General features: G+C 42.6%; 3 protein-coding genes across 4 annotated transcripts in view; 1 reads left to right on the top strand and 2 right to left on the bottom strand.

Moving 5' to 3' along the window:
* The window catches only part of LOC117877258 (isopentenyl phosphate kinase-like), a gene marked incomplete at its 5' end in the record, with an annotated part of 5993 nt that extends 2970 nt beyond the window's left edge, over positions 1-3023 (top strand). Inside the window, 1 exon segment of the mRNA XM_034770201.1 lies at positions 749-3023. Within this exon segment, the coding sequence (XP_034626092.1) occupies positions 749-1005 (257 nt within the window).
* An 8759-nt stretch (positions 3024-11782) lies between these two features.
* Positions 11783-15573, bottom strand: MYOD1 (myogenic differentiation 1). The gene is made up of 3 exons (XM_034768990.1): positions 14734-15573; positions 13209-13287; positions 11783-12574 (listed from the first exon to the last, which is right to left on the bottom strand). The coding sequence occupies exons 1-3, from the start codon at positions 15280-15282 to the stop codon at positions 12324-12326; spliced, it is 879 nt and encodes a 292-aa protein (XP_034624881.1). The 5' UTR covers positions 15283-15573; the 3' UTR covers positions 11783-12323.
* A 9720-nt stretch (positions 15574-25293) lies between these two features.
* On the bottom strand, positions 25294-33032 carry LOC117877256 (ferritin light chain-like). Of its 2 annotated transcripts, none has more exons than XM_034770199.1 (3): positions 32898-33032; positions 27434-27580; positions 25294-26432 (listed from the first exon to the last, which is right to left on the bottom strand). In XM_034770199.1, exons 1-3 carry the CDS (start codon positions 33015-33017, stop codon positions 25935-25937), a joined length of 765 nt encoding a protein of 254 aa, XP_034626090.1. In that variant the 5' UTR covers positions 33018-33032; the 3' UTR covers positions 25294-25934. The 2 variants fall into 2 exon arrangements, with proteins under 2 accessions (XP_034626090.1, XP_034626089.1); XM_034770198.1 differs by lacking the exon at positions 32898-33032 and adding an exon at positions 32431-32808.
* Between the last annotated feature and the right edge of the window lie 38858 nt (positions 33033-71890).

Raw genomic sequence — 71890 nt, 5'->3', positions numbered from 1 at the left:
ATTTGTCACCTTTGATGGTTTAAATTAACATAATCCCAGTGATTTCAATGGAGCCACTCCAGTTAACGCCAAGGGAAGATCTGGCCTTGTCTGCAGTTCATATCCAAGACACTTGGGGAAGTGTTGAATGGAAAATTTTGTTTTCCTGTATGGAATTTAGCCTTATGAGATGGTGAGGCAGTCCCAACCTTCTTCCATATTGTGAGGATTCTCATATACTACAGTGATAGGCAAGGTATAAACCCACAGATAGATTTCAGTTGACCAGTGCAGTGTTGAAGACCTAGAAGCCTAGTCTTACATATCTGGTGAATTTGAATTGAGATGGATTGGATTGGCTGGATCTTGGTGAAGGGCAGAACTCCCCAGTGGGGTTAGGTCAGTTCTGCACAGGGCACAAGTCAAACCATAACCCTGCCTGTAATCTATTGATTTGTCTGAATATGCTCCAGCTGAACCTATTCTGTAACCAGTCGTGTGCCCAGAGCACAGTGCAGGCTGGTGTTTGTAGTGCTATTGGGCACCAAGCCCAGGTCCTTTTGCAAATGGGCCCAGGGTGATAAGGTTCAGAAACAAACTGTTGTTGAAGAGTATCTTGTTCTTGTTTCCCCTTCTTGATCAGTAGAGCTGGAATGTGCCATGTGCTATCTGGGATGGGCTTCCACAATGCGGGTGCTACAGAATTGTCTCATCTTTCAGCATTTTATGCCAGTTTTGACCTACGTGCCCTACCTCTTTTCCCAAACAGGTGCCAGGCTGGTGGAGTCCATTTCCATCATCCCTGATGGAAGCATGGACCCCCCTGTGCTCACATCTGCCCTGCCACAAGATACCACTGGGGGAGTCTCCCTGAAGTTACTGGCTGCGGTCAACATAGTCATCCAGAGTCACGGAGCCATCCCAGTGCTGATCTGCAAACTGGACAGCGAAGCCGCCGAAAGAGCATGTTTAACTGGGGAGCTGGGAGTGGGCGAGGGCACAAGACTCTCCCTTGCAACAGCCTGAAGAAGCTGTCTCTGTAGTAGCTTGTTGGACAGGGGGATTTGTCATCAACTTGTTCCAGTTGGGCCCCAGTATCCACTCCATGATTTATCCATGTCACCGGCGACTCCAGATAAACCATCCGGTGGCAGAGGACTCCTTCATCATTCACTGGCAATACACAGATCCTAGTCTGCATTTTAATGCATCTGTTCTCCAGCCCAGGTCTGACCTGAATGGTGGATAATCCTCTGCTAATGTTTCTTACGTATGTCTTCACTTAAAGAGGCACATAAAGCCATGTAGCAGGCAGCCAGCTGGGAAATGGGCTCAGCTTTTCAGCTGAGGATTAATAAATTAATATTAGTGCAGCAATTTGGGGCTGTAAAGTGCTGTGCAAGTGCTAAATATTTTAGTATGATATAGAGGGGACTTTGATGTGAATTCTCAGGTTATCTGATTAATTCTAGGCCATGGTGTCTGAAATTCCATTCTGCTGCTGGAAGCTGCCCTAGAAACACTTCTATATGAAGTGTCAATGCCAAAATTTCAGACTTGGCTGCTTAAAGTTAAGCACCTATGTTCATATTTGGGCCCCTAATTAAGTAGTCTAGCTACTCACAGTTCTGTTTGTCAGTCTAGATGCTTGTATGGCCCCCAATACGCGAGTGTGTGAGTGCTGCACAGATACTAACGTAACCCTTGCAATTTCCATGTGAAGCAGTTCAGTATTAACACAGCTTTACAGATGGGAAACTGAGATGCAGAGAGATTAAGGTCAGACTTTTCAAAACAACTCAGCGCCCAATATTGGGGTCGGTTTTTCAAAAGAGCTGAACATGTTGGCTGCTGACCACTTTTGAAAACCTGGCCCTTACTAAAGAGAAGAAGTATCATCCGTAAGTTATTTTCCAATTTTGCAACTTTTAAGGTCATGTTCACTGGTGCGCGCTGACTGCATTATGCCACTCTGGAGCAGCACAGAGCAGCCAGAATTTACTGGCTCGCTAAATAGGTGCTTTGCATTACCACAGCAGAGCAAAGAAGGTGGAGTATATACCTCAGATTTCCTCTGCCTCCTGCCCTCAAAATTCCCCCAGCCTCTTGTACCCCATATTTCTCTGCACACACACACATATACTTTCCCTCTTCCTCCTACCCCTTCTGTTGAATAGATCTTTGCAAAGACTGACTTTTGAGGAGAAATATTTAGGATTAATGGTCATTTTTGGCCACACTTTTTCATAACGGAACGTTTTCGGTCAACAGAGGCTGGTGTATAAAAATCAGAAACTCACAAAGAACTGCCCTCTTTCAAAATATGACTACTATCTTCTACTTTTCACTGTATTCTTCACATGTAACAGTGATCAAATCCATGCTTTACATGCCAAACTCAGCTCACCGCAGCTATGGAACTGCGAGTGTCATTTCCATAATAACTAGAGCTGAGCTTAATTTTAGACAAATTCAGACTCCCATGAAATTTAGCAGTTAAATATTCTCCAAAAAGTTAGATCTTCTTCTTACATGGGTTATGGAGGTTTGCAACCATGGTAGTCTATTCTATTTAGTCTTCTGCTAATTTCTTTGTGGGTAAATAGTCCTTTTGATCCACCCATAATACCATATCGTCCATCCAAGATCACCTTTTTCTATAAACATATATCACCCTCTGAACCCCTTAAAATGTGCCCTACAAATTAAATCTTTCTTTTCATGAGATCTCTGATTAGCGTTTGCTGAGTTCAGTCATCTCCAATACTTTTTTGTTGGTTATGTGGTCTGTCCATGATGTTTTCAGAATTCTTCCATAACAACATAATTCTAAGGATTGTAGTTTCTTTATTATTGATTGTTTGACTGTCTGTGAGAGTATAATCTGGCCCGTACCAATAGGATATATTTGAAATTAGGATGTGCCAAAAATTTGGACAGGTAAGATTTTGCAAGGGCGAAATACAGGCAGAAGAAAAATATGTCTCAAAAATATTGTTACAAATAAAATTCCATGCCAGAGATCACTTGGAGGAATAATAATACATGTGGCTGGTTCTTGCATCAAGTAAGTATAATGTTTATACAGTGCATTCTTCATTGGCGCCCTTTCCGCAAGAGACACTAGGGTACAGGAGGGGATTGCTTTCACGAGAGCTGCTGCAGCCCTGGGTCTGGTGCAGCAAGAACTGCAACTGCAGGATGCAATAGCTGAAGACACAGAGGGGTGGGGAGAACTGCAGTAATGGATGTAATTTTGTGGGGGAATGGGGCAGGAGTACGGTTATTCCCCAACTTTCAACCTGGGATGGACAACAACGTTTTTCCCTCCAAATTTCACCCTCCTCCAAAAACTTAGGTCTTCTTCTTACATGGGTTATGGAGGTTTGCAACCATGGTAGTCAGTTCTATTCAGTCCCTCCTCTATTTCGCCCCCCTTGGAGGGAAGGATGGCAGCAGAGGGGAATCTGGGGCTGCTGCTTTATTGCAGAAACACTTAGTGATTTCTCCTGGCCTCCAGCTCCTCAGTTAGACAGGCAGGTGGCTGCTGTCTAGAACCTGGAGGTGGCTCCGTTCCAACATGCCTGCTTCCCTCTGTGATAGGGTGTTCACCCCACACTTGCCCTGAGAGGGTTAAGGCAGACTGAGAAGGGGGCTAATTAACCCAACAGGCCACAGTGGAGAGGAATCGGGTGGCTAAGCAATCCTGGTTGAATGAGGAGGCCCAGCTGAGGACTATAAAGGCAGGAAATTGGCAGCAGAAAGGAGCTGCTGGGGAAATCTGTTGTCCATCCCTGGCAGAAGGGAGGAGTGTTTGGAGCCTACAGAGACAGTAGCCCAAAGTTACTTCCTGGGAGGGGGGAGTTATGCGGTTGGCAAACCCAGCTGGGGGGAGTGCTAGATGGTAGGAGAGGGCTCAGAGACAGGCCGTAAGGTCTAGAATGGAACAGGCCTTGGCTACCAGCTAGAGGGTCCCCAGAATAGAGGGCAGGCCCTGGTTCCCCTGCCAGCTGCTGAGGGAGTGGAACTAGGAGGCAGTGAATGGGAAGCCTGCCTAGACTGCTGGCAAGGAAAGACTTCCCAACCCCAGAAGGGGAAGATACGGCTAGTGAACTGGCTGGAGGGCTAAGTCACCAAGAGGCAGCAGCAACTCATGGAGCGAGAGGGGCTGCAGAGGCAGAGCGACGGTGTGCAACTGCAGAAAGGGGCCTTGATCTGAAGAGCTATTCCTCAGAATGACCAGGAGGAGGTGCCAACCGAGCAGTGAGCGGGGCACCCCCTTCACATCCTCCCCTCCCAGCTCACTTTGTAAAGGAGGGCATCCTAGTTGGCCACAGAGGAGGCTGAGCTGGTTATAGTGGAGACTGGGCCCCTGCCATGTTGAGGTACAAGGGAGAGGAGCTGGGAAGACCAGGCCCTGGAGAGGGGAATGAGGGGACCTGGCCACTGAGGGAAGCCTGGGAGAGCTTTTGGAACGGCAGCTGGGGACAAAATCTCGGCAGGGAGCCTTGAGGCGAGTTGTGGGTCTAGGCAGGGAGGTTGGTGTGAGATGGAGCATTTTGTGGGGAGAGGTTGGAGGGAGTGAGGGGGGTGTTTGGTGTGAGCGGTGGGTGGAGTCTTGTGGGTGGTGGAAACAGCTGGTTGCAATTTCTGAACCAGAAAATTTTCCTCTGGAAAAANAGCTGAGTAAATGCTCACCAAGGTGAAGAAGGGGTTTGCAATCTGGCCAGACTATTTATGTCCCAAATAGCATCTCATTAGCAGAATAACTTGTCACTCAGTACCCTAATCCCACCCACTAATCAAGAAAAACAAACCACGTCCCAGAAGTCACACATGCCAGTCAAACACAGAAGTCTGACTGCACCCACTTTTCTGACAGAGACATGACTGCATGTCAGTAAGGTGAGTTTGTCCCCAAGGTTTATTTATCCCAATCCACTAACAAAATCAACTAAACCCACAGTTGTGCTGCAGTCAACAAATTTCTGACAACTGAATCCTTTTAGCTAATGATTAAGAAAACAAACCAGGTATTTAAAAAGAAAGGAATATTGTATTACAAAATATACATTCATGGGTGGTGTGGTAAGTGATACATCACTTATTAGGGATGACCTACCATAAACCTTCAGCATCTCTGCTTAACTCTGACACCCATGTCTTTAGGAAAGGTCATTCCTACCATTTGAAAATACTTCTTATATCACGCTGCTCGCTATTGTGATCCACATATAATATAGCACATATCATATACCACATATGTGGAGGCAATCTCCCTGTGACACAGTACTAAACTTTGTATCGGATTGCAGAACCTTGAATTACAGTTGCCATGTGTGTTTGACTGCTTCACCTGCACGCTTGCTCAGGAATCCATCTCCCCCAGGACCACAGCTCATGTCCCACATCCCTCCACATCTTCATGCACATGCCCTTTTCTCTTTATAAATCAACCAGCCAGAGAAATGTAGAATGTGCCCCCTTCACAATTTACACACTAATAAAATAATACTAAATCCTTTTTATTGCTCTATGGCTACTTAGATGTAAAAAAACTTCAGAGTAGTGCCTGGGTCTTCATAGGTGGGGTTTTTTACTGTGCTTAGCACAATAGGGTCCTGATCCCAATTGTGGCCCCTGAACTCTACTCTAGTATAATAATGATAATACTCTTTCCCCAACCTAGCTATTTTTTCACCAACAAAAACTGAGAGAGAAAAAAGAACGTTTGATTAAAAACACAGTGTGTTTGGGGAAACAAATGCAGTTTACATTTTCTCCTGCAGATGCTGCTCTTGGACAGTTGTTGTCATCAGTCACAAAAAATATTTCAAGGTCAGTTGAAATGGTCAGTGCTGATATCGGTAACTTCATGCTCTAAGTCTTAGTTCAGTGTGCTAAACAACAGCATCTGTTCCTTCGGCGTGGGAGGGAGAAGGTGAGGGAGTATTGATTTTATAACTTAAAGTCTTATTACTAAAATAATGCTTATACCAAGGATACAAAAATACAGTAGGGGAAATCCTGACCCTTCTGACATCAGTAGGAGTTTTACATTTGATTTCAGTAGGGCCAGGATTTCTCCCAGTATCTGCAGGGTCAGACACCTAACTTTTGGTTACACTACGCAGGCCGAGCGTACCAGTGATTCTGGCTCTGAGATTTTGAGAAAAGATCTAGTCTATTTACAAAGCGGCTGGCTGACATTGATACATTTTGCTATTAATCTTGCAGAGCCTTAATACATGTCTAGCATTTGGTAGCCTATTAATGCTACATTTCAGCAACACTGGTCTAATTTGTTGAGGCTTACATAAAATAACCCATTCGTTTGGGCTGCTAACATTGCTATACAGAAAATTACAGCATTATTGACCTTTTGTGAAAATGTGAGCTAAATCCTATACTAATTCTGTTACCAGGAGAGCTCTGAGTGATATTGTGGTTTTTTTGAGGTAAATTAATCTCTACTATTATGTCTTAAACACATAGGTTATTATTCAGAAATGACTCCATATACAGTGGGCCAGATCCTAGCTTCCAGCTCCATCCCCTTTGTAGCACAAAGGAGCCACCCTAATAAGTAAATCTCCAGGTAGCATAAAACTGGCATAGAGAGGTCTACACTTCTCACTCAGCATAGGAGGCATTGCTGGGTAGACTGGGGGTGGGAAGGGACTGCCTTAGGTGGCATAATGTAGAGCTGCTTTGTTACACTGGGGTCCCATTCAGTTTCTGGTTAGCCCTAATATCAGGGGAGGTGAAAGGTTGCTTAGAAACACACTCCTGTCCCCTTCCACCCCATGCCAGGTCCTGCACCAAATATTTTGAAGAGGGAATACAATTCACACTTAGGGGGGAAGAAAGTAATGTTTTTACGACAGTTCCCCTCTCTGTTGTAAATAAAATGGTGATTGTTGAAAAGCAACTAGTAGATTTGAAAGATTAGAAATAAATTAGCTCTGGCTGTGAAGCATTAGTGAGAAGAGTCCAGGTGATGTAGGCAAATAGATGACATAAATGTGATTTATCACAAGACTGTCACTGTGATGTGAGGAGTAGTGTGTGTGTGTGTGTGTATAAAACACACACATTTATGGAATACAGGATGGTGCTGTATAAATGATCGTGTCATAAGTTTGGGAAGGCTGCTTTACTTACAACTAGCAAAGCCTTGAGTGGTTTATAGAGGTTATGCCAAAAGACCTTTCTATCACTCCCACACCAGCATGTATTCTGTAGATGCCACATATGTTTCAGAAAAAGTAGTTCAGAAATGTTTGAGAGCGTGATAAACATTTTGATTGGAGCTAGTTCTGTTTCCTGCAAGGCCATTTTTTTTTCAGGCATGTTGATCTTTAAAAAACAGCAGCTTGTTTGAAGTCGCAGAGGAATTTGGATTTAGAGGCAGTCATGGTAAAGATGGATTAGTGAAGAAAGTGCAGGTGAAATAGGGAAAGGGGCATGATAAAGGCAGTTTATTACATGTCTCTGCAATTTATCTCTGGACATCACCATCACAAATGTGATCTATAGAAAATTAGTAATTGTGCTTCCACTGAAGTTAAGAGGTTTTCATTGCTGTCCAAGTGAGCAGGATCAAGTTAATAATGATGTATCGAGAAAAGCAGACACACATTATATTATTTCTCCTATTATTAATGTCCAAATTGTACCCAGTAACAAATATTTGATTAGTTTACATCTGAATATTTCTCCATGTGCTCATATGTGTAGTCATATTGATGACTGTAGTACAACTTCACTGAGTAAAGTGAGCAGTATTTGACCCTTAGTTTTCTCTGCAAAATGTTCAGCGCTTTACATATCTCCCCAGGAGCAAGATATATTATTTCCAAAGGTATCATTTAAAACTAAAATGCTTTACAAGTTCTAATAGCCAGGGTCCAACTTAATATACTTCTTATTTTCTATTTTTTGGAGTAACCACACACTATTCATATATTTTTATATCTATAGTGGTCTTAATCATTTATTTCAAATGACAAACCATTTTCCAAAAGGCGCATCTGTTATAAAACAGATTCTAAGTTGATAGTTTTGCATTCTTTAATGTTTCTGATTAGAGCTGATTGAATTTTTTTTCAAAAAGAATCTATACAAAATGTGGACATTAACATTTCACAGTATGAAATTGACCCATTTTCTTTTTAATTTTTTGCATTTTGATTGAAATTTTAATTTAAATGGTTTACCTACAATAATATTTTAGTAAATGAAAATTTTCTATAACCATTTTGATTTAAAAAAAAAAGTCATGACATTTTGTGTATGAAATCAAAAATTTTGAAAAAATCAACAGCTTTTTGTGATATGTTTTCATTTTCTAAACTGAATGAATTCAACCAATTCTATTTCAGGTATTTGTTTACATTGTAAATATCATCATATCATACATACGTCAATGTCCACAGCACTGGATCTTAATAAATATAAAAAAATAAAATATAAATTTGTTGTACTTTACCCCTAACAACAATCTGAATAAAATAAACTGTCATATCACATTTCGCTTCAATATAACACTCATGGGTTACACAGTCAACCCTGATTCAAGAAAATGAAATGTTCCTGGTTCACATATTTACCTTTACATATCCTTAGACCACTGAACAGCCAAAGACCACAGGCTTCCTTTAATTTTTCATATATATGTGAGTTTCCTTAGAGGAGTTAAATTCCATGAGAAATGTTGGTGCTTTCTAAAATCCATGCCTGAAGTTAGCCTCTTAAATCTATATGCAAGCATTTCAGATAATATTTTGGCCTGTTTCCCACAAATCCCATGGAAATCAATGGGAGCTACAAGTGCTCAACACCTTTGAAAATCAGGTCATTTTTATGTAGGGGGCTCAATCCTGCAAGATGCAGAACACGCTAAACTGATTGAGTGAAACAGTTGAGTTCATTTTTAACTTTAGGCATGTGAATAATCCCATTGACTTCAGTGGAACTAATCATGTGTTTAAGCATGTGCTTAAGTGGTTCACTGGTTCAAGTGTTCCGTATCTTACAAGAGGCAGCCCTGAGATGTAGATTTAGGAGCCTAAACGTAGGCATTCAAGTTTGAAAATGTTGGACTACATGTTTAATCTGCTTTTCACTTTTGCTTATGTCCCCTCTCTCCTGAGCTAACTAAACCCTGAGACTTAAACAGCCATAACTTTGAGGTGTTTGAAATCCAGATCTGAAACCTCTGATAAAGTCTATTTCATTCAATTACACTGGTGACCTGATGTAACACAGAGCACTATTGGACCCATAAGCATTTTATTTAAGTGTATTACTGTTCAAAATGGAGAGGGAGAAATTACACTGTTTTCAATAGGTCTTATTTAAATTAAAAACTGAACATAAAATTAACCTTAACATATATATTTACATGCGTCGGTGCCCTATTGATCTCATCCCAGTTCCCATTAAGTCAACTGGCCTTTCCCTATTGACGTCAGTGGAGAAAAAGATGGGGCCTTGCATAGTAAAGGTGTGAATAATTTTTCTTTTTTATCTGTCTGTCTATTTTGGGACGTGTTAAGTGCTTGTTCTCTGTTGTAACATTAACGTCAGTATGTGGAAACTTGGGTTACTAAAATAAATAAGTGAAATGTAATATACAAGACTAAACACAGAACTGTGTGCACACTGGCCAACACAAATGGCCTGATTCACCACTGTACTGCTCCAGCTTTACATCAGGGTAACTCTGTTGTGTTGAAGGGACCCTGGTGTAAAGCTGGACCAATGCAGAGGTGAATCAGGCCCAAACTTTATAACAATAATTTATGCAGTCTTGTATTTCCTGAGCAGGCAAAACTTTAACTGGCTTCAATGTACATGAGCATAAAATTGCATCCATGATACTTTTACCAGCCTGGGAGTGTGGGAAGAGATGAGACTAAAACATCATGCAAGGCATCTTTTTCACTATGGGCCTGATCCATTGTCCACTGAAGGCAATGTCTGATCATTGACTTCAGTGGGCATTGGATCAATCCTTAAATCAGTGTATTTGCTCTTTATAAATTAGGGCTTGATTCTGATCAAACTTACACTGGTGCCATTCTGCTGCTTAAATGGTTTATATCAGTGTAAATGAGAGCAGTCTGAGGTCCATTTATTTTTAATTTTTCAAGGAAGAACTTATTAGATAGAGGGGCAGTATTGACTCCTGCGAGCTGGATCACCCTTTCCCACCATAAAGCCAATGGGAGGCACCCATGTAGAAGAAAACTTCCTGAGGATCTTCTCCCAAAGTTGCTTTCTGATTGTTGGAACCAGCCCATAAGGCCTGAGAATCACCAAAGATCAGTGGGAGGCTAGGGCAATCCATACAGAGGCTGTGTGCCTCCTCGCTGGCTTAATGTCACCACTGTTCACACCATGCTTCCAGGAATTTCCCCCAGCTGCTGCTGTCTCTAGGAGACCTTAAAGAAGGATCCCCACTTTAGGTGGGAGGGGGTTCCGGACACACCTCTTCTGGGTAGGCTCCACAGGGCTGGAGGGGGGGGGTGATGCAGCGCTTCATCCAACATGGGGCTACTCACTCCCCCATGTGAGATGTGATCCCTACAGGCAGCCCCTCAGTGGAGGTTGGGGGGGAGGAAGTGAGAGGCAGTTCAGTGTCAATGGCTGTTCCCCACATTCCTGCAGAAGAGATGAGGTCTGCACACTTCACCTTTATGTGATTCTCAGAGAATGTAACGTCTGCACCATTACCCCAAGTATTTGGAACATCAGTCATTTGCTTATGGGATTTTCTTAAGGTTTATTTTGTAATGTTTAAATAAATGCATAAATCACAGTGATGTGAAAAGAATGGGTTGTTTCATTCTGTGTCAGAGCAGTCGGTTATTCTTGCACAAACATGCACGCGTGGACTAAGGGTAATTTATTGATGTAAATCTGTATTCAGGGCATATAAATTTCATGGCAAGATCCCAAGATTACAGATGTTGAAGGAGATTGGTTATTTTTAGAGAGGGCTCCAGACCAGACCAGATCCCTGGATTGTAGCACCTCCAAAGACAGGGAACGCTCAAATCCAAATTTCACTTCTTAGGCTTTTCTCTAATTGCGTGAAAGCTGGACCCTCAAATATGAACATCCCTCACCTTAGGGAAAGCTGAGGTGCAGGTCTGAACCTAGGCATGGACCTGAACTCCACAGCTCCAACAGAGCTCCATTTATTTTCTGGTCTCCAGGAATATGCAAATACTGAATGTCCGTTTAGAGTTAGAACATAATTTCTTATCTAAACAGTCATTTGCTAATTTGGTTCCTGATCCTGCGTGATGCTGAGCACCTCCAGCAGGGTGACTCCCCATTAAGTGCAAGGGGAATTGAGGCTTTTCATAAGAATACTTAGCTCTTATACAGTGCCTTATGAGATTGAACCATTATATTGTAAACTCCTTGGGGCAGAGAACGAGTCTTTATGCTTGTAAAGTGCCAAGGACGTCTGGCTCTATATAGATTTCATCATAATCTCAGATTATTAAAACAGAAATAGGTAAGAAAGCACCTCAGAAGGATACCAAAAAAAATGGACCCCACTTCAGGAAAGCACTTTAGCACGATAACTGGACTCTGTGGGACATGGCTGGATTGCTTTGCTGTATCAGAGCCTGAATCTTCCTCCTGCCAAGGCAGCACTCGGAGCACCACTCCTAAATGCGGTAGTAATTCTAGAAGCCCTAAGGAAAGTCAGGATAACACCACCGATTTTATAAATAAGGATCTTTATTTAGAATATTGTTGAAAACATTCTTGGCAACCACATTGTATAAATATATAAAGTTAAAGTTTGGCACAACAAACCAAGCAACATTAAATATTTAATTCCTTTTTTTTTGTATTTTTGTTTGGGTTTTTTTTTTTTTTTTGCAAAGCAACTCTTATTTACAATTATACAAAAAAGTATTATAAAAAATGGTCCACAACCTTATTTTGGGCAGGATTGGGGGTAACAATAAGGAAGTCTCATGTCATTACTCCTGAGATTCATCTAGTTTTCTTCTTTTCAAAAGTGTTACCAGAACTCAAGAGCCAGGTTCCCATTCCCCAAAGCACAGATTATAAACATCGGCCATGTTGTGCTATGCAATTTTACCTCTAGACATATTAAATAGCTTTAGTTCAACAACCAATAAATAATTAAGTGTACTTTGAAGTAATATAGGCTTGAAAAATTATATATTTGAAGGAATTTTCAGAGATATTTTAGAACTGGAAAAAGAAATATTTAGTCTTTTCAAGGCAGGTCTTTGAGCTTGCAGCATATAGCAGTTTGTGTTTGCACAACAGTGCAGCTGGACCTGTCTTTATAACACTTGGTAGATGGGATTGCTGCTGCTGGAGTCATGGGGAATCTGGGTGCAGTTGGTAGGTGAGGGAATCTGGGCTCCACTCTCACTCAGGGTAGCGCCTTCTTGGGGTGAGCAGGGGTTGCCTTCAGCTCCACCTTCCACTGTAGGCAGCACTGGGCAGGTGGAGTTATCTGTGGAAATCCTCTCCACAATGCTTGATAGACAGTCCAGGCTGGAGACAACTGAACTCTTCCCATGTTTTGGATCTAAGGATAGAGGGAAAAGGAGATCAATAAACCCAATGAGTAATTGGGGAAATAGTTCTTCTAGAGGACCCAAAAAACAACCAGCCTTGCATGGCTCTGAGCACATAAAGGTTCAGTGGAAATGTATACGAAATAAATATTATTGAAAGATGCCAATCAGTCAAAATCAGAGACAATATTAGAACTTGCAAAGTGGTGAAGGACCCGAGCATCAAACTTTGGATGTGAACTACCACTAGTCTGAGGGAATTTGGAGCCAGGGTTTTGGTTCGATACAGAAAGGGGATTAGTTGCTCTGGATTCAGCTGAGAACTTCTCCAAGGTTTGGATCCAAGGTTTTGGGTGGGTCAGTCTCTGTTGCAAAGCAGTTTAAAATCTGAAGCCTGTTTTCAGAGACGAATATGCATGCCAAAGCACAGTGTAAGGAATATAATTGTTACATGAAATGCGCATACAAGATGTCCCCACATTTGCAAACAGAATCATGGAAACAATTGGGGGAGGGGGTGTCCTGAATCAGTGCCCACAGCTTGCTGGCTGAGCACAAGTGGTGACAGAAGGGGCAGGAGAAGTTTGCTCTGCTGACAGTCTCCACCTCCATACACTTGTCTTTGGCATTAAGGCAAATACTCACCATTTGGTGATTCTGTGTAGTAGTTGCTGTCATAGCTATTCCTCCTGCGAGAGCTGCAAGAGGGCCCACTGTACTCCATCTGGAAACCAAAAGAATGGATGCATATCACCAGCTCAGAAGCAGAATTTTCACGAAGTCTCCAATAACCATCTAATTTCATATTCCAGTCTCTGATCTGCACCATAGCCCCAGTCCTTGCTGAAATATGGTAAATTTTTAGCTTCCCAGAATGAGGGAAAAAAACCTTTCCGGGAAGATATTAAATCCAGAATATTTTATATTACTGAATGATTCCAAGGATTTTTTGCCACACACAAAGAAAAATTCATAACATTGTAATCAGTGATTACGCCGACTCTTCGAATTACAATACAGAACATTTGGTCCTTGATTTGTTAATGGAGTTGGTGGGGAAAGCACTTAATTGTCATAATATTTTAAAAGTGTTTTCCCCATCAATAGTCTTTTTTCTTCACGCTCTTTTTATTATCATTTCATACAGAAAAACAGCCTGCGGATATGGTTTATATTTTGATACTTTCACACACAATAGCAGGGATTCTACCACCAAAAGAAAAGAGAATGCTGCATTTTGAGGAGGGGTAAGTTACATAAAGCTTCCCACAGCTGTAGCTAACTCTATTATCCTCCCAAACATTCAGCTCCAGTAATGACCACACACTTCAGGGAATAGCCCTCTGTCCCGGTGGCTCTTAAACCTTTATTGTGATTCCCATCTCAGAGGTACTCTGTGCTTGAGGAGTGGGGGCCAGCGACAGCTAGGCTGCAGCCCTAGCTGTACAATGAGGTGAAGAGATTCCCCTTGCTTCCCTACTCCAGGATCAGGTGCTCCCCTCCCCTCGGGTTTCCCTTATAAGGATCAGAGACTTGTGGAACCCAAGCAAGACTTCTCCAGAGCTGCACTACAGGTGAGCAGGAACGTCAGTTCCCCAATCTGCAGCTGCACTATGGTCGCAGAGGAAACCCCTTCCTAAGGGGTGCCCTCATAAGGGCCCCAGCTCTCCTCACTGAAATCAAAGCGTGATAGCACCAACTGTGACTGAGTCCTATCTCTCACCAGCCCTCCTGTGACTCCCACGTTTATTTCAAGGGGATATAGCTAGGATCCCCTAGCTACTCTGCCCCAGGTCTGTCCTTGCAGGGTTCAGAGAGAAGGACAGCAGGCACATCGGAATGGGGATCCCTACCTTTCCTAGGGATCAACCACTCCCCTCCTTACACTCACAGGGGTTTCAAAGCCGGGCTCCCCGACCAGAGTATGTAAGGGACCCCATCTCCCTTCACAGGCAGGGGCCAGGATACATAGGAGCCCTCTCCCCGATCAGGGTAGAACTGGGGACCACATCTCCCACCCCTGGGTCCGGGAACACATTGGAACTTCCTGTTTCTTTCTCAGGGATCATGATGGGGGTGGCGGGGCTCCTCTCCTTCCTCCCGAGGATCAGGGTACAGGAGGGGGGCCTCATTTCCCATCTCATGGGCCTGGAAGCCGCCCCGCACTCACCATGCCATCGGAGCAGTTGGAGCGGGGGCTGGAGGCGTCTGACTCGCCGCTGTAGTGCTCCAGCCCCGGATAGTAGCTGTCCTCCTGCTCCCGCAGCAGCGCCTGCAGGCTCTCGATGTAGCGGATGGCGTTGCGCAGGATCTCCACCTTGGGCAGGCGCTGGTTGGGGTTGGTGGAGGTGCAGCGCTTGAGCGTCTCGAACGCCTCGTTCACTTTGCTGAGCCGCCGCCGCTCCCGCATGGTGGCCGCCTTCCGCCGGTCGGCGTTGGTGGTCTTCCGCTTGCAGGCTTTGCAAGCCCACAGCAGGCAGCGGCCGGCCTGGTGGTGGCCGCTGGGCGCCCTGATGTGCTCGTCCTCGTGGTGGTGCGCGTGGTGGTGGGGGTGCTCCTCCGGCTTCAGCAAGCCACCCACGTGCACCAGCCGCGGGTCCAGGTCCTCGAAGAAGTGCATGTCCGAGGTGTTGAAGCAGGGGTCATCGTAAAAGTCATCGGCAGCCGAGAAGGAGCAGAGGGAGCCATCCGTTATCTCCATGGGGCCTAACAAGTCCATGGGGGCAGCAAAGGGTGGGGTGGACAGGAATAAAAGCAGGGGCAGAAGCCACAGGAACCCAGCCGACCAGTGCAAAGCAAACTGCTTTAATCAGGGAGTTTATTTTCCAGCCGCCAGGTTAATCTAGTTTAACTCCCCCCTAGACTTTTAATGGAGTCGCTCTTACACCACAGTCTCCAATTAGTTGAGAGAGAGACACTTTCCTAGGCTTAGACAAAATAGTTCTTTAGCTTTGGCTGGTGATTGTCTCTCTTCCCCAGTTCAGAGCTGCCTTGGCATAACACTCAAATACCCTCCCCTGATGCCCATCCAGATAGCACAATTTGTGACTCTATTTATCCCAAAACCTTGCTTGAGGGCGGGTGGGGATTCCTGCAGGACGAGCTCCCTTTCACCTGCCGGCCAATCCCTTAGCCCCAAGGAGGCAGCGGCTGGGGTCTTGGAGGGGGTGGGCAGGGAAGGGGTCGCGTCTGATTGGAGGGCAGCTGGAGCCCTTGTCAGGCAAAAGTTGTAGGAAACTTTTTGCAAATGTCAAACTGCAGCCAGAAAATAAGCGTCACAGTGGGATCATCTTTATTTTAACTCTTTTCTGCATGAGCGCTCCTGTTCTCACCCTTGTTCAAATGGTATTTTAGACTTTTGTATTTATGTAAATGTTTTGGGATATTATTTTTATGTAAAGGCTTCTTGATTAATAATATTGCAAAGAAAATAAAAACAACTATATTCAGGTTGTGATCTGTGCTACTCCTACCGAGTCTTTTGCTACGTGCAAAAGATTTCTGCTGTTAAACTGAACTATTGGCTATTGCAGATGAGATAGAGCTAGCTAGCTAAAATAGATATTTCTCTTTTCTTTTACTGCACTTTGCAAAAGTTCTCTTCTGTTCAGCGATTAAGAAACAATAAAATAAAACGAGAGAACCAAACGATTGACAAAGTAACGAATATACATTCCTTTAATGGTAGCTTTAAAATGTATCTTCACGGTGCTTGATATATTGACGGGTATCGCTTGTAAGAGAACATTGGCCCTTCTTGTAAATATAGGAATCGCAACTTTTTCGTTCAGACGAAAATATAGCTTCGCATTGCAGGTTGATTTTTCTTCCTATTGTAATTTGTCTTTTCAGGAAATGCGAGTGAGCTGGGCGCTGTTTTTAGAATCACACAGATGCATTTTATGTTTTTTCCCCCCCCTCTCTTTCTCTCCAGCCTTTAGTGTCTCTCCTAAGAACCTAATATTTTCTCATCCAATGATTTGCAAAAGTGAAAAAAATAATGCTGTGTAACTTTTGTAACTAGGAATAGGGTTCAGTTGATTTTCAAGGAATCCGGGAAGCAGTCTGAAGGCGAAAAGGACTATTGTATTTTCGGTGTTTTCCCCTCTAAATCATTTTCTTTGATTGACTAAATCAGTTTGTGGTCTGATAGGAGAAAACATTGAATGGTTCGAAAACTTTCCACGTAGACTTCACATCACTTTGAATAGACGTGACTCCGTTGTAATAGTAATGCCATGTCTGGCCAGATAATAGTACTCATGAGTTTGATTTGTAAAAGAACCCCCTAAAATAATTCGAAATCGAGCTGGAGAGCGTCCCAGCCTTTTCCTGAACACCACACGAGCCGCCTGGTGTATGCCCACTTGCCAGCTCCCTATTTAGAAAGGAGGGGACACTGACATTGATCGCCGGCTTCCCACTGAAGATGCAATTGGTTTGTTACTATATCTGGTTTGCTTTTTACTGTATGCAAAGCTGTGAGAATAGGGACCCAGAAGAAAAGGAGGGGAAAGCTGTTTAAGAGAAAACTGGAGATGTGGCACCTTTAAATAAAGGAAATGAGTTTTAAAGTGGGTGTGGGGAGTTTGTGTCAAGAATGTATAGAGGATGGCTCCTGAAAGGCAAACATTGCCTTAGATTATCTAGAACATGGGTAGGCAACCTATGGCATGTGTGCCGAAGACGGCATGCAGGCTGATTTTCAGTGGCACTCACACTGCCCGGGTCCTGGCCACCGGTCTGGGGGACGCTGCATTTTAATTTAATTGTAAATTGTAAATGAAGCTTCTTAAACATTTTAAAAACCTTATTTACTTTACATACAACAATTGTTTAGAGGCAACAGAGGGTCCTGTGGCACCTTTAAGACTAACAGAAGTATTGGGAGCATAAGCTTTCCTGGGTGAGAACCTCACTGCTTCACTTGCATCTGAAGAAGTGAGGTTCTTACCCACGAAAGCTTATGCTCCCAATACTTCTGTTAGTCTTAAAGGTGCCACAGGACCCTCTGTTGCTTCTTACAGATTCAGACTAACAGGGCTATCCCTCTGATACTTAACAATTGTTTAGTTACATATTATAAACGTATAGAAAAAGACCTTCTAAAAACGTTAAAATGTATTACTGGCACTCGAAAACTTAAATTAGAGTGAATAAATGAAGACTCGGCACAACACTTCTGAAAGGTTGCCGACCCCTGATCTAGAAATATATTCAACCTTCACGTCAGGCGTCAGCCTTTCGGATGACTGAGAAAGGTATTACGTGGGGTTTGTGGTAATGCTGAGTCTAAAATGAAAGAAGCGGATTGTAATCACGTACCGCTGCAAGTCTCTGGTGTGGACTTGCTTTGCAGAAAGAGGAGGAGGCCACCCAGCCATTTTTCCCCTTCCCGTCCTCCCAGTGGGTTTATTCCAGCCCTCGTTGAGTTTTGGGCTGTCTCAGGCACAGAAATAGAAGTTGATCAGCCTGCCCGGATTTGTGCTCCGCTCTCCCAAATCTTTTCCAGGCTGATAACGTGTGGTGGCTGGGCGGAGGGGGTGGGGTAGAGATCTTTCTAACACGACGGAGAAATCAGATGTAAATCTAGACGAGGGAGGAAATGTTGCGCTGGGGGGAAAGGAGAGAGTGGCCTAGCGGTGTGTTCAAAGGGCATCACGCACGGGAGGGAGTTCCTGGCAGCCCCGTTAGAGCCCTTGGGGCTGGGGCATGGTGGGACGCAGCGCAGCGGGCCCGTGCAACAAGCCCCTCAAGCTCATGAGTAAAAAACATGCCACCAAAGGCCCACGGAAGCCGTCTGGACGCCGGCTAGATGGGGGTTGGGGGAAGAGGGGAAGGCAGGAGAAATGCGGGGGAGGGGAAGGAATACAGGGGAGTCAGTCGCTAGCGAAGGTTACACAAGCACGGAGCCAGTAGGGGGCGATAAAGCCTTGCCCAGCAGCTCTTCGCTGCTCCATAGGTGGCTGCGTGGCCGTGCAGGCTTAGCCAGTCCAGCCCGCCCCCGGCGCGGCGCGGAGGAGCGGGGCGCCTGTGGAATCCCGCGGGTGATTTTGGTTAGACACTTACACCGAGTCCCACCCGTCTAATGGGGGCGGGGGGGGGGTTAATCTTCTAAACGCGCAGAATTACGAAAGCTAGACGCCCCCACCCACCCCGCACACATTGCACAACTCGCCCGCTAGGGGACGCCCCCTCACTCTCTAAAACTGCATAGTTCACGCAGCTGACAAAGCTTCACAGAAACCCCGTTGGTCTCAGCCCGTCTCAGGCTCAAGCTGTCTCTTTAAATGCGGCTCCTGAAATATTACTCAGAAGGTTCTTACTGTCATGGTGCCACCTGCAGAGGAAACCCCTGTGCTGCAAGGAACACCTGGGGCAACTTTTTAGGTGAGCAAGTGCAGGGGTGGCTCTATGTTTTTTGCCACCCCAAGCACGGCAGTCAGGCGGGCTTCGGTGGCATGCCTGTGTGCGGTCCGCGGTCACGCGGATTCGGTGGCATTTCTGCGTGTGGTCTGCCGGTCCCGCAGCTTCAGCGTACTTGCCGCCGAATTGCTGCCGAAACCGCGGGACCGGCGGACCTCCCGCAGGCATGCCACCGAAGGCCGCCTGACTGTCGCCCTCACAGCAACCGACACGCCGCCCCCCGCGGCTTGGCGCCCCAGGTGCAGGCTTACTGCGCTGGTGCCTGGAGCTGCCCCTGAGCAAGTGTAATGCCGACTGGATTGAACCTGGGACCTCTGGAGCTTAGTGCCTGAGCCTCTAGGGTCTGAGCGAAAAGCCAACTGCCTGCTAGCTAAGGCTGTAGAGCAGACTCATTTTATCTCTCTCTTTAAGTGGTCTCCGTGCCACTAGATGGGACAGAGCATCACACCCAGGAGGTGTGTGGGTTACATAAGCAGCCTTACCATAATATCCTGGCTATTGCACCAGTTTAACTGGGTTGGCGGGACTTGTGGTGCCCCAACCCCGCTGGAGCCAGGCAGCGGGAAAAGGCATGTGTTGAGGCTGGAAGAGGCGTGCCAAGCCCAAGCAGAGCTATTACAAGCCTGGACAGTTTGGGGCTATGTTTTGACCTTACAGAAAACAACTGTGTGTGGAGGGTGGGTAACTGCTGGAGCAGCACTTGAGGCCCCATGTTGGTTTAGGAGACATGACCTAACACTGGTTAATTGCAGTCATGTATTTCAGGGACAAGTTGATTCCTCTAAAAAACCAATGGATTAATGCATTAATAACGAAGCCCCTTAGGAGAACTGAGTTCAGAACTATTTGTAGCTATCACCTCAGTGCAGCAGAGCAATAGCGGGTTTGATGTGGCCTACTATGGCATTTTGATTTGCACTGCGAATTACCCCTTTACATAAGAAGATCTGTTTGTAAAACACTGTAATGTGCCTTGTGTGGTCGCAGCACAGCGCTCTAAAAAACCCACCTCAACAAGAGGCGTAGCTACCAGCGCTGGTGCACTGTCTACACTGGCGCTTTGCAGCGCTGAAACTTGCTGCGCTCAGGTGTTTTTCCAGAAACCAGAGCCAGAAAATTGCAGCGCTGTAAATTGCCAGTGTAGCCAAACCCTTAGAGACGGAATCTGACACCCGTCCTCACTCATCCTGAGTACTCTCTTGCTGTGCATGCACTCCCATACATTTCAGTGGGAGTTTGGCCCTTAGAAAAAAAATGTCAGCACCAAACAAATGCTGGGACCCTCCCTTTACAGAGTTCACATATAACATTTAGAATGCTTTGCTCGCAGTTTAGAATATCACTTATTTCTAGCGTTTTAGCTGATGTTAATTCTCTGCTGATTTAGAAGTGTTTGAACAATTTCATCTCAGCTTCTGTTTTAAAGAGGCCGATCCTGCAAAGACTTATGTATGCGATTAACTTCCCATGGATAAGATTACCCACAGGAGTAGGGATACTTGCATGTGTGTTTGCAGTTAGCATTAACTGGACTTTCATAACCTTTAATCCCACATCTATGATTGGTGATTAGTTGTTTTAATAAATAAAACAAAACAATAATAATTAAATTATAAATGGGATTTTAAAACTGCTTAGCAGCTTCTGCTTGGAAGGGTGCAACAGTATATGTGTGTGTTTTCCAGCACGCTAACATTGTTCATGAAATAAAGCAATAACAAATATTTGAAATTAACACCCCCCCCCACTTCAATTCAGAACTTACTTTGCTGGTTTCATGGAATGGTTAGTTCTTTTCCTTCTGGGTACATAAATCAAGTAAGAAATTGTTGAGTTTATGTTTGTACTAACAAACTCAGCAATGTTATGAGAGAATGTTATATTTAATGTATTTGTGTACATTTCAGAAGAATTGTAAGAATGTAAAAAAAAATCACAAAACTGACAATAAAGTTGTATCTAAGTAAATTGTTAATTTAATTCATCTGGTGTAGTGCTCACACCATAGTGGACCTGGTCATCCATGTGGTGTACATCTGCAACTCCCATTGACTTCAGTGGAGGTTCTGGGTGGGCAAGGTGTTCAGGATTAGACCCGCAGTGAGCACTAGAACAAGAAGGATAACTACAGGCAAGAGGTGAATCTTAAGCCACAATAGAGTAATAAATAATAATATATATATATTTTTAAAATCTAATTTGGCCTAAAATTAGTTTCCTTTCTGCAGTTATAAACGTAGTGTGAAATCCTGGCTCCATTGTAGTCAAGGCCAAAGCTCCCATTGACTTCAATGGGGACCTCTATTTTATTCATAGTCCATAAAATCAAAATATTTACTGTAGTCCAATCCTGAATTCCTTTTCATACAACAGTTCAATTAGATTATTTATTAATGATTAATTCTTTTTAATGTAATTTCATTTTTCAAGAGTTCCCAATTTTCCATTTAAAAAGTCCTTATGCCTTCTCCGATAGAGCCAAAGCAGAGCCCTATTAGTCACATTGTACCATTGCCCCCCCCAAAATCAGTTTTGTTTTAAACAGAAAACTGACTAGGTTTAATATTGTTCTGACTCTCCACTACCTCCTTCTTTCACTTTGTCCCCAGCGCTGAAAAGCGATATGTCCCAATGAGATCAGCTATTGACCACCCTAACACATTCATAATTATATATCCCAGCTGTTCCTGAGAGGTAAAGTAGCAAACTTGTGGAACTTTTCTTGTTTCAACCTTTTGCTATTCTAACAGTGATTCTTGGGCACAAAAAAGAAATAGACTTTCCTTTTTCTTTGTGAAGTATTTCCCTATCAACTAAACAAAGTAAAAATATGTATTTTAATAATATTAGATGTGTAATAAACCATATTTATTTCAAATGAGAAATTGGGAAGAAGGGTGGCATATTAGAATTGTTAAGAGCGTGAGACAGGGAGATAGGGCTGCTTGGTTCTACTTCTGGCTATGTCAAAGGCTTACTGTATGACCTTGTCAAGCCATTTAACTTTTCTTTAACTTAGTTGTCCCATTTGCGAAATGGGAATAATTTATAACTATATATAGCAGTGTTATCTGGCCCTTTAAGAGGAGTTCAAAGATCAGCTCTAAACCTGTTCCTGGTTCAGCCTTCAAATAAGGCATTCTGGAACTTGTACAGCTAGACTATTGGAGTTGTAGGCTAGGCAGCAATGACTGCTGGGAAAGGGAGTAGAGCTATAAAGAGTTCCCTTTCCCCAGTAAGGCAGAAACTAGGGAGGTAGCAACCCTTTGTGGGGTATTCCTCCTGAACAGATTTTACGCTTGGTCTCTCCAATCAAAGGTCTTGGGAAGTATTTTGGAAGACTCTTGAGAAAAAGTCTAAATGGAGTGCCAAGGAGCTGGTTAAAGTAGTGAGCATTTGGTAGCATTTTGGGTTATTGAGCCTGGGGGAAACCTGGAGAGAGCAGAAGCTACTTGTTGGTTGCCGCCAAAGACCTGTGGCAGAAGTCCAGTGATAAAGGATGACATGAGAGTCCCTGCACTGTAAATATTGGATTCATTTTGGACTATTTGTTTTGTTGGACTTCCCTTTAGCCTGCAATGGGAGAAGTTTTGGGAGTTGGCTAGGGGACTAAATTAGCCTTCCAAGATGAAAACTGAGTGAGCCTGCACCAGATTCTGGAAAGGTAAATGACTCAAATAGCATTGTGGAGAGGTATTGTGAGAATTGTTCACAAACTACTTGAATGTGTTTGTTTGTTTTTTGTGTTTTTTTTTTTTAAACTGTAATGTGTTATTGGAGGAGTAGTTTGGTTGCATTCACAACTAACTATTGTACCAGCATTTTGGTATTTACAAAGGGCTGAAGTCTGTTACCCATGCTTACATTAAATGGAAATCAGAGGAACTAATTATGGAATAAGGTACTGTTCAACATGAGTATGGGTATTGGAATCTGATCCAGAGATGGAAGCATCCCTTTAACTATTGCAGCAGCCTAGGAAAATGATCCCAAACATTGCCATTTACAAGTACAGTGTTTAGACCATTCTGGTGGAATACTGTAGCATTTTTATGGTAGAAGGTAGAGGAAGTTATTTTTTCCATAAGAAGCTGAACAGTCCACTGGAGTAATAGAAGGGAGATTGGGAAAGTGACTTAGATGGAGTAAGGTGTTACCAAAATAAGTAAGTGGCTAGAATGTCTGATTTACAGAAATTGGCACTTGCTACAGCTGTGTGCAGCACAGCAAACTAAGAAATCAAACAGTTTTCACTTGACTGCAGTTTTCTGGAGTTTTGTTTTCCTCCTTAGCAGATAAATAAAGGGACAATTCTGATATTAAAGATGCAGTATGTATGCTTAAAGAAATCTTGCCTGTAGATAAGTATTAGCATATATATAAATATATATAAAGGAGAGAGTAAATCGAGAATAATAGCATTATATCTACAAAGTGCCTTTTTTAAATCTAGAAATTGTATCTTTTCCAAAGATATTAGGAATATTAGAGTATTAATAACAATTTGAAGAAAATTTCAAATACACTAGCTACTCTTTTGATGTAGGCAACTCCAAAGTGTTTAAATTTTGTCATACAGTGATTTAGTTCTATATTGGGAATACAGTAGTAACATACTGAAAAGCAAAATTGAGTAGCAACTAAAAGGGCCACTCAAAGAGTGCCCAATGAGCCATAGCTATACTGGATACATTGAGAATACAACATTGGACATTACTATTTCCTGCCTACACCTAATTTGGGAAATTCTGATGGTTGGTCCACTAAGTAATAGCAGAATGTGTATGGGAATTAATGCAGTTGCCTAGGTCTCAATCTAGCCAGGAGACTATAGTTAATACCTCAGTTTGCCCTGGTATCTGTGATGGCAAATGGTAGAGAACTGTTTTAAATCTTATCTGAAAGATGGTTTGACAGCTTGTACATGTATTTTCACCCTCTTTGGAAAACTGTAAGTGTTATTAAACATATGCCTTGTAAGGTATTATTTGAAAACTTAATTTATTGATTACTATTGTCCTGGTAAGATGTATGGCAACACTGTATGTAAAGTTATAGGAGTCTACTGTATATTACTAAAGACATGTTCTCAGTCTGAGGAAGAGTCACAAACAAGTTCCCTAAAGACAAAGGTTAATCTATGCTTCATCCAGGTGTCAACAAAAATCAAATGGACTCTCACCTGGTTAAGTGGCCATTCTTTGACAGGAAAGAGGATGTGGGTGAAAAAAATTACATCTTGACAAAAACAGCTGGGGGTTCTTGAACACACAGACTTTGTCTCCCAAACCTCAGCTAGAGATGATTCTCAAAGAAGAGAACGACACCCTAAATTATTCCTCCCTACTCATGGCATCAACAAAACTCGAACAAAGGAAGCAGCATGGGAGTGAGGAAGGGATCCTGACAAAGGAATTCAGCCACTAAGACTGCTGTAACACATGGTGAAAGACCTTTGCTTCGAATTCACTTAGCTTGTTACAGTAGCTATTTGTTGTGTGTTGTTTTCTTGTAACCAATTTATGCCTCATTACTTGTAATCGTTTTATCTAAACAGTGTGTTTGTCATTTTATTAATAGAAATGATGTGCACAAATTCTGTTTTGCCAAACTTTATATGAGCTTGTATTGTCCAGGAGAGCTGGTGGAAAGTCAGGGACTGGAAACTTGCTGATGTTGATCTGCAGTGTAATTCAAGGGTAGCTGGCTGTAGCACTCTTGCAGTATAACTGGGAGTAATCTGAATGCTGGAAGCTTGTGTGTGAGCAGACCAGGTGTTGTAACTCTCACAGCAAAGCAGTGTAAAAGGCATCCCATGTTGGAGAACTGAGGGGACACAGCTGTTCATTTGTCCAGAATGTACCCTGGGTAATGTCCCAGTGCCACAGCAATTCTTAAACAATATGCTGTCCAGCCAGTAGAAGGAATTTCTGGCACACTAGTTCATTACTGATTCAGAGGGAGTTGAGCCATCCATCAAATAGCCTTTGAGTGCAAGCAAAGCAGATAACTAGCCCAAGTCAGAAACAGTGGAATGCCATGTTCCTACAAATAAGCACTCATAACTGTGTACAAAAAACATTAATATCCTTCAACTTTGAGAAGTGTAGAACTAGAAATAACTTGGATAGAAAGCAGTTTATTGAATTACTCTATTATAATTGCTACAAAAGTTAAGAATATCATGGAAATCCCCCTCATTTTAAGAACAAGTCTCTTAAAAAAAATATCCATGTAATATTTACCAAGACAGTAAAAATGTTTAAGAATATATCAATACAGATTGTACTATGTAATCAATCTGGAACTAGGGGTACTGCTGCAGCTCTTGACTTGTAGTAACAACAACCCAAATACATGGTTTCCATATTCAGCACCCCCACTATAAAAATAGTTCCAGCACCACTGTATAATATAGTGATTATCTTATTTGTTTAATAATATAAACAGCTATAGTTTCTCCAGTATAGAAATTACTCTGTATTAAAAAGGTTTTTTCTTTAAAAGACCTTATATACTTAAACTCTTCTGCACTAAATAATCCAATCAACCATTTAAGACAGGAAAGAAACCTAGAGGTCTGGTAGTTTCCAAAAAAAAGAAATGTTATTTATGGGTAAGAGACTCTGAAAGGTTAAATTAATGTTGACATTCCCTACATCTAGCAGCCTTAATATCTATGATACAAGGAGGCGGTATATTACAGATTAGATGGTGCTGCACTTTGGAGGAGGCACAGCCCAGAAAGCACAGCCCAGGAGGAAAAGTGTAAAGGGGCGGGGGGGGGGGGGGGGCGGAATCATGGGGCTTTAAACCATTATTTCATCTCCTGGATTTTAGCCTCCATTTGGAGCCAAAGCATCCCTGGGGCTGACAACTTACATCAGCCTCCCCTGTGGCTGCCTATAGGTTTGTCCATGGCCCAGAATGGAGATAGTGCCTCAACTATTCCTTCTCTTGCCTCTGTTTTGCCCCTGGCATATCCTTGCACAGAGACCGTGAGGAAGGACAGCACTGGTTTGCATGCATTGGCCCTATGCTGCTGCTCTTCTGGGAGAATTCTTTTGGAGACCGTTGCAACCCCTTTGCAGTCCCTCTACATTGCTGAAGAGATGTACAAGGGGTGCAGTGGTGCCTAGAATCTGTCTCTATGCCTGTTTTTAGCTCTTCCTGTAACCGTTCCATAAGGTAGTCTCCAAGGTTGCCTCTGCCATCTTGGGAACACACAAGCCTGTGAGCATTGGTTAGGAGGTCTCCCATCAACTTGATCTTCCGGATCTTGGGTTCAATAAATTGTTTCTTAATAGTACTTGCACTATGAGGGTCTGCATTTTCAATGCTCAGGGCATAAAGCTCTTCAAAATATCCTGTCACTGTTTTCCATTGAACCAATGCTACTTCAAGGGCCTTCACCACATTGGATACATGTTCACAGTTTGGTCTCTGGAAACATAAAAAGCAAGACAGAATTGTCAGTCATTGCTATTTCCCTGAAACACCTGGTTTTCCAAACAAGAAATGCATTGCAGAAGGATACTAGGATTTTGCAACAGCTCCTTCCATTTCTGTGCATTTACTAAATCTTTTCTGAGTCAGTGGTCAGATTCTGCCACTTCCAGTATACTTACTAACAATAACATGTTTCAATTCAGACAGTAAGGATTCAGATAGCTGCAGCTATAACTGAGGTTCATTCTCAAAAAAACAAAAAACCCCAAACAAAATATCCCCCACCCCAAAAAAAACCCCTCTCTACAATATGGAAACTGAATGTGTTACATTTATTTAAGGGCAACTTTTTTTACTCATGGTGTATAAATGAATGCTGTGAAGGGCATACAGTAGAAACACACATTTAACTATTTATAGGACACTAGTTTGATACAGAAGTCTGAGGAGCCTGAGTCTCCTATAAGAGTTTACACACGATTTCACTGATTTCAAGTTACTCATGATTTATACTTGTGTAGGGAGATTAACATTTGGCTTAAAATCTTCTGGGCCAAATTCTATTATACCAGTGTAAAACTGAAGTCACTCTGAGGTCAATGGACTTGCACCACAGAGAACTGAGGCCAGAATCTGGCCCTCAGTTTCAGAGTCAGTAGGCAAAAATTCTGCATAGCTACCTCTACCATAGCAACAAACACCAGACTGACTAGGATAGCAAAACGTTAGGAAAAATATGAATGAGCGCCCTCATTTTATCTTTGACTAGACAAATGCAAACCCTAGAGTCAGGGTTGCATGTCTAATAAAAAAAAAAAACAAACAAACAAGAAACAGTCCCTAAAGAACAAGAGTATAAGTGAATATGATTGGGGAATTAAAATATTTGGAAAGCTAATGGTGTATAGACCCAAAGGTTGGGAGTGATAGATATGCACAACAAATGTTTAGAAGAGTTTGCTGATTATGGAAAAGCAGATTTGTCTGCTGCACACCTGGATGATTCTGGTACAGTAATGGCCTCCTCTCTCTTGTAGGTATTTCAGCATGGCCTCTGCAACTTCCTTCTCTTCTTTAGCCTGGTGCCGGAAAAACTTTGAAAAGTTTGGTAGAGCCACGTCAGACTGATCAAAAACTTCACCCTACATATTTAAACAAAAATTGCGGTTAAAGTATGAAAGCCTGGAGTTGGGAAGAAAGAAGGGGGAAATTAATATCCAACAGAATACAGGTCAATCAGATCTAATATTTAAAGGAGAAATTTTTCAATAGTGCTTGTGCTTCTAACTGCCTTCGGCACCTCTAAAAACTTCTACCCCAATTATTACAAATGAAGTAAGTCAAATGTTCCTCCAGATCAGGTAGTCGATCTCTTTTTAAGAATACATACACACACCCCAGTCCTGAACATTAGACATGAGACTATTGTATTAGTGACACTGTTTGCTTTGAGTGATATGCTCCTATGACTTCTAGCTTCAAATGGGTTTTTGATTTGGGGAAAAAAATTAAACAGTTATCAGAAATTGATGACTGTTTTTATCTGTAGAGAAAAGTATCCAGATCCTTTCACCATCACCACTAGCAGATGCAGAGGGACCCACTTAGGGCACCAAAATAATCAGCTTCCTCTCCCTCTCCACCAGAGGCAGTGTGTAGGGGGCCAAGTGCCCCCCTTAGACTGGCCTGCCAGGGGTGGGGAGGGAGAGGAGCTCTGAGGGGTTGCCCCTGCCTCCCAACCAGGCTCTCTCAGGTAGAAGCGGCTCTGTCCTAGTCCCCACCTAGCTGCCAGGGAGAGCAGCGAAACATGGGGGAAAGAGGCGCAGGTAGAGAAGGACAGACCTCGCCCTTCCCCTCCCTGCAGGTAACGTGGGGCTGGGCGCAGAGGGTGGTGGGGGTATCACTGGGCAGGGGAGATGTGGGAAGTCATGTGTCCTCCCCTTTAGATTGTGCCCAAAGTATGGGGAGGCACCAGTCGTCTATGCTCTCCACAGATACCAGCAGCCAGGAGGAACCATCTTAGCCTCCTGACATCATTGTTCACTCCATTCTGAAACCATAGCTCTGGATTTTTTTTTTCCCCTCTCCTTTACTGCATTGCCGTTAGTTGCGGATACACCTTCATCCCACCCCTTTCCTATCTACTCTTTAGCTGCCCAGTCTCACTCTTCTTAGCCTTATGTTTCACCCTTCTTCTGTCCTCTCTTCTCTCCTTTCCCTTCTTCTGCCTAATCCTTCATATTGAATACCCTCACACCCCCTCCCCCCTCCAAATTGACTTCTTCAGAATGGAAATTTGGGCAACAACAACTCCACAAGACAAAGGGTTATTTAAAAAAAAAAATAAAAATAAAAGAATATTGAAACTGCTAAGGGCCCAATCCTGCATTCCTAGCCTACCCAAAATTCCCATTGACTTAACTGGAAATGCTAGGTGCATTAGGAATATAGGATTGGCCCCTTTAAGAGACAGGACTCAGCTAAAACTAACTTTAAGATATGTAAATTTGGAAATATGAAAGAGAAAAGAAAAAAGTTACAACAGATTTGGGTCACAAGAAAAAACAGACTGCATCAGTTTAATCAGCTTCCTTATAGACAATGCTGGCTAGTTATTTTCCAAGGGAAATATTACTGGCAACACAACTATATTATGTATACATCTAATTTATACATACACTACCCCCTCCTTAAGGGTACCACTTAGATCTATTATAAATATATTAGAGGCAAAATTCTGCTCCTCTAAATTAATGGCTTTCTAGAGAAGCCTAGTACCTTCCGACACTCCAAGATTTAAACTATGCTTAACTATCAGTTTTAGTCATATTGGGTGGAATGCACCCAGAATGTGGAAAGCCAGTACCAAGATCTCTTCACCATTTAAGTTCCATAACAAGAAGATGCAAGGTAGACCACAGCACATGAGGGCCTCTGCACTATGGAAGAGGATTCTGCATTGGCCCTGCACAGGCTGATTGATGCTTTACACCAAAGCTGATCAAAGGATCTCACAGATACACTCAGGGACAGATCCTGAAGTCAATCAATGGACATTTTGTCTAATGAGTGCAGCATGGGGCATGAGATGTAGGGTGCTGATCATCCTTGTTCCCCAACAACTGATTAATAGCTTTTTTGTAAAGTGCACATTTCTTTAATATTTCAGCCTAATGTGTTGTTATTGTTTGATCTGTCTGTTGTGGGCTTTTGTTACTCAGAGTAAAACTAAAGACTTGTCTGCTGAAATCCAGGCATTAGTGTAAACAGTTTATTTATTATTAAAGTCCATGTAAGATTAACCTCTTTCGGGTCTTCACTTCAAATATCAGTGATGTTCATAGGAAAACAAACTGTTCTTTCACTGATTCACCAACACAACCAGTTTTCACACACAACCTCCACTGCTTTCAAGCAATTTACCCCAAAGCTGCTAGGATTCCTTATTCTTGTCCCCTCTTGTAAACTGATTTTATACACCCAGTTTTCCATACGAGCTTTGCAGAATATACATGGCATTGATTTGTTACTGTGTTATTATAGTTTTGTCAGTGTATCTCTAGTGATTTTAGTGGAGTTGCACTAGTGTAAAATTGAAGTAACACAGTGGTGGAGCAGTCTCATGTATTTTTAAATTTAAAAGCATTCTCTCTTAAATCCCTTAGTACAGAACAGATCTATTCAAACTACTACTCTGAAGCCTACAATCAGCCCTCTAACAGTTGTCAATATTAGGACAAATAACTAGTAAGATTAAATTAACAGAAGCTTAGAATTTATCCTTCTTTTGCTTCTACTGATGGACTCGTTCTTCTGGGAATAATGCTAATTTCAGCTGAAGCCACAGGGAGAGAGCAGATTATGGCCTACTGTGAACATTCAAAGTATATATAACACTCACTCTAGTAACGGAAAAATACCAAGCCAGATCCTCAGCTGCTGCAAATTAGGCCTGGTCCACACTAACCCCCCCCCCCCCACTTCGAACTAAGATACGCAACTTCTGCTACGTGAATAACATAGCTGAAGTCGAAGTACCTTAGTTCAAACTTACCGCGGGTCCAGACGCGGCAGGCAGGCTCCACCGTCGACTCCACGTACTCCTCTCGCGGAGCAGGAGTACTGGCGTCGACGGCGAGCACTTCCGGGATCGATTTATCACGTCTAGACAAGACGCGATAAATCGAACCCAGAAGATCGATTGCTTACCACCGGACCCGGAGGCAAGTATAGACGTACCCTTAATATACGCTGAACTGCAAAGTTAAACTGCTGTGAGAACCTACAAATTGCACGTCTCTGGCCCATAGTGGTCTTTCCTTTCCCCACCCTCAACCAATCTTCATTCAAACTGGAAAAACAACCTAAACACTGACGTGCTGAAAAACAACTGGGGATTTTGATACTACTACACACGCCAAAACTTGAACCCCATACTTCCATTATACCTCAGCAGTGAGATTGGTGCCGGAGTAAAAGTGGGAGTGAGGAATTTAGGATCTGGTCCCATCAATGGAGGTTCATTATAACTGATCTCACTGCAAGTGGGTCTCCCATTTATGTCTTTAAGACATGGGAGAGCAAACTATGGTCTGCGGGTTGAATCCGTCCCGTCAGGGCTTTCAATCCGGCCCACAGGATTGCCAGCCTTGTGGCGCAGCAGGGCTAAGGCAAGCTCCCTGCCTGCCCTGGCCCCACACCGCTCCCAGAAGCGGCCAGCACCATGTCTCTATGGCCCCTGGGGGAGGGAGAGCACCCTGTGCTGCCCTTGCCTGCAGGCACCGCCCCCACAGCTCCCATTGTCCAGGAACAGGGAACCACGGCCAATGGGAGCTTCGGGAAGGTACCCACAGGCAAGGGCAGCGCATGGTGGAGCCGCTTGCCCCACCCCACCCCCAGGAGCCACTGCTGGACATGCTGGCCACTTCCAGGAGTGGCACTGGGCCACGGCAAGAAGGGAGCCTGCCTTAGCCCCACTGCCACCCTCGAGCCGCTTGAGGTAAGCGGTGCTGGGCTGGAGCCCACACCCCAAACCCCTCCTGCACCCCACACTCCAATCCCCTGCCCTGAGCCCCCTGCCTCACCCCTACTGCACCCCAACCCTTTGCCATGAGCCCCTTCCTGCACACCACACACCCTCCCCCTCCATTCATGGCCCTGCATACAATTTCCCCACTCAGATGTGGCCCTTGGGCCAAAAAGTTTGCCCACCTCTATTTTAAGAGGAGGCTACACGCACAGGCTCTCATAAATTTAGCACAACACGGGGACTGCCAACGATAGCTCCAATGCATCACCTTGGTGCCTGGGCACGCTGCACAGCTGTTGAAACACATACAATATCAGGATTGGAAGGGACCTCAGGAGGTCATCTAGTCCAACCCCCTGCTAAAAGCAGGACCAATCCCCAACTAAATCATCCCAGCAGGATGTCAAGCAAGGCCTTAAAAACCTTTAAGGAAGGAGATTCCACCACCTCCCTAAGTAACCCATTCCAGTGGAAAAGTTTTTTCTTAATACCCATCCTAACTCCCCTCCCCCCCACTGCAACTTGAAACCATTGCTCCGTCTTCTGTCATCTGCCACCACTGAGAACAGTCTAGCTCCATCCTCTTTGGAACCCCCCTTCACGTACTTGAAAGCAGCTATCAAATCCCCCCTCACTCTTCTCCCCCCCGTACCTGCTCCCCCCTCCCCCCATGGACTGGAGGGAGGTGAATGAAAGCAGCAACAATACCTAAATTCAACAGGACGCTTCTGGGGGAGGGGGGATTTCTGACCTGGGCCTGGCCCACTTTTGGCTGGGGAGGGGGGGAGCCTGAGGGAGGCTGGCGCAGCGGGGAGGGAAGCAGAGACGGGGGAGGGGTGCTGTCAGGGCGGATGGGCCCGTCGGGGGAAGGGCCGAGCGGGAGGGGGGCAGAAGGCAGCACGAAAGCGGAGCCCGGCGGGAGGCGGGCAGGCAGCAGCAGGGCAGGCGGTACCGCCGCCTTACCAGCGCCTGGAGGCGGTAGGAGAGCTCCAGCAGGGCGCTGGTGACCCCGCACAGGCCTTCCTCCACCGCCGCCGGGAAGTTCTGCCTCGCCCGGCTGCTAACCGCGAGCTGGTGGCCGGGGCACACGGGCAGGCTGCCCCGGCGCTTCTTCAGCCGGGGCTCGGCCATGGCGGCGGGACGAGCCCCCCCGCCACGCGGCGCGGAGAGGAGAGGCCGGGCGCTCCGCGCAGGATTTCTGGCGCGGCGAAGTTCCCCCTGTTACGACACAAAGAGCTGCGCGCCGCGCGCTCTCCGGGCTGCGCTCGCTCTATATAGCCGGCGCGCAGGGCCCTGCAGCAGCCGCTGGCCTCTGGGTGGGGCGCACCTTGCTGCACACCCACAGCGGTACCTGACACGCCTCATCGGCGGTTATCTGCCCCCAGTGCAACCCCTCCCTCCTTCGCCTGCAGCGCGGGACCCGTCCAGACCTGCCTTAGCCCAGGGAGACGGTCACCGCTGCAACACGATACAGGCACGAAGAATAAGGCTTTGCTGCAAGGCACCCAGAAGAGAGCCTGCTGGGCCTTACAGAGCAAAGAGACTGGCATGAGCCCCAGCTGCTCTGCTTGCTTTGGGGGGTAACTGACCCCAGCACAAAGCTGGTGTGACGTTAGGGTGACCAGATGTCCGATTTTATAGGGACAGTCCTGATTTTTCGGTCTTTTTCTTGTATAGATTCCTATTACCCTCCACCCCCGTCCCAATTTTTCACATTTGCTGTCTGGTCACTCTATGTGAAGTGCTACCCTTCCTGTTTGAGAGTGCTGTATTGCACTCCTGAGGATGGCTACACAAGGTGCAGGGCAATGGATCATCAGGCCATGCCAGCCCTGACCCAAGAGTTTGCAGTCTGAAAAGAATTCACCCTTTGCTGAATGCATGGTGCAAGTATTAATAACTTTTACAACATTTGAACTCAAGATGGGGCCCTGAACCAAATTCCCCAGATACTGGCTCAGTTTTGATTTTTTTTTTTTTTTTTTTGCAGCTCAATCCTGTTTCTGTAATGTACCAGATGAAAACAGAGCTTACATTAGGAAAGTTTTGATTCTGATTCATCCTTTGAATCCCCAAGTTTGACTACTTTTACACTAACAAGAATGTGAAGATTTTGACTGCAATATATTGACTCATTTGAATTTGTTATCAAATGCACATTTTCTAACAGGCTGAATATATATGTTTAAAATAAACTCCACAAATTTACAGTGATAAAATAAACCAGAAAACTGAACATCAAACAAACCAAGAAACAAAACAAACAAATAAAGGTTTTAATCAAGTATGTGATAGATTTGGGCTGGATTTTCAAGTTGTGTAAACTGGCATGGTCTCACTGATACCAACAGAGCTATGCTGATTTACCCCAGTTGAATAGCTGCCTCATTACATCTGAGGTTCTGGTTCAAGCCCATCTCCAACTCTCATACAATTAAAATAGCGTGCATGCTTATACCTACAGCTGTGAGTTTACAATAGCAAATGATGCGAGAGTCAGCAGAATCAACAGTCAAAGTTCTCAGCTTCAAGTCTTGCCAAGATCATGCACACACACATTTGTATTGGATATATGTCTATTAAACCAGCTACAGGATCCAATCTATTTATGTTTTATTTACTTTACATTTAAAACTTGAGCAAAGTGGTGGATAACAGAATTGCTAAAGACAGCAGTGCCAACTGAAGAGACACTTTAGGACATTATCATTTGAGGTACATTTGTTCACTGAAGCATGCATGTACATGCTTCCTTTTAATATCAATGGATATTAAACACAGCGTGTATTGCTAGAACTGAAAACAGCTGATCATAACTTGTGCAATCAGATATATTACCAGGGACAGAGGTGATTTCCAAAAATTCTGGGAACCAATTGATTTATTCCAATATGTGTTTTGTCATCAGAATTAGTCCTTTTGTCTTTGGTAATTCTCAAACTATTGTCTGTTAAGGTAACCCTATCTGGCCAGATTAAAATATCACTGATTTTTAATAAAAGTCTAATCCTCTCCTTTCTAGAATAACTTTAAAATATACTCATAAATTTCTAGGGTAACTTCTTGAGTTACTTTATCATATATAATGATAGCTGCATCTCTGTACATTATTAAAGGTAAACCCTTAATTAATATGTGCAGAAGTCAATGAACTTGAAGCACAATTAATCTTAGCACCTTTCAAATTTAATAATTTTCTGTTCACTGATTTTCTGTTTAGTAAGCTTAATGTCACATTTTATTCTATGGAATATTTTTTCAAGCAAATCAGGTGATAGATTAAATAAAATACTACTCCCCCAAAATCTATTCATACATTTTCCATTGGTGTGAATCTTTATTCCATTGCACGTTCTAATTGTTATTAGATGTGACTACATAAGGCAGATCAGATATAATTTGAGAATATTCACGTAAAAAGGAAATGTGGGAAAAATGTGAATCTAAAACATATGCTGGTAGTTTATTATTTACAGCTTTTTAAGATATTTAAATAATCTTTATTCAGACTTCCAAGGGGTGACCTCAGATTCTTCAATTTTTATTTAAATTAAATAAAAGGTTCCAACAAGCAGAATGGGAATTAGTATGTCAATCCCTCATCCTGCAAACACTTAAGCACATAATTATAAGCACTTGATTAGTCCTATTGAAGTCAATAGAACTATATACAAGTAAAGCAAGTATGTGTTTAAACATTTGCTGAGTCTGAGTACGACCTAGTACATACTTAAAAACTTTGGTCAATGTAGAAGCACACCCCTGATTGCTGTAGCTATGGTGATCTGACCCCCAGTGTAGATGCAGCTACATCGACAGAAGCATTGACCTAGCTACCGTCGCTCAGGGATGTGGTGTTCCTATAGCGACAGAAAAATCTCTTCCATCTCTGTAGGCTGTGTCTACACTATGGGATTATGCCAGCATAGCTATGGTTCCGTAGTAAGTACCTTACTTAATAAGTTACAATAATTTCAAAAGAAAGGTGCGTTTATGGTGAAAAAGAGAAATAAGTCACAATATACCACAATTTTTTAAAGTTCCTGGTGGAGAAGTGGGTGTTCCCTGTAATGGTCGGAGCAGGGTTCTGAGAGTTAGGACTCTTAGGATCTATTCCAGGGTCTCCCACTGACTTGCTGTGGTACCTTGGGCAAGTCACTTGGGATCTCTGGCCTGGTCCCCACTAAGCCCCCACTTCGGACTAAGGTACACAAATTCAGCTACGTTAATAACGTAGCTGAATTCGAAGTACCTTAGTCCGAACTTACCGCGGGTCCAGACGCGGCAGGAAGGCTCCCCCGTCGATGCCGCGTACTCCTCTCGGCGAGCTGGAGTACCGGCGTCGACGGCGAGCACTTCCGGGATCGATTTATCGCGTCTGGTTAAATAAATCAATCCCAGAACATCGATTGCCTGCCGCCGGACCCTCCGGTAAGTGAAGACGTACCCTCTGTTTCAGTCAAGGACTGAAACGGGATAGTAGGGAAGGGGGAGATGGGAGTGGTACTCTTCTACATTCCTACTTTAAGCCAATGTGACACCTCTTGCAGTAGACTGTGCATGCTCTGCTTGATTTCTCAGGCTGGCTCCCCTTTGGTAGGGTTCATTCCATTAGCCTTCCCTCTTCAGCTGTGAAATAAGTGTCAGTATTGCCATAATCATAGAAATGTAGGGCTGGAAGGGACCTTGAGAAGTCATCAAGTCCAGCCCACTGTGCTGAGGCAGGACGAAGTAAAGCTGGACCATCCCTGACAGGTGCTTGTCTAACCCATTCTTAAAAACCTCCAATGAGGGGGATTATACAACCTCTGTTGGAAGCGTGTTCCAGTGCTTAACTACCCTGCTAGTTAAAACATTTTTCTTAATAGCTAACCTTAATTTCTCTTGCTGTAGATTAAGCCCATTTCTTCTTGACCTTCGGTCAGTGAACATGAAGAATAATAGATTGCCCTCCTCTTTATAACATCTCTTAACATATTTGAAGACTGTTATCAAGACCCTCTTCAGTCTTCTTTTCTCAAAACTAAACATGCCCAGTTTTTTTAGCCTTTTCTCATAGGTCAGGTTTTCTAAAACTTTTATCATTTTTTTTATCTCCTTTGGATGCTGTTCACGTTGTCCATATCTCTCCTGAAGTGTGGCACCCATAATTGGACACAGTACTTCAGCTGAGGCATCACCAGTGCACAGCAGAGTGCAACAATTATCTTTTGTGTCTGACATACAGGACTCCTGTTGAAACATTCCAGAATGCTATTAGCTTTTTTAGCCACTGCATCACATTTTTGACATATTCAATTTGTGACCCACTATAACCTCCAGATCATCTCATGATGAGCATTCAGAATATTTAAGACCCCAGCTGCTGAATCTTATTATATGAGAAGCTTTTCTTCCATTAAAAAAAAAAAGGTCTAGCCTTCCTGGATGCAGAGAAAAGCCTATAAAAAGTGAACCCTAAAGTCTTCAGAACCAGAAGGCAAATAAAAAGAACCAAAATATGTTATAAAATCTCATGATTTTCAAGTCAGGGTCATGATTTCTGGGGGACTCATTCATGATTTTTACATGCTTGGGATTGGTGGGACAGTATTGCAATATGATCCCAAGTGTAAGCACCAGAGTGAGATGTCACTAAAGCAGATTGTGCAGCTCTTCCTGTTATGTTTGTCCCTATCCTTTCTAATCTGCTTTGATCAATAGTAAAATAATTAACAATGTTGATTCTTCAGTTATCATATTGTTAAATTGTATAGTCAATTGCTTGACCGCACATTGGTTTGTTATGAAATATACTCAAGAGACAAAATAACCAATACCAGTTAGGTTTATTGCTGTGAGCCATTCATTATATAGTGTGGAAAAAAACATTCTATACCAGAGGTGGGCAAACTGCGGCTCGCGGGGATCCGGCCCGTGAGCCGTTTTAAGCTGGCCCGTGAGCTCCCGCTGGGAAGCCAGGTTGGGGGCCACACTGGTGCTCCAGCTGGGGCACTGGGTCGGGGGCCGCACCATACAGCTCCCGGAAGCTGCGGCATGGCCCCGCTCTGAATGCTGGGGGCCACTCCACACGTAGGAGCCAGAGAAGGGACATGCCACTGCTTCCAGGAGCCGCTTGAGGTAAGTGCCGCTCGGACCCTGCACCCCTGAGCCTCTCCCCATGCCCCAACCCTTGCCCCAGCCCTGATCCCCCTCCCGCTCTCCAAACCCCTCGATCCCAGCACGGAGCACCCTCCTGCACCCCAAACCTCTCATCCCCAGCCCCACCCCAGAGCCCGCACCCCCAGCCGGAACTTGCACCCCTTCCTGCACTCTTGCCCCAGCCCTGATCCCACTCCGAACCCCTTGGTCCCAGCCCAGAGCACCCTCCTAAACCCCAATCTCCTCATCCCCAGCCTCACCCCAGAGCCCTCACCCCCTCCCACACCCCAACCCCAATTGTGTGAGCATGCATGGCACACCATACAATTTCTATTCTTCAACGTGGCCCCAGGCAAAAAAGTTTGCCCACCCCGTTATATACGATACCGGTCTCCGGGATGCCACCTTATGCAGTGTTGTTATATTCACTTTATGTGAAAGATTGCTCCCAAAGTTACACTCCTAATACATCTTTTTATATAGAACCTGTTTGCAAGTGCAAGGTTCTGTGTACGCCATCTGAAACTACCTTTAATAAATCAGCTTTCTACCTTGTTTTTCTGATTCCTAGGTTTACCCTTTATGTCTTTGTTCTGAACACATGCATTCCAAATACCATGGGATGTGAAGGCACCTCCTAGGTTTGTACTAGGGTAGAGTAATCATGTTTTGTCCTCTTCCTTTGGGACATTCCAGTACCAGCCTATGAGTACTCCCTACCAGGTGCTTTGGTAAAATAATCATGTATCATGAGCCTGACAACTTTCCTCTACTTAAGCCAAAGCTTACTTCAGCTAATGCAAGGTGTTATGGGATACTTAATATAAATGGACAGGATTATAGTGAAAGTAAAGGCCAATTTAGGTTATATAACTGCTATAATATTTGTACTTAATGCTGTCTATGCTTAATGCATACTAGTGTGTGTGTGTGTGTCTGTGTGTGTGTGTGTATGCTCTAACCAGCATGTATTGGTCAACAATATTTAAAACTGGCTGGCAAATGACTTTTCTCATGCAAAAAAATGTCCATGAACATTTAAAATTTTTCATAGTTTTCATCTAAATATGTCTTTAAAAAATTTAAAGTTTTCATAGAAAAAAATAAAACATTTATTTTTAAAACAGAGTTTTTTGGTTTTTAAAACCCCAAGATATCTTGTTTTTTTCTAATGAAAACCCAAATATTTTAAATGAGATTCCATTTAGTCAAAAAGCCATTTTCCATTGAATGTTTCAGTGCAAATTACAATGAACAGGGGCAGTTTACACCTTTCAGAGCTATTGTCTCAGGCAGACCTCACTACAAATTACATTCAGCTTATATTTTGAAATTTATCTTCATGACGAGATTTCTTTCCCCCTTCTTTTTTTTAAAAATGGCAGCTGAAATTTTGGAGCACTAGACAGCAGCTTAGGAGAAGTGGATCACATGTACAAGCTGCCTCCTCCAATTGAAGCTACTCTGGGTAGGTATAATGATGCTTAACCGTTTCACAATAATGCTTTGAAATCTTCTGATAAAAGATATATACTCTGCATTTATATCAATCAAGCAGTGTTCCTTTAGGTCAGTAATACAGAGGGTTAAAATATAAAGTGTTGATATTACAGGATAATGCAACCTGGCTAGTTTCTCAGAAGAAATGCTGCCCTTTCTTTCTTGGTCTTCTTTTTTTATGGCAGTACCTTACATATATTAATGAATTAATTATCCTACACCACTCCTGTGAGAAAGGGAAGTATTATTATCCCATTTTAATGATTGGGAACTGAGGCACAAAGAAATTATATGACTTGCTCAGGGTCACCTAAAAAGCCTATGGCTGATCTGGAAGCAGAATCCAGATTTCTTAAGTCCCAGTTCACTGTCTTAACAAGACCATCTTTTAGTAGAACTCTCAATACCTATTAAGAAAAGTTAAACCAAGTAAATTGCACTGCAATCAAAATTAATATGAAAAAGCTCCATTTCAGAATAACCTCAGGACTAACTGCACAGGATGCTGTGGGTGTCAAAGAGTTGATGCTATTCATATCCGGAAGGGGGGAGAGTGAGCTTGCATCACTCCTCCAAACACTCTTATGATCTTATGGCTTGGTTTTCAAGTCGTACTGTATCCTGTTTGTTTTCTTAGTTACAGTATTTCCACTTGGCACAAAATAAGTGCAGCTGTTCTATGAAGTTGGGCTTTTAGAGGAAGAGAAAGTCCATCCTCCAAAATTGAAGGGAAGGATGAAAATCTTAGGAATCCCAATATCTGTATTCCTCACTTTGGGAAAGTTAGAACCCACTTTGTAATCTCCGTGTATGGGTTTCCTGGATCAAATGAGTCTAGGTCAGATCGTTGCCCACAATAAATCCAGCAGCACAAAGTAATCTTAAAGCTGCAATAAATGCACAAACTGGGATTTCCCTAGCATCAGAGAATTCTCAGCTGACGTACAGCCAGCTCAACACCAGCTTCCTCAAAGCATCTGCTGTAACTGGTTTCACAGGGCGTCTTTACAAACTAGTACTTGAACTGGGGGCTGGTTTCACCTCAGACCATTCCCATAATCTGGGGCTATTTACAATCTTAAAATTAAGCACATGCCCAAGTGTTTTACTGAATTGGGGCCCTTGAGGCTAGATCCGCCCCTGCCCCACCCTCCCAGAAAAAAACCAAAATCAAAAACCAAACCAAAACAAACCACACCAACCCCCACCCCCCACATGTTGAGTGGGGAGCCACCCAAGCTAGCCAAAAAAGAAATGTTGAAGCGCTTGGTGTGGCCTAAGCCTCATCTCGCAAGGGAGTTAGGCATCCACCTCTGGGCTGGAGAGAGATGCCTCCCTCTGCTCATATTTAAGGCCATGAATCCTCTGCTGGAGTTACGGGTCTAAGCCAGTGTGACGGGTTGAGCCACAGAAACCCCCTTGGGACTGCCACCTGATGTGCTGAGACTACCTCGAAGCCTGTTTTCCCTGGCAGCTTGGGACTTCAGTACCTTGCCTGGTTGTGCCAGACACACTAGCCTGCTACAAACACAGATCCAGGTATGAACCACATCCCCCAAAAGCTTCAGGCTTAACTGAAAGCAGCTTAAGAAGTTCTCCTGTCTCCAACACCCAGATATCCAGTTCCCAATGGGATCCAAACCCCAAATAAATCCGTTTTACTCTGTATAAAGCTTATACAGGGTAAACTCATAAATTGTTCGCCCTCTATAACATTGATAGAGATATGCACAGCTGTTTGCTCCCCCAGGAATTAATTACTTGCTCTGGGTTAATTAATAAGTAAAAAGTGATTTTATTAAATATAAAAAGTAGGATTTAAGTGGTTCCAAGTAATAGACAGAACAAAGTAAATTACCAAGCAAAATAAAACAAAAACACACAAGTCTAAGCCTAATACACTGTAAACACTCTATGTGATGGAGACCACTTCAAGCTAGGGGGTGCGGTGGTGTCACAGAGTCACCGGGGCAAAGCTCTGGAACTACTCCATACGAAGTCAGTCAGGACTCTGGAGGAGAATGCCTCCTCTTTCTGAGCATACTGTCTCCAGTGCAAGAAGCTTACACAGCGTCGACCTTTCTGGGTCCGACCTTGGAGGATTCAGCATCCCCTTACACACTGTGCGCTTCCCGCAGGGAGTCCACACGGGCAGGGCTCCTGGGGAAGTTAGAGGACCCTGCACCCCAACTCCACAGTCAGACATGACTCTCAGCTAGCTGGTAAAACAGAAGGTTTATTCGTCAACAGGAACACAGCTTAGAACAGAACTTGTTAGCACAGAAATCAGTGACTTTCAGGAAGTCCATCTTGTGGGGAGGGGAGCCCAGAGCCAGGGCTCTGGTCCTCCCCCTGCACCCCAAGCCAGCTGAGACTGACTCGCTTCCAGCCGCCTGGCCCCTGCCCTGCCTGTTGTTCCTCCTCCGGCCTTTGTCTAGCTTCTTGGGTCAAGAGTCACCTGGTCGCATCCCCCTCCTGGGTCTCAGGTAATGAAGGGGCGGCCATAGCATCTGTGCAGGCAGCTGGAGCAACCCCCGCAAAAGTCACACACCCTTATTCCCACCATCTAGACTTTGGTGCAATACACAGGAAAACTGAGGCACGCACAGCATTCATGCAAAACAGTAAAACTCATATAGGCTCACATATAGCATAACAAGGGAAAATCCCCATTATGTCACAGGTGGCATCCCCAGAAACCCTAGCTCCAGCATCCATGATCATAAGCTAATATGTACTCAAAAGGTATGCATGTGTAACCCACACACTTTCTGGGTGTGGTGTTCTGTTCCATCTAGTGGCACTGAGACCACTTAGAGAGAGATAAAATGAGTCTGCTCTACAGCCTTAGCTAACAGGCAGTTGGCTTTTAGTTAATATGGTAAAGGCTCATGCACTAAACTCCATAGTTTCCCCGGTTCAGTCCTACCTGCCGACGACTGGGGGTCTGTCAGTGTTACACATGCACTATACTTGCCCCATTTTCTCTGTGTTTGCTTTCCTTTGTGCAGCAGAGAATAAGTTAACAGATTACACTTCCAAGTTGTTTCTTTAACTGATTACATTATATGACGTGACATGAAAAGCACCTTGGAATTTGAGGGGATTACTGCCTAGCAAAACATAAGGAAAGAATTTCAGTCCTCTTTAAAGTAAAAGTGGTCATCAACAAAATATGGTATGACAATGAGATGACCAGACCGGTGTGACTAAGGCTTCAAGTGGAACCTACTGAAAAATATTTTTCTGTTGTGTCATCTAAACTTTTGGGAAATGCAAAAAGTTCAGAAAAGTTAACACCATATGTTTATAATGCTGCAAACAGCAGTATGTGTTAGCAATGCTAAAGAAAATGATGATGGCTTCTTTATGTTAGATCCTGATCCTTTTGAAACCAATGCCTTTACTCTCATTGGATCAATGGAAGCTGGTTTGTGCCCCAACTTTTGGGCTGAAATTTGTTGAAACTAAGGGCTGACTGATTGTACGGGTGCAAACATACAAGTAGCCCTTACTTAAGTATGTTTAGAAGCTCTAAATTTCTTTATGATGGCATACAAAATATCTTTACTTTTCCAGTCCTCCTCTGAAATTAGGCACAGATCTGTTACTGAAGGTCTTCATTAACCCTTCAAAAGTTTAATTTACCATATTTCCATCTCCTTTTCTAGAGGATGTTAGAATTTCTTCTGTTCCCTGGTGGTCATTGATTTTTTTGTATGCCCACAACGTATGTTGTCCTAGTAAGTAATGAGACTCAAGACTACATAAACATGTTCTTCTATTGTCCTAAATTCTTCATTGTCATTATTAAAAACTGAGGCAAAGTATTTGTTTAGGTGTGGGGCCATGCCTAGATTATCTTTAATCTTCACCTCATCCTTAGTTCTTAGCTATTCCATTTCTTCTTTCTTTGTTTTCTATTTATTTACTTTTACTATTCATTAATTCCCTTTGCAACGTCCAACTCTGCTTGGTTTTTGGTGGTTCTCACTTTATCCTTACACTTTCTGACCTCCAAGAGGTAGCTTTCCTTGCTGACTTTCTGATTTCTCTTAATCACATGTTTGAGATGCTTGGTCTGCAACCCTTCCCTCCAATTTTTTCCCCTTGCTTAGGATGCAGGCTTCAGACAGTTTCTGCAACTTTGACAAAGTAATTCCAAGCCTCCTCCACATACGGATCCTTGAGTTCTTCAGTTCAGTCCACTTCCCTAACTAATTCCCTTAATTTTTTAAAGTTTGCTATTTGGACATTAAGGGCACTAGTTGCTGATCTATTTTTGTTTATCCTTCCATTTAGTTTAAACTGAATTAGCTCATGATCATGCGAACCAAGGTTGTCCCCCACAACCGGTTCTTTTATGAGGTGCTCACTACTCACACTCACCTCTCCAGAGGCGGATGCACATGCATGTCCTTGGGAGGTAGAGCCTCCCTGCCTGCACAGGCTTTTGCACATGTATGCTGGTGACTGCACAAGGGCCAGAGGAGCCTGTGGCCTGTGAGCTATTCTTGGGGATCCCAGGGGTCGGAGCCTTTAAACCAGAGTAAAGCCAAACAGAGAATGGCCCACCATTTTTGCCTTCTGTTCAAAACATTTCTTGCAATCCATCCTTTGTGGTGCATTATTCTTTAAAGTTCAGGTATAGGGAATCCCAAATCCACCCTGTATTGGGATTATATACAGTGAGAACAATACATTGTTAAGTTTTGATAACCAAGTTACTTCAATATGCTTTAAAGACAGCGACTCTGAAGGTGAACGCTGAGTTGTAAGTTCCAATTAAATACCTCTGAGACACTCTGCCCAGTCAGAAACAGAAACACTGCCTTGACTTTGATGACTTCTACTTTAACCATTGGCCAAATTTTGCTCCTTTACATTCCATTGATTTCAGTGACATTGCAAGGTACAACCAGGGCCGGCTCCAGGGTTTTGGCCACCCCAAGCAGCCAAAAAAAAAAAAAATCCGCGATCTGCGGCGGCAATTCGGCGGGAGGTCCTTCGCTCCGAGCAGGAGTGAGGGACCGTCCGCCGAATTGCCGCCGAACAGCTGGACGTGCCGCCCCTCTCCGAAGTGGCCGCCCCAAGCATCTGCTTGGTAAGCTGGTGCCTGGAGCCGGCCCTGGGTACAACTGAGAGCAGACTTTGGCCTCATGTCCATTGGGAAGTTGTCAATTGTCACTAGGACAATGTTTATTACATTTCACCACCCATAGTGGTGCTTTATAAAACTTTACTTTTTAATTTTTAAATCACTGACCTAGTCTAGAAAGCATCTATCTCTAAATCCTAAAATGCTAAGAGTCTTTCTGTCTGAGCAGCAGCATTTGCACCACTTCTGAAGAACATATGTGTATTTAGATGCTTATTGAGTACTTGGAAAATATTTTGCTAGATGCCTTGCATACAGTGCCTGTTGATAGTAGAGTTGGGAGATTAGCTAGATATCCACCTGTATTTTATTCAAAAACTAGGTCTATGTGGGGATGAAAAACCCATGGCTGGCCCAGGTCAGTAAACTCAGGCTTACAGGGCTCCGGCCCCAAGGCTGAAAAAATTGCTGTGCAGAAGTTGAGGCTCGGGCTGGAGCCTGAGCTCTGGGATCCTGTGAGGGTGGAGGGTCCCAGAGCTTGGGCTCCAGCCTGAACCTGAGCTTCTACACAGCAAATTTTAGCCCCCTAGCCTGAGCCCTGCAAGCCTGAGCCAGCCGACCTGGGCCAGTCATGGCCGTGTGGTGGGGCTTTTACCCTGGCCACCCTATTTTGAAACTACCCCACCCAATCTGTGTGTGAGAAACCCGTTTTTAACATGTAATAACTTGGGGGAGATTCGCAAAGGCATCTCACTGTCATTTGTCCTTTGCAAATCTCCCTCTTGATCTTTTGCATTTTTCCCCTCAAAACAGCAAAAGCAGTTTGTCCACACCATTTTTTGAAAGGCCTTTTGGAGATGAGTGCAATAATAAAAGCAGTTTAAAGCACTAACTCCAGTTGTTAGCATTCTTATAACTCAAAAGTGACCAACCTGAGTGTTTACAATACAAATCACTCAGAGCAGTTTGCTCTCTGATTTAAGTCTTGCATACCAAAAGTCCACCCGGAGAGGAGGCAGAAGAGGAGAAGAAGAAGAAGGAAAAAAAAGGTTGAATAACTCAGACACAGCTGGTTTGCAGGAAGGGTGCATGTCAACTGGCAGTAGTAGGAAGAATTCTGCTAAGCAATTTTTGCTCTGTTGTCTTTATATTGTCTTCCAAATCAGAGTACTGCACTTCACAGACCAAACTTTCAACTGTGCGTACAACAGAACACAATGCACACACACTTGTTGCTCACACAGAACCCTGGGGCTAGGTTGTGCCTGTAGGCATATGTGACTCCAACAGTCCCTCAATGCCAACCAGCAATAGGTTCACTGTCATGTATAAGCAACTCTTATCAGGCCTGACCAACTCACAACACCTAACACATTATAGACAAATACTATGACAGCACATAGTGCCTTGTAAGGTATCAAATGAAACACAGTAACACACTGCTCATCAATATCATTGTGAAATGTATGTATTAACACTATATAAGGAATTATGGATACTTACTGATATTATGCTTTAATGCCTGTAACCAAAGGGAGAAATCAGTTTTCTCCCAGAGAGGACGGAAGGTAGTTTCTAATGTAAATTGAGCATTTTGGAGCCAAATACAATGTGAGCTGCATTTGCACAGAAGTCAACAGGAAAAGCCAGGATAATGGGGAGTATGTGAAATCAGTATGGAGTCTGAATCCCAGGGGTTCATCTTGATTCTGGAAACAAAGACAATAAAGTTTGGGAAATATAAGAAGATGCAAAAGTCCATTTTGTTATCCATTTACTGAGGAGACCTCTGGCAAGGCATAGGGGAGTCAGGCCTGGCTCCAGGCACCAGCTTAACAAGCAGGAGCTTGGGGCGGCCAAGGGAGAGGGGCAGCACCTGTGGCAATTCGGGGGTGGCAGATCCCTCACTCCCTCAAGGAGCGAAGGACCTGCCGCTGAACTGCCGCCGCCGATCGTGGCTTTTTTTTTTTTTGCTTGGGGCGGCAGAAATGCTGGAGCCAGCCCTGAGGGGAGTCATAAAAATCTGGATCCTTATTTGACTGAAAATTAGCAAGCTCTACACAAAAACTTTGAGGGTGAGAAAACTGCTTTAGCCAAAGTAATGTAGCTTGCTAAAGTTATGTTTAGTTTCTCTGAAGCAAGTTATACTTTCATTTTTGTAACTGATTCTGTTTTCACTAGCCTTATCCAGTATCACTTAAAACTCTGTCTTTGTTAAAAAATGTCTCTTTATTTTATCATAGGTAGATCTCAGTGCTGTAATAATAAACAAAGTGTGAATTCTTAATTGAATCAAACAACCTTGTGTGTACACTGTCTCTTTGGAGATAGTGGACTTGGTAGTTTCTGAGAGTATCCAGTTACAGGGATGGATGTTACAGGAATGCTCTTCCTGGTGGATCAGGAACTGGAGTGCACCCAGTGCTATCTGCAAGGGAAAGTAAGGGCTGGCAGTGACCTGAGAAGTTTGTCTGAGGTGAGAGGGAGTTGTCACCCAGTTTAGCAGGGGGGTTACACACTCACCTGAAGTTTTGGGCACCTTGAGAAAGTGCCAGTGCATAGCCCTGAGCAAGGGGCAGTGCATAAGGACTAAGGGCTGCATTTTATTATATGCTTGTATATCTATCAAAATGGAGCCCAAACTGGTCATGGCCTACAAATGCTACCTCAACATAAAGGTTTAATAATAATAAGCTTCACTGCCTCAGAGACGCCCAAGTGACTCACAATTCTCTCCCTGCTTCCCCCTTGCTCTAAGAACAGTAATCTAATGCTCTCTATGAGCTCAGTTGCACTGGCAGGCACACCTAAAGTCTGGGTAGGCCACTCAAGAGTGGAAAGGAGGGGACATGTAGTCCAAGTCGCAACTTAATCCTTCATTTGGGCACAGATTGGATAATTGAAAACTCGTAATTGGGCTTGCAATCCTCCTGATGTGCATTTGCACAAATTTGGCGGTTTGTGGGCACAACAGGTGCATGACTAAACAATTTGGCCTTCTCTGTACATCTGCAAAATGCCACTTGCTGCTCTGATTCCTGACTTAGCACTGTGGTCAGCATTACAGTCAGAGCTTCCAAAGGAATTCAGAAGTCTAGAGAAGCTAAGGCCAATCTCCCAACAGTTGTATTTATGAATTTGAAGAATCCTTGGGTTTCGTCAGCTGAGAAGGCTGCTAATGCACTCTGTACTGCTTCATCATGATTGCTATTTGCTTGAGTTCCTCATTCATTCTGTAAAATTGAGCTCTGTATTTTTAGAAAATACAATTTTTTAATAATGGAGATATCCCATCTCCTAGAACTGGAAGGGACCTTGAAAGGTCATCGAGTCCAGCCCCCTGCCTTCACTAGCAGGACCAAGTACTGATTTTGCCCCAGATTCCCAAGTGGCCTCCTTAAAGATTGAACTCACAACCCTGGGTTTAGCAGGCCAATGCTCAAACCACTGAGCTATCCCCTTATGCAACATTCTTGTGCCAAATTAGTTCTTCAGTTCTCTGAACCCCTCTGGTAAAGTATCAGGACTTCCTAGTACCTACCACAGTGTTTAGTAAATAAAATGCTTGAAGACTCAGTATAATGGGAAAACAAATACAATACAATTTCTGAATGTATGTACCTGTACGTAAAAATATCAATGCTTTCTATGACTCTCATATTAAAATAGTGGTCCATAGCAATTTCCCATTGTGTTAATTTGGCTGCAAACTTCACTAGTGCAAAACTCTTTGGTTTGCTTTCTTGCCTTTTCCTCTTATAGTTTTATAACTCAGTGGAGATACATTCTTAAAAAGAGATGCTTTCTAAATGATTGTAAGCAAAACTAGGTTACGTAATCATTAAGGAAAAGATGAAGGGCCGGATGGCTGAGGATATTGGTACTGGAATATGGGGCTAGATTTGCTGTTGTGGCTGAGATTGCAGCAGCAGAGAAAATCAGTTTTGGGTCGTTGGAAAGCTGGTTATGGCTTCCTGATTTTCTGTTTGTCTCCACTTTAATCCCCATCTTAGTGGATATTAAAACAGTCTAGGGGCTGCTTTAACTTACACCAGCTGGTAATAGTCCTCAAAGGGCCATTCACCAGCTAGGGATAGCTGGGACACAGTGTACACTCTCTCGCCTACACTGGGGCTGCAGGGGGAGGTGTAGGAGCTGACTACATCAGTTCTGTGCCTTTGAGTGGTGCAAAGGGAGAAGAGCGGGGCAGTGAATCCGGCCCATGCACCCTTTCAGCTCTGTGTAACTAAATCTGAATCCAGTACAGATCAGTTGTGGGCATTTGGCAGCAGATAAGTGATGTATGTGAAATGAGTTGTCACCTCAGTGCACTTCTGAGAGGACAGGTGTCCGTGGCATTGCAGCCACCACCACATTTGGCACTTTTGCTAGAGGTCGGGGTAGCAAGATAAGAAATTAAATGGACATGAAGACTGGATTACCCACTTTCTCACCCTTAGGAGTGATTCCTCTAAAAGCAGGTTGAGGCAGATAGTCGGGAGTCTTGATCCTGCTGCAGTTTTTTTGCTGTGTCTGTTCCACAAGTGTCGTTTCCAATGCTGATAACCTGGTACTTTCCATGATCACGACATTTACTTTATTTAAACACAAAAATCTGTGTCTGCTGAGAGATGCAGGGGATAGAAGAAGAAAAGGAGCTAGGGCCCGACCCAAAGTCCATTGAAGTGAATGGAAAGACTCCTGTTGACTTCAATGGATTTTGGATCAAGCCCCTAATTAACAGGTGTTGTAAAGTGTGTAGGATACATGGTGTAATATTACACCCCTAGAGGGTCATTAGCAGCAGGGATTGAATCTGGGACCTGTGGATATAAAACCATGAGTCTGGACAGATTCTAAACAACGGAATCGGTTTGAGTTAGGCTAGGCGTTCAAATACGGCAGTGCTGACAGCCGTATAAGTACCTAGCTAGTTCCAGGCTATGATATTCTGGTAGCCACTTGTATTGAAGTGGAAAATAGCATAAGTGGAGGGTCTTGGATCAAATCTGTGGAATTAGACTATGGAACTCAAGGTACAGTGGGGCCAATAATTTAGCAAGATTAAAAAAATACAGACAAAACAAGCAAGCAAACAAAACCTGGAAGCTTCACTAGGTATTGGAAATATCCAGAAATTATATATCCATAGCTAAAATATCCAAAGCAATGCCTGCATTGTCTAGAAAAATTTCTCTTGAAGAGACATACCTCAGGGGACATCAACTGTGCTGGATTATAGAATGTTTATGAATGAGAAATTCTTTCCTCCCATATCCAATTACCACACCGTTGTGATTTGTGCACCAGGGCACACCCGGTGGAATTGTGGGGGACAGCCTGTGAGGGATGAGGAAAGGGGGCAACAGTAAGAAAATTTAGTTGGTTGGAAGGAAGAGCTGACAATGTGGCATGTATAGCCCATGACTCTGAGCCAGTAATTCTAAAGAAAAGGGTAGAAAGTTTAAAGAAAAAAAGGTTTAGAAAAAAAGACCAAGTCAGAGTAAAAGGAGAAAAAAGAACAAGGAGGGAAAAAACAAGCAAACAAAACCTCCTCACAATCTCTTGTGAAAATGGCAAACCAAGAAAAGCACTATGAAGTGAGTGGACCAGACACACAGCTGGTGTAAATAGCTCCCTGGAAGTCAATTGCACTGTGTTGATTTACACCAGATGAGGATCTGGCCCATAGTGTCCTTTATAAAGCTATGATTCTCCCCAGATATTTGTACCTCCTCTCTTCAAAGAGGCACCTGTTGTTGGTGGAGGTGGCAATGGGGCTGGATTAATGCACATGCAGTCAGTCTGCTTGGCCCCATCCCCTTGGCCCCAAACTGAACCCCAGCTGCTGCTCACCACAGCAGGTGCTTCGTACAGGCCAGAACAGCTGTTTGAATGCACACTGTTATGACCAATAGGAGGGAGGAAGACCCTGAAAAGTGTACATCACATTAGCTGTCTTTTGGCTACCTCACTGCTCAGCCCAGCCTGAGGGAGGAGACAAGGGTATGCAGAGGAGTTCAGATTTGGGAACCCAGCACACAGAATATAACACAATATTCTAGCATCTCCTCGTGGAAATGAATGCTAGAAGAAAATATAAATAGAGGCAGTCATACTGTTCAGAGCATGCCAGCTAGGCACAGCCTAGAGTAAGGGGCAGTGCAGAGCTGCACAGCTCTGTGGAGAGTATTAGGAGGCTTCCTATGAAACCCTCCTTGAACACCCTGGCATGCAGGGGATGGGGCCTTCCATTACACTCCATTCTAGGGTGCAGTCAGTTTCCCTATTCCCTCTTCTACTCCCCCCTTCCCCTCCAGTCCATCCTAGATCCCCTCCGATTTGACTTCTACCCTCTTCATGCTACTGAAACAGCTCTCTCCTAAACCGCTCTGACCTCTTCATGCCCTATCTAGACTATATCCAAACCTTGTTGCTTCTGATGCTTCCATCACATCGTCAAGAGCCAAGCTATTCTATCGGTTTGCACCACAAAACTCTCACATACTTCAAGTTCTTAGAGCTAAATCCTGAGGTCCTTACATTTTTTTTTTGTTCTGTGTATACTCAGTTCTTACTCCAGCCAGTTTCCATGGAAGCCTCTGTAAGGACTGAGGAAATGCTGAGCAAAGACTTTTCCCAGTGTCCTGATGGCAGATGATTGTAAGAGGTGATTATGCAGGCCATAGTTCATTACAGCATGGCCCAGCCTGAATCAAGGAGAAAAACATTAATATTGGAGGCCTCTATTCATCAGGAAATAGGATTTCTGCAGGTGCCAAGTTGCAAATGCTCTGCGTGCCTTTCAGGCTTGGCACATAGCACTGCTAAATCCTGATTCAGGATGCAAGAATGTCTTGTGACCCCTGCCATGTAAACCACTGTCTGACTATGTTTGGACATTGGCCGTCAGGGCTGACAGCAGGCAAGCATGGATGAAATTAGCAGCTTCTCTTCCGGGCTAAATAAGCCACATTACACATCCTAAGTATCCTAACTCAGTTCATACCTTCTGTAACAAATACAGTAGTGGTTTTTTGTAATGAGATCTGACATGCAGTTGGTAAGAACCTGGACTTTCTTTTCTTGCCCCAGCCACAAGATCTAGGGTCTGGTGACAAAGGACTAGAGTCAGTAGCCATAATCTTCATGTAGGATTACATAGAAATGTATTAATCTGAGATAATATCATATACCAGCAAGGCCAGAATACCCCCCCATAAGGGGTAGACAGTGTTATCTCCATTTTGTTTGTTCCACCTGCTGTCCATAGTCTTATATTTGGATTATAAGATTTTTGAGGCAAGGACTGTCCCTTTGGTATGAGTCTGTGCAGTGCACAATGCAGGCTTGGCCTCCAAGCACAACAGCATTATTATTGGTATTGATGATGATATTATAAATAGGGAAACTGAGGTAGAGAAACTAAGGGAATTAATTGCTCAAGGCCTTTGTGGGAATCTGTGTCAGAGTCCAGATTGGAGCTCAGGAATTCTTGGCTCCCATACCTGTGCTCAGGCCTCTAGACCATACCACTCTTTCATACAGTTAGACACCTAGACGTGACACCACACACCTATCTGCATCTTTATGTATCTACAAATCTTCGAGAATCTGTCCTTAAGTATCTAAGACATGGTTGAAAATAGGACTTTAGTGCCTAAATTACATAAGCACTTTTATCCGTGGTCAAAAGGAGTGGGGGGGGAATGACAAATACACTTTATGGTGAGGAACAAAAGAGAGGAGCATTTTTGGAATATCAGCTCACATGTTATTACTTACTGGTCTGAAGGTAGGAAATGCAGGACTCTGTAGCAGCTGCACGTGTTTTCAGGGATCTGCACCAGAGAGACTTCTACTTTGTCTGAGATCCTTGTTAGGCTACGAGGAATTCCCGATCCAGTACCAAAAATATTAAAGGTGCCCTTTACTGTATTGCCTACAATTAGCTTGCTGCCACTTGGAAAAACAATCATTAAGTGGTGAGTAAAAGCCATGTCAGAAATGGAACTTGACAAAGTGGTAACACATAATTACACCGAGTGACATTCTTCACACCTGCTGTGGAGCATAACAGTAGCTGGCTGACTTAACCCGTGGCACTACAAGCAAAGCATTGTACTGGGACACAGCCCGGACACCGATTAAATTACACACTGATTAGGTCTTCAGCTTCTCTCTGTCAGTGCGGACAATGAAGAATCAGAGAAGGACATTAGAGCTTTAGCAGACCTTGCGCTCTCCAACTAAGGAGGATTAGTTTGTAAATGGTAAATTGTGTTGGGGCCAACAGTCACAAAGCTGCTGTGTGCTTTGCCCTTCTGCTGGCTCGAAGTGGGAGGTTTTGTGGAGAAAGAAACCCACCGGCACGATCTGCATGGAAAATAAAGGTCAGCCCCTTTCTTTCTCGTACAAGCGCAGGAATAAAGCTGTGTCAATGTGCTTTTCAGAATCACTCTCAGCACTATGTATCATCCTTTTATACCAGGGATGGCCAACCTGAGCCTGAGAAGGAGCCAGAATTTACCAATGTACACTGCCAAAGAGCCACAGTAATACATCATCAGCCCCACATCAGCTCCCCCGCCCTGCTCCCAGTGCCTCCTGCCCACCGGCAGCCCCCCCCAATCAGCGCCTCTCCCTCCCTCCCTGCACCTCCCAATCAGCTGTTTTGTGGCGTGCAGGAGGCTCTGGGGGGGAAGGGAGGAGGAGCAAGGGCACTGCAGGCTGAGGGGAGGGGGAGGGAAGGGGTCGAGTGGGGGCAGGGCCTGTGGCAGAGCCAGGGGTTGGGCAGTGAGCACCCCCCAGCACATTGGAAAGTTGGTGCCTGTAGCTCCAGCCCCAGAGTCGGTGCCTATACAAGGAGCCGCATATGGCTCCGGAGCCAGAGGTTGGCCATTCCTGTTTTATACAAAGGGTTTGAGGCCAGATTCATCCCTGTGGAGCTGTTGACAGGGGGACAAAAGGGTTGCAGTTTTTGCCTCCCATATACCGGGGCTGCTGGGGGCTGGTCCAGTCCCTGGCATAGGCTAGGTCAGCCCTCAGGGCTACTCTAAATGGTACCCCTCCCTCAACAGCTTCTGTGGGCCATTGTAAAGCTACAGAATTATGTGTCCAATCAATTCTTGTCACACCAATGCTCTACCTGTACCCAGCCTGGAATACTCCCTGCAAAGGGGACTTGTTTGGATACCCTATACTTGTGCTAGTCACTGGAGTTGGAGTGGAAGGCTTTATTCCTGCCTAATATCCCATTTGGGACCAGCCTAACTGTGAAAAGGGAGTGTAGGGTGACAATGAATCAGGTCTTCTGTATCTTTTTGTGACACTCAATCTAAGGGATACATCCCATTAAATATCCTCTGGGCCATTTTTTTTTTTTTTTTTTTTTTTTAGGGAGAGCAAATCCCAGGGGGAAGCACACTAGCATGATTTCTTCCCTTGCTACATGAATGCAACACAGCTTCTTTGCTTGTACTATATATCCATTGTCTTTACATTTCCATTCCCTGTGCATCAGAAGTACAACAGTTGTTAAACAAGAATCTAAACCAAGGGGTGGACTAAGCCAGTACTCAATACCACCCATTGATCAGGTGGTTCCAACAGGTTCTATAGAACTGAAGCTTTCTTTAAAGTAAGGCTGAGATTTTCAAAGCAGAATGGGGAATGTGGACACCCAATTCCCATTAGGCTGAATTGGCCTTGGGAATTCAAATACTATTGGCAGCTTTGAACAGACTCAGCCTAAAAAAGGCAAAGGCAACCATCTGAATGTGACCCAGTGTAATGTTGCCTTTCCAAATCTGCAAATACAAACAGAATCAATAGCCATGGGAGTTGTGACTACTCTCTATTCATCTTAATAGATGTTGACTCTGAAACTTAACGATGGCATCTACATTGACAGTATTCTTAGTTATCTCATTGGTGGCTATTTTAGCAGAAATATCTAGATACTGTAGGACTGTGGGTAGGGCTTGGTTATTGTACCACTTTTTTTTTTTAAATTCACCATGTTCTGACTCCTAATCTCAATTAAGAATAAATTACCTGGGTTCCTTACTCCTAAATGCCAGGTCAGTTTTGCTACAAAATACCGGTTATTAGAGTAACTAGCACATAGTATGTCATTTCTCCAAAAATACCATGAGTTTCCAAAATCTAGTTTAAGGCTTGCAGTTTCATAATGCTGTACAAGGTGTGACTTTTTACAAAAGTTCAGTTAAAAATGACTCAATTGCAAATAAATTTAGCAGCTGCTTGACATAAAGTAACTATGGCTTAGAGTGGGGTTAGTCCTAAACTGTGAAAAATTAGAACTACTTTGAACATCCAGTGCCATGTTTAATTCTGTGGATGCTTTCAAAAACATATTTTAAGAAAAACATTTAAAAAGAGTTATCCACAGGTACCAATATAGGATTGACAGGGGTTAACATCACTGACATCACATCAGAACTTCATATTGTTTTAATGGTTATTAATGCCCTGCTGTTGGAAGACAGACGGTGCCAGCTGTCAATTAGAATGCTACCTCTCCACTGGTGAGCCTAGGCCTACACTTGGAATGGGGGGGCTGTTAGATTCTCCACCCTGCCTGAGCTCCAACTCAGATGCAGTATGTGTGTGTGGGTGGGGAGTTGTACTGAGCCAGTTACAGTTCCCTGATCCCAGGCCACCTGGCCCCAGAATGAGCCAAGTAGCCATCTGCTCTAGAGCCATGTTCTGAAGACAAGGGCAGTTTCTCCTGAGCCTGATCTCCATACTAGGCCCACATAGTGCAAAGTTTGGAAGAAAACAGGACAGAAAATGCAAACAAACACATTCTCCCATTGACTTCAATGGGCTTTAGATTGGTCCCAGATCACTGTTAACAGCACCAGCCCTGAGCAGTACATGCTTTGCTTTCAATATTGAGCGTCTCTGGGCACCAATAGCGGAAAGCAGAAATGGCAGACAGCAAAGAGGAAAACTGTTGAGAGGAGAGGGGGAGGCAAAGCAACTTTGCAATGTCAGGATGATGATGAATATGGAGCAGTTAATTAGCTTTGACTACATGATATTCATTATTCATCCAGATGTGCTTGTCCAGCGGCCCCACATGGGGATGGCTATTACTTTGCATAATACCCTTTGAATTACATCCACCATTAAGGGAGTGAAACAGATACCCAAAGGTGCAACACATCAGTGTATTGTATCAAATTAAGAGAGGCACTTTTTGGCAGCCTGTGATAAACTCGGGTTTAAGGTGGCATTAGATTAGGCTTTAAATGTATTATTGTTTTGAACAGAATAACACAACTGAAAAGAGCTAAAAGCATTTCAGCTGGTAAAAAAATGAAACAAAACTCTACTTCCTTTCCTGCAGCCTGGAACCAAAACAGGATTGCACAGCCTGGATAAAATAGCATTGGCCCACAAGGGGAGCAATTGATTGGATCATGCCAGTACTGGAACATGCTGCGAGCAGTTTTGATTCATTGGGAGGAATGGCTTGGGGGATCTGGCCAAATAATTTAGGTTCTCATTTGTCAAGGGGTATTTTTAAACGATTTATGTTGGTTAGGATTGGAAAAAAGCTCTGGTCTCTTCACCAGAAGGACTTTCAACACCAATGATGTCTCTTATTGCGCTTGCTTTATGGAGAATAGTTTGCCTTGGCATAACAGGCATTCAAAGAAAGCATCATATATATTCATCTAGCATCCTACAAAACCTGGTTAGTGATGTGATCTTGTCAAAGGAACAGGTTTATTTTTATCCATTCCCTGCTAGCAAAAAGACCCAGGAATATATTATATTCGGACAACAAATTGAAGTTTCCTGATCACAGGCCCTTGTTCTAATGGGGGACTTCAATCACCCTGACATCTGCTGGGAGAGCAACACAGCAATGCACAGACAATCCAGGAAGTTTTTGGAGAGTGTTGGGGACAACTTCCTGGTACAAGTGCTGGAGGAACCAACTAGGAGCCGTGCTCCTCTTGACCTGCTGCTCGCAAACAGGGAAGAATTGGTAGGGGAAGTAGAAGTGGGTGGCAACCTAAGCAGGTTGAGTTCAGGATCCTGACAAAAGGAAGAAAGGAGAGAAAAACACTTCAGAAAAGCAGACTTTGACTCCCTTCGGGAACTGATGGGCAGGATCCCCTGGGAGGTTAATATGAGAGGGAAAGGAATCCAGGAGAGCTGGCTGTATTTTAAAGAAGCCTCATTGAGGGAGCAGGAACAAACCATCCCGATGTGCAGAAAGAATAGAATTTATGGCAGGCGACAAGCTTGGCTTAACAGTGAAATCTTCAGTGAGCTTAAACTCAAAAAGGAAGCTTACAAGAAGTGGAAATTTGGACAGATGACTAGGGAGGAGCATAAAAATATTACTAGAGCATGCAGGGATGTAATCAGGAAGGCCAAGGCACAATTGGAGTTGCAGCTAGCAAGGGATGTGAAGTGTAACAAGAAAGGTTTCTACGGGTATGTTAGCAACAAGTTGTTCAGGGAAAGTATGGGACCCTTACTGAATGGGGGAGGCAATATAGTGACAGATGATGTGGAAAAAGCTGAAGTACTCAATGGTTTTATTGCCTTGGTCTTCACAGACAAGGTCAGCTCCCAAGACTGCTGCACTGGGAAACACAGCATGGGGATGAGGTGAACAGCTTTCAGTGGTGAAAGAACAGGTTAAGGACTATTAGGAAAACTGGACATGCACAAGTCCATGGCTCCCGATCTAATGCATCCAGGGGTGGTGAGGGAGTTGGCTGATGTGATTGCAGAGCCATTGGCCATTATCTTTGAAAATTTGTGGCGATCAGGGGAGGTCCTGGAGGATTGGAAAAAAGGCAAATATAGTGCCGATATTTAAAAAAGGGAAGAAAGAAAACCTGGAGAACTACAGAAGCTGGCTAGATTGTTGGGCTCAACAGGTAGTGATCTATGGCTCAATGTCTAGTTGGCAGCCGGTATCAAGTGGAGTGCCCCAGGGGTTGGTCCTGGGGCCAGTTTTATTCAACATCTTTATTAATGATCTGGATGATGGGATGAATTGCACCCTCAGCAAGTTCGCAGATGACACTAACCTGGGGGGAGAGGTAGAGACGCTGGAGTGACCTAGACAAATTGGAGGATTGGGCCAAAAGAAATCACATGAGGTTCAACAAGGACAAGTGCAGAGTCCTGAACTTAGGAAGGAAGAATCCCATGCACTGCTACAGGCTGGGGACTGACTGGCTAAGCAGCAGTTCTGAAGAAAAAGACCTGGGGATTACAGTGGGCGAGAAGCTGGATATGAGTCAGCAGTGTGCCCTTGTTGCCAAGAAGGCCAATGGCATATTGGGCTGAATTAGTAGGAACATTGCCAGCAGATTGAGGGAAGTGATTATTCCCCTCTATTTGGCACTGGTGTGGCCACACGTGGAATACTGTGTCCAGTTTTGGTCCCCCCACTACAGAAGGGATATGGACAAATTGGAGAGAGACTAGCGGAGGGCAACAAAAATGATTAGGGGGCTGAGGCACATGACTTACGAGGAGAGACTGAGGGAACTGGGGTTATTTAGTCTGCAGAAGAGAAGAGTGAGAGGGGATTTGATATCAGCCTTCAACTACCTGAAGGGGGGTTCCAAAGAGGATGGAGCTAGACTGTTCTCAGTGGTGGCAGATGACAGAACAAGGAGCAGTGGTCTCAAGTTGCAGTGGGGGAGGTCTAGGTTGGATATTAGGAAACACTATTTCACTAGGAGGGTGGTGAAGCAGTGGAATGGGTTACCTAGGGAGGTGGTGGAATCTCCATCCTTGGAGGTTTTTAAGGCCCATCTTGACAAAGCCCTGGCTGGGATGATTTAGTTGGGGTTGCTCCTGCTTTGAGCAGGGGATTGGACTAGATGACCTCCTGAGGTCTCTTCCAACCCTCATATTCTATGATTCTACATTGGTGATGGGCCAGGGCAATTGTGGGCCTGGTTTTTACATAGTTTTTTTAATCAATGTAACTCAGTGGAGTTCTTCCTGATTTACACTTCAAAAGAGAATTGGATATTTTATATGGAAACCAAGAATATCCAAAGTTATCATCATTACTTATAACAAATTTTGGAAGGGGTGTTAAATCTCATGCTATAGTCAGTCTTTAAGTATTAGAGACCAGGAAACAGATCATTCCACATCTGCCTACTGCAGAGTTTTCATACAATCTTCTGAAGAATCTGGTGCTGGCCATAGTAAGATACAGGATATTGGAATAGATATCTGAGTCTGATTCCAATCTTTAAATGGCTATGTTCCCATGTATACTGGGGTAAATGAGAGTAGAATCGGGGCTTATGTAGGCCAAGGCTTTGGTTTCTATTTGGAGCTAAATCAGGGCCATTGTTCAGGTTTAGATTTAAGAGTGCTGAAATTTATTAAGCTATTCTTAAAAGGTTTTGGCTGTTGGAAACTTGTACAGAAAAAGAAGCCCCTTGTGATTTTTGATCTAACTTGCAACCCATGTCACGCAGATGGATTCTGATGGAGGGATTCAAATCACACTCCTCCAAAATTCAAGCAATTTAAAATCTAGGTTACAGTTTTCACCCAACTGTGTATATTTAATACCATTTACAATTTGATAGCATAAAAATGAGAATAAATTAGTTATTTTCCACACATAAAACATATATACAATAGGAACTAGAATTATTTATTGAGTTGGAGGTACCATGAAATGCTTGATGGTATCTTGTAATCATTCTACAATCATAATTTTTCATATTCGTAATTTTTAGTAACTTCAGACTGACTTGCCATGTGGACTATTTTTTAAAATTATTTTGTGGTGGTGAGGTAATTTGTATCACTACTGAGGAATACATTTTAAAAGGGAAGACACAGGAGGTCTGGCCACATGAAGCCCACTAACTTTGGGACACTTTTAAAAAAAATGTGCACACACAATTGTAATAATAAATAACCGTTATGACATCTAACATCACGACTGTACAGTCCGGGCAGGTGAGTAGATGCCTAAATGCCATCATTTGCACCTACACTTAACTGGGCCATAAAATTAGAGAGAGAGGAGAGTCCCCATAAAATGGGGGAGAGTCCCCATTGCTGCTTTAAGCCACTTGCCTGAAATTCTTTGTAATACTTTAAAATTAAAACCTTAAACTGAATTGTTTTCAGTCAGATTTTGTTAAGTTCTGCCATGAAACACTGATTATGGAACCAGTACTACAAGTGGAGATAGCTAACTATCCTTTTATATTTAATAACAGAAGTCTTTTTTTCAGCTGCTAAGCTTAAGTATCTTAAATATAATATACTTGGAACAGCAGAAATGTTAATTTAACCCTTTAGTTCCCATAATGGTGACTAAAATATTTATAAGGTTTGAATATGGAGGATTTTTCAGGAATCATTTTAAAACTAACTAATCAAATTAACCTTCTTTACCCCCAATCTAGAAAAAAGTATTTATTTCACAACGTTAACATTTGTTTTATTGACAAAACATGTATTTGTAACTGAGTTATGACCCAAATGTATGCAATATAATTTTTTAATCCACATACATTAGTTCAGTTTCATGTGGTTTGCTACAAGACAGGAACGTGTTCTTTATTTTGGTGAATCATTATTTGTGGATCTAGGTATTGGTACTAGGTACACTTCAAAAGGTTTATTATACTTTAATGAGATGTTGCTGCAGATTACCTGGAAATGAATTTTAAAGCTACTGGGTCAGATTCCCCGCTGGTATAAAGCAGGGAGACTCCACTGAAGTTAATGAGGCTATGCCGATTTGTGTCAGCTAAGGATCTGGTCCATTATCTAAATTACTAAAAAAAATTGTATAAAAGTTGTTTCGTTCTACTTTAGAAGAAATAATTTAGGATGTTCTAATTCAGAAGAAATAAATAACTACATACTTACTTTCTGGGTACATGGCATATACAACAAGCTGTTACAAAAAACATGACCTTATTATTTGTACCACGTCAAATAAAATGGTATGAAAAAAAATCTTTTGAGCTATCATCTGATTTAGTTTTAAAATAAAATGAGCTAATTTTTTTCCCCACCTTTTGATATAAATGACAATATAATGAGAAATGATTTTCCGCCCATGTATATTGTATATCATGTTTTATAGGCAGGTGACACAAGTATTATTGGCATTTAAAGTTTGATAACTGATCATGAAAAAACTATACAACTTCACTTCCAAAACTTATTTATATTCTCAGGGCCAAACTCTCAGCCATAGGCTCAAAGAATGCACCTGCAAATGTATACACATCCTATTGTGTCCTATTCCTGCAACTGCACCTCCAGACCCACATATTTACATCTGCAAATAGACATCTGTGCTGTGCCAACATCTGTCTTCTTTGCACATGCATGTGTCTGGGTTTGTATATGAATGAGTGTGCAACTGGGAATTTGGCCCTTAGTGTGTTTATTCACGCATGAATATACTTGTGCTTATTTCTAACTAACTGTGTAATAGTCACAAAATTTATGAGTACCATCACACCTCCTCATATGTGCATAACTATGCCAGCCTCTAGTTGCTGCCATACACAATGTATAAGACGTAATACTACTACACACCACACAACAAAAACACTAACCCAGGAACCAAGCCGTACAACAAACCCCGTTGCCAACTCTGTCTGCATATCTATTCAAGGGACACCATCATAGGATATGGCCTGCTAAAAATGGGTCAAACTTAGCCACAAGCTCCAAGAATCCCAAGAAATTTCCATTCTGCAATGATCCAAATGTGTCATTTGATCCCCGGAAAGGCAGACCACATTCAGCTAATGTTTGAATAACAGCTATAACATGCTGCAAGACATATTGCCAGTATTCATGCTCCCCTTTAATTTGTTCTTCCAATTTTTGTGTCAATCCAAAGCCCTGTCTTTGATTTAAATATGTCAACACTGAATCTCTGTGAGTAGTGCTATTTTCATGTTCAATTAAAACAGTATTCCGCTAGTCACTAAATCCATCTGTAGCAAACCAGGATGTTGAAGGTTTATATGCAAAATGTTTGCAAACAAAACAGTACACAGACCCTATTGGTGGTGGATACAGTAGCCATTCTCGAGTGTATTTCTCACCATTCGCTTTCATGCCGAAAAATATTTTTTGTGGACAATATCTTGTTTGTTTGCCATTGGTAAAAGTCTGACTTGATTTCTCAAATGGCCCAGTGTGGTGTTGACAGTCATTTGGTCCAGTAAGCTACATCATCGGTACTGAAATCAACCCACATACCAGGATCTTTTCTCCTATTATTTACAGCATGAGCAGGTTTGGTCTCTGACACATCCACACCTTCTAGAACAATGTCTGTTTTACCACCAGGAGTAGGATGATCAGTTACAGTCTCTGCTTTCCTCGCATTATTTCGATCTACATTAGTACTAAACCCCCTGGTTTAGGTGGGGATAAGTAATAAAAAGTAATAAGGGGGAAAAGTATGTAGTGGAGTGTAAAGAAGTCTAGCAAAGTTCTGATTTTTCCCATGAAGACTACTTCGATTCTTTTTTTGAAATATCAAAAATCAAATTTTTTCAAAAAAAAAAAAAAAATCGCATTTTGTTTGGTGCCCCCTGCTTTGCTGGTCCTAAGCACGTGCTTAGTCTGCCTATTGGGTAATCCAGCCCTGTTTGGAGGTAAGTGGTATGGGGTGTCACTCAGCAACAATGCCTCCTTTTAATTAAAGAGCAGTGTAGGCATGTCAGAACAATCCTCCTCGTGTGGAAAAATGATGGTTAGAGTAGATAGCTTTGGAGAAGGGGACATAGGGGGACCCCACAGCTCTTCCAGGTATTTAGAAAGATGAATCCTCCTTGTCCCACGTAAAAAAAAAAAAGTAGCAGTTCATTTTAAGATAGAAAAATGGCAGTTAAGCCTTTAATTCTGAATTTAAGGAATTAAGGAAATATTCTCAGATTCATTTTTCTTTCTTGTAATGGCTATTAACTAACCCCCAAGACTTGATTTATTCCCTGAAATTGCATGTGGTGAAAGAAGAGATAAGAAAAAAAATCCAAGATCCAATTTATAATATCTGGACTGTTCTTTTGTAATAGGTCCCTCTACATCTTAGCATACAGAAACTTTGATTTTTCTCCCATGAGTCTTGTCTGATAGATTCATTAAGCATTGGGTCTGTCTCAGGTTGCAGGCATGCTGGTATTTCTTTCCAAAACTAGAAAGCCACATGAGCATTAGTTAATAATCCTTTACTATGGTAAATATAAGCAGTTTGTCTAGAAATTTCAGTTAAATGACCAAAATAATCTGGTTAGGATTTATTTAGCAGCATATGCAATACAAGTGCACATAAGAGATATGCTAGATCTTTTTTATATGTCTAGGGCTAGATCCTGAGGTCCTTAGTTACTGAATTTCAGTTCTTCAGCTGATGATGGTGGAGTTTTCCTCAGTAAAGACTAAATAAAAATTGAGTAAGGAGTCATAATTTGGCCTATTAGGAATATTCAAAGCAAGACAACAATCCAGTGATGTCATACAATAAAAATGGCATATTTCCAATACTCTATCCTCATTATCTATATGCCAAGCAGAACAGTTCTTTCAAGCAGTGAGGGTGGGATTTTCAAAAAGCACCTTAGCTATGCTTGTCAAAAAAAACCCCCAGTCAAATAAAAATTATCATGGAAAACTTTTTATTAATTTTTAAATTGAAAACCAAAAAAATATTCGTTTCCCAAGGAAATTTTTTGAGAAAAAATATGTTTTGTTTCTTTCAAAAATTTTAATGGAAGACTCTAAGTATTTTCCTTCCAGCTCTATGGGAGACTTGTGTTCCCTACTCACTTTGGTGATTTTGATAATGTCACCCAAAATGTCCATGATTCCGTATCAAATTATTGGGAGAAACTAAGAGTGGAGAAAGGTATAACAAGTACCACTGGTTGGAAGCTAAAGCCAGACAAATTGAAATTAGAAATAAGGTTCAATTTTTTTAACAGTGAGGGTGATTAACCATTTGGGTCAAACTACCAAGGGAAGCAGTAAATCCTCCATCACTTGATGCTTTCAAATCAAGAATTTCAGGAAGATATACTTCAGTCTCAATACAAGGTTGTGCTGTAGGCTCAATGTTTTAGAATATGCTTTAGGTACAATACAGGGATAACTGGATGAAGTTCTATGGCTAATGTTCTACAGGAGGTCAGACTAGATGATCATAATGGTCTCTTATGGCCTTAAATCTATTAATCTAATGATCTTGGAGGAACAGTTTCCTAATATATTGTGCACACAGCAAACTGTATTGCTTTGTTTCAACACAGATCATGGCTAGCTTCTTTCCCCTGTTCTCAATCATGTGCACACAACCTGTTCAACTTGTAAGTGTGCTCCGTATCAGGAGAGGATCCTCTTGAAATGCTAACATACCCTCACTTACGTTTCCTTCCAATGACCGCAGTATTAGGACCAGTAACTAGGTGCCAATGAATCTTTAAGCATTTGATGTCTGTTGGTCAAATTCTACTATATTGTAGGCATACTTGCTCTGTTGGCCTTAGGGATTCATGCATGCACACGCATCTGAGGACAGAATTTGATTATAATTGATTATAAAATCATACATATCGTAGGAAATTTATCAAAAGGGTTGGGTGAGGGAGAGAATCCCTTTTACAGTATTTCAAGCAAATGTCTTTGGAAAAACTGAATTGGACTTGAGAATTTCTGGCTACCTGTTTGGTTATGCCAAGACTGCCAGATTTGCGGGCCAGTACGAGTGTCTTCTGTTGCTGTTTTGAATCTGCATGCACTGGGTTATCAAATGGCAGTAAAAGATTCATAAAACAGACAGTACGTGGTCTTGGCTTGTAAAGGTCAAGGAGGAGACAGCTCATATTCTTCAGAGACCTCTTTTTGATTTTAAGTCCTGGCAGCAGAAACTAAACGTTCTTTAACCACCCTCCAGCCAACAGTACCACTCCAGCCTGATCTATTGAACTTAAAACACATTTGATATGTATGATGGGGCTTACTACAAGGTCCTGCCACTCCACCTGAATAACTATAATGTGCTCATAAATCAGAGGAGAACATTCCTCTGTGACACTCTTCTGAATGGCCTACTGAGCTTACGCCTGTGTTAGCCATCAACGCCTCTTACATAAACACACATAGTACTCTAAAGTAGGGTCTTAGAAAAGCACAAACAATACATTGGCACAGAGAGGCCACACAAATTCAAGAGCTGCCAAGTGGAAACAAAAAAGCTCTTGCAGATAAAATATATTCCTAACAGATATATGCAGAGAGTAAATAATTCATCCTGGATTTCTATTCCGCACAACATGCAAAGGCCAAATGCAGAAACAACTCCCTCTCTTCTCCCTCCCTCTGCCCCCACCCACCCAAAAAAAGAAAAGAAAAAGAAAAATGAAAATAAGGGACTTCAGCAAAATAATGGTGCAGGAAACTTCAAATAACGTGACATTCATTTTAAGCGTAACTAACATTTTGTATAAACCTCAGTTTGTACAGTTCAGCATTTCTAATTTAAGTAATTTAAAACCAAAGAACACCTCATTTGCATGCAGCAGAGGTCATTGTTCATTTAAATTAAAAAATGGCTAGTTGAGACCCCCAATGGAATTGATCCAAATGGAAGATCAGGGATCTAATCGAGCAAAGCACTTAAGCATGTGCTTAAAGTTAAGCACATGCATAGACCCTCAGAAGTCAACAGGGCTATTCAGATATTTAAAGTTAAATGTATGCTTTGGTGGATCAGGGGCCAGATGAATTAATCCTTTATTCTTGACTAGAAAAGCTTGTTACATTTATTGATCTATTTAAATCTGAGAGAAGGATGTGCATCTGATTATGTGATAATGATGGACGAGATGCACACAGCTTTTACTCTAAACTGTGTAAGGTTGCCATGATTTGGCCTTAAAATGATAAACATCAAACTTATTTATGAAATAATCTCACTTATATAGTCACCTCTCAAAGGAGTTATAGTCCCTGCCTTTCCAGGTACCTGCTCTTTATTTTAAACATAGGCTTTTGTGTGTGCTAGAGAAATGTAATAGAAAGCTCAGTGCAGCAAGAGAGATGTTAAAGAGCATCCCCATCACACACATACTCGGCTGCCCCACTTTTACTCTTATAAAATCAGTGCGCTCACACTGGCCTGTGCTTTGATCTTAGTCAGTAAGGAAAATGCTCCAAACAATAGCAGATGGAACACACACAGTCAAAAGTGACAACAGGCCATGAACAACAGAAGTGCCTGCTGTATCTTTCATGTGTGTTACAAATCACTGGAGACTGACAAAGTTAACAGGTGCCCTTAGAGATACGTCCCACCAGCCAAATATCGACATGTTGTAGAGGTGGCCAATGTTTGGAGGAGCAGGTAGGAAAAGAAACAAGGAACAACCTTTGTATGGTGGGTGGTCTGCTTGTTATCTTGTTACAAATGGCAATGTCTTAATACACAACTGGGTGCCATAACATAAGCATTTGAACACATGAAAGTTGGGCCCACAGTTGAGACTAGACAGTAATAGGACTCGGCATTGCTGTGCACCTGCATTGCAAACCTTCTGACTCTCCACTCCCATTGAAGTCAATGTGCTCAGCACCTTGCAGGATCCAACCCCAGATGACCAGTGATATTGTTTTGAATATAATTTTTGTACATGCAATGGATTGCAATGCCATTTTGCTCTAAGTGCCTTCCCTAGTAGACATAACTGACCAAGTCCTGCACTCCTTATTCAGATTTACTCAGTCCTTAGAGGTACATTCCTATCAGTGTCAAACATTTTATAATAATTCAAAGTGACAGTATAGTTCAGAGGATGATAAACTAAGCAGGGTGCAGAAGGAAATCTGGCTGTAGTATTTATTTACTTTTCAAAACTTATTTTGATTTTTTAAAACATGTGAAGAGTGCTCAACCTATGCTCAGGATGCCCCATCCAATGTTTAGATCAACATTTATAATGACCTCTGGACTGTCTATCACCTGATACAAGCATAATTCATTCCACTCCATTCTACCACATGTCATATACCCCCCACATCTCTCACCCCCTATGCTCACAAGAAAAGGAGATAATGGCACTGAGCTGAGCTCTCATAGATGGGTCTGATGTCTCTGAACTGAACTCTTATGGCCGACTACAAAATAGAGGTTTTTTATTCTTTGATGAAAATATTGGCAACTTGGATTTAGGTCTTGTAATGGATATTGCTTTCTGCTTTTGTTGTGGTGTTTTGTTGTTGTTGTTTGTTCAATTTACCTCACCAAAGAATGGGAATAGCACTCTTCCTGAATAAAATCTAAATAAGGACTTCAGGATTTGAGCCAAAGAAACCGATTTGGATAGCTTTGTTTTTAATTTCAGTAGTGTTACCTTTAGAAGGCAGCAGACATTTTAAACAAAAAGCAATGCAGCGGGCCTAGCACTGGGTTGCTGATTTGATGTCATGGTCTCTACTGCGGTGGATAAACCTTTGGTCTGAGTAAATATTACTAAAAGATTTTTACACCCACAAAAGCAAAGGCTGAAACAGCAACTTGAGACATGTGCTGCCCTTGGTAGTGGCTCATCACTGTGGTGCAGCTGTCACTTTACCAGTGACAGCATCTGCTGCAATAGAAAAGTGACATTTAGGCTTAGAAGCCTTTGAAAACTGACAATCCTGTTTTTTTTTTTTAAATCAACCTCTATTTACACAGTGTTTCCCAAATAGTAATTTACTTAGGGTTCAATCCTGCAAGTGCTGAGCACTGTGGCTGGGCTGGCAAAACATGTGCTTAACCTTTTTTGTTAGTGGAACTGCTTATGTGCTTAAAGTTAAACACTTGCTTAAGTGCTTTGCAGGATTGGAACCAGTATGCTCAATACCTCATAGATTTTCCTAGTTTCTCAGTTCATAGGCAGTCTTCAAAATGGTTTAATTGCGGCCCCTGGATCTGCATAATCATTGAGCTCTGACAGATACACATGCATTAAAAATCTCTTAGAAATAAACTGTCTGGAAGCAATTTTAAAATAAGTAACTTCATGGGCATTTACATGATTGCACGTTACATGGTTTACTTGTTATAGTCTACAGACTACAATGATCCTTGACTAGTTCTTTGGCAGAGGGGGAAAAAATCAACAGATAGTTGAAGCAAAATATCCATTACAAAACAAAAACAATTTGCCCTTCTTTTCTTTTCAGAATAAAAAGCCTCCCTACTTTAGACACTATCCTCAAAATGAAAAGTTCAATACTACCTCACTCCAACTGGACTGTGCTTCCCAGCCCGGCACACTGTTATAGGAAGCATGCTGCTATTACCTTTAGTTACTGCTAAATGTTTATTTTAAACCAGAAATAGAACTGGAATAATTTATGTTAACAGGATCTGAAGGAATTCTACTTATTTATCGTGGACTTCTTTTACTTAATAAACAAATCAGTAAATCTCAGTTTTACCCATAATGCCACTATCCAGACTAATTGACACCTGCTGGGGTTGTGACAGTAGCATGCACCCGTCTCAGTCAGCAGGGCACATTTTATTTTTCGCTGGAGATGATGGCCATGATAATCACCAAGAATGACCCTCCCTCTCATGCTTGTATGATAGACCTAGAAACCTACTACAGTGTCATGAGTTTAAATACACAGCTGGTCCTCAAATTATAACACTTAAGTTCAGGGGTCAGTGCAGTAAAAGCAGATGCAATTATGCTTTTACCGATCATGACTGCATCAAAATGGTGATTTCTATGGCAAAAGAACTTTGTTCATTATATATCAGGTCTGGCAATAATCTATTTCTCTGCTCTATAATACACATGGGCTTTTTATCCTTTAAAGCCAACCTTGGATTAACAGTAGCATCCTGAAAATCAGAAAGGATTTTCCCCTCCTTTAATTCAAACTTTGAGTAATTTTAAGCAGAATTTTTGTCCCATCCAGTTGTCCGCCACTTTCTTAGTACTATAAATAGCTCCAGAGAAAACAGAACTATTTAGAGTTCATAAAGAGTGGAGTAAAATCAACTTGGGACAAAGGAGATGCCATAATTCCGAGGTTTGTCTCTAAGAGTCCAATAGTATGGCTAAGGGTGTGTGTCCAGATTGCTACACCCACACAGAGCCATTGACTTCATTTGCATTCTGCAGGGTGCGGCAGTCACATGCTATCCATTGCAGGACTGGAACTTGAATCTCAGCTATGTACAGATGGTTCTACTACAATCTGTCTCCTTACAATAAGTCAACTATTTTAAACATAATAATGTAGCCAATGAAAATGTTGGCCATATTTTATCTCTCTGTCTTTACATTTGGCTACTGCTTTCTCCCTCTGCTTTCATTCATTACCCATGTGAAATTATTTTTTATTGTAGATGTATCTTTTCATTTTTCCAATCTGAATTCCACTCCATTATTTTCTGCCAGTGTTTCCAGTCTCATTAAGTCTCTTTGTATTATTTCTTTGTCTTTGCTGGTGTTTGCAACTCTTTCTAGATTAATGGAATTTGCAGATAAACCTAACGTTTATTATCTTTCTCAAATTACTCATGAAGAAACTCATGATACTTTTATGCAAGTCAGGTAGCACTTTACTTGACAAGCCATCTTATTGATTTCACTAATTGTGATGCAAGATAAAATTCAGCATAAGTAAGGGCATTAGAATGTGCCCTAAAGATGTTAAACAAGACCAGATCTATCACCAATCTACACAAGTTGTATCCAACTAGACACCACTAGACACCACTCTCAACACATTGCTGTTGTTTATTATCTTTTTTTAAAGCTTTTAAAGCAACTTTTTATTCCTATGAGAGTGTGAGACCCATCTCAAATGTGACCCTTGTATGCTATAGGCCATTCCTACTCAACAAAGCATTTAAGCACGTGCCTAACTTTAGAAATGTGCTTAAGTGCTCAACTGAATAGAGACATTTAAAAGCTTTTCTGAATTGTGGCCTAATTTTGTAATTTTATTTTTAAAAGAGACTTTAAAAAAAAACCCTCTAATTTGTTTTTTGAACTATTATTAGGGTAGTTACATTAAATAAATCCAACAACTTCTGTGACACTGGAAAAAAACAATATGAATACGTCTTTACAAATCTATTGTCCTTTTAACCTCTAAATGTTTAATCAGATATAAAGGTTTAAAGGTGCTACACAATTGCAAGACAATCTATGTGACAATATTTACACAGTATGCACAACAGAATAGTGCAGATACGATGCAAGATACGGGTATGGAAAGTCATGCTAGTGCAGCCCAGTGGCACAGCAGCAGCAAAATGCAATACCATGGATCAACTCTAAGTCTGGGTGTCCAGTATGGATGAGAGAGAGATGACACACTCTAAGAAGGAGAATGAGATGAAGCATATTAACTGGTGGAAAACCAACCTGAAATTAACAGATGTCTGAATGTTGATGGCAGGGTCAGAGAGACTAGGGGAGAAGGCAAGAGGAGTTTCAAATAATCAGATCAGAAGCAGGAAGCTATGTTGACAGATTGTGAAAACTCAAGAATACCTAAGAGGGAAAAGAAATTAGAAGTGAATTGGGTGGGAGGGGTCACTGACATCGATAATAAAGTTTCCAGTTATAAGGAGAATAGGGACCTGAATCAAAGCACATGAGATTCAATGGAAAGACTCCCAGTTGCTTCAGTGGGCTGTGGATCAGGGCTTGGAAAAGCAAATCCAAATATAAGGAAATAAAATCAAGTAATTTGCATTACATGGACTATAGATTCCCCACCATTCTGACAGCACACTGGGATAGAAAGACAGAAGTGTAGGAAGGATTCATTATTGTCTGCAAGGGGAAAATTTTTAAATTAAGTTTCATGATGCCACCTGCCCTTTCAAACTATAGCAGCAAATTAGCGAGGAATTGTGAAAGATTCTTAAGCCATGGTTGGAGGATAGATAGCAGCATATGTGATGGAAGTGAACCCTCCTCAGTTCGGGATCAGGGGAAGAAACCAAAGATCCCAGGATTCATGTCCCATGCTGCTAAATGTTTGGTGTTTTGTTGAGATGATGACTTTAGTCTGTAGTCTTAAAGAAGGCATCTAGGGGACTCTGGTTCCCCTCATGTATATCTACCACATGGTGGCCACAGATGAAGAAATGCTAGAACCATGACAAGCCTCTCATTATGTGCCATAGCACAGTGGGAAAATATAAAACATTCCAGTTTGGTCTTAAAGAGAATATTGTCTAGTAAAATGAGCTTGAAAGACAGCAACAGGGCTATGTCCTATGTCTGTCATTTTCAAACATGTTTTTCCCCCAATAGCCAATATTTTAATATACATCTCAGTCATAAATTTCAGAATGGAAGATACCTCCAGCAAGTGATGATACTTACATGAAATTATATTTGGACTAATAGCTAAAACATGTTAGAAAAATACAAGAAATCAAATATGATTAGGGATATACAATAGATTCTCCAAGTTTCTGGTTTTGTGATTTTTTTTATTGAGCCACTTTTTTATTGTGAACTGCCAGTTAATTTTTTGTTGTTGTTAAATTCTTTGTTTAACCATAACTGTGACCAAAGAGAGGAATGCATTTGACAAGTGCAATAAAGCAACTGCTCAATGTTTATGGCAAGTGCTATACTTTTACACTATTAATTCAAATTGTCTGGAATCTTATAAAACTGTGAACAGTATAGGATTACCTACCTTGCTAGAACACACTTGAAATGGATCATACTACAAAGTAGCACACGTTTCCCTATCAAATTTTAGGGGAAATATTCTTGAGGATATTCTTGGAGCACAAATACTTTACTTAAATTAATTCTGCATTGATCCTAAAACTATTCAGACAAAACAATGTACCAAAATGATGATTTTAAGTGGAATGTACAATATTTCAGAGGTGGACTGAAGTGTGAAGTGCATAATAACCTATTGTTCTGGAGTTCTTTTAAACTAATGAATTTATCCCACTGGATGTAGCAGCCTTTGCTATAGCATTAACCTTATTCTTAACACTTCTATAAGTGAACATAACCAAAGACACTTGAACCTATTAGAAGATGTTGCAATGAGTAGGAAGTACTCCAGAACCAAAAAGGACAAATATTTTCTCAAGCTTATGAAAGATTGTATAGGAAATTTTACTACTCAAGGCTAATTGGTGAAATTTGCTTTGAGCTGGTCGTTCTACAGATATTTGCTGAAAACTAACATTTTCATTTCAATATTCAAAGGGCTGCATCTGCAGATAAATTATTTATGTTGGTATTGCAAATGAAAGCCCAGATTCAGCAAAGTACTTTAAACACATGCTTAAGTTTTATAAACTTCAGTGGGATTTAAACATGCACTTAAGTGATTTGCTGAGTAGGAGTGGACTGAAGCACATGCTTAACTGCTCCACTGAATCTGGGCCTAAAATTCCAATATTAATGTTAAGTACTAAAAATCAGTCCTAGATTTTAAATTATAGTTCAGTCAGTATTCTTTAACTGAAGTTCTGACATAAATAGTGGTTGTGTGATGGGGCATCTTTGTGTTCCATTTGTTTTTTTCTGCTCAGTGACTGCCATAGTAAATTTGGGGGCAAATTTTGCTCATCGTCTTCTTGCAAGTAATTCAACTGAAAAACACCAGGAA

The sequence above is a fragment of the Trachemys scripta genome, chromosome 4, assembly GCF_013100865.1.
Source record: "Trachemys scripta elegans isolate TJP31775 chromosome 4, CAS_Tse_1.0, whole genome shotgun sequence".
Classification (NCBI taxonomy): domain Eukaryota; kingdom Metazoa; phylum Chordata; order Testudines; family Emydidae; genus Trachemys; species Trachemys scripta.
The sequence above is the reverse complement of the archived record's forward strand: the minus strand, read 5'-3'. Positions and strand labels throughout refer to the sequence as shown.

What these genes read in the sequence shown, in the direction of transcription:
- MYOD1 (XM_034768990.1), bottom strand. Translation starts at nt 15,282, where the DNA reads ATGGACTTGTTAGGCCCCATGGAGATAACGGATGGCTCCCTCTGCTCC. An exon ending in CCAACTGCTCCGATGGCATG is followed by an intron (nt 13,288 to 14,733) that starts GTGAGTGCGGGG and finishes TTTGGTTTCCAG; the next exon opens with ATGGAGTACAGTGGGCCCTC. An exon ending in CTACACAGAATCACCAAATG is followed by an intron (nt 12,575 to 13,208) that starts GTGAGTATTTGC and finishes CTCTATCCTTAG; the next exon opens with ATCCAAAACATGGGAAGAGT.
- LOC117877256 (XM_034770198.1), bottom strand. Translation starts at nt 32,598, where the DNA reads ATGGCCGAGCCCCGGCTGAAGAAGCGCCGGGGCAGCCTGCCCGTGTGC. An exon ending in CCTACCGCCTCCAGGCGCTG is followed by an intron (nt 27,581 to 32,430) that starts GTAAGGCGGCGG and finishes TTAAATATGTAG; the next exon opens with GGTGAAGTTTTTGATCAGTC. An exon ending in ACTGTACCAGAATCATCCAG is followed by an intron (nt 26,433 to 27,433) that starts GTGTGCAGCAGA and finishes TTATGTTTCCAG; the next exon opens with AGACCAAACTGTGAACATGT.